This window comes from Syngnathus floridae, chromosome 8 (assembly GCF_059516105.1).
Source record: "Syngnathus floridae isolate MCC-2025c chromosome 8, RoL_Sflo_1.0, whole genome shotgun sequence".
NCBI lineage: Eukaryota > Metazoa > Chordata > Actinopteri > Syngnathiformes > Syngnathidae > Syngnathus > Syngnathus floridae.
This window is the reverse complement of record NC_142420.1, coordinates 12,552,987-12,625,075: the sequence shown is the minus strand read 5'-3', so window position 1 is coordinate 12,625,075 and position 72,089 is coordinate 12,552,987. Positions and strand designations below refer to the sequence as shown.

Below are 72,089 nucleotides of genomic sequence, written 5' to 3'. Positions count from 1 at the left end.
GGGGTCCGGTTTGGTGGTCTCAGTATTGCATCTGTGCTTTTTACGGATGATGTGCTGTTGGATTCTTCAAACTGTAATCTGAACATCAGCACCTCCAAATCTGAGAACATGGTCCTCAGTCAGAAAATGGTGGAATACCCTCTCCAGGTTGGGGCTAAGATTCTGCCCCAAGTGGAGTTCAAGTATTTGATTAGAGTTTTGTTCGCGAGTGAAGGTAGAATGGAGCAGATTGACAGGCAGATCAGTGCAGCGAGTACTGTGATGCTAACTCTGCAGGTGTTTGTCGTGATGAAGAAGGAGCTGAGCTGAAAGATGAATCTCACGATTAACTGGTCGATCTTTGTTTCTACCCTCACCATTGGTCGTGAGCTGTGGGTTGTGGCTGGAAGCATACGGATACAAGCATACGGATACAAGTGGAGTTTTCTCCTCAGAGTGTCCGGGCTCTCCCTTCGAGATAGGGTGAGAAACTCAGTAATCTGGGTGAGAATTGAAGTCGATCCGCTGCTCCTCCACAGTGAGAGGAGTCAGATAAGGTACTTCGACCATCTGATTAGAGTGCCTCCTGGACGCCTCTCCGATGAGGTGTTCCGGACATGTCCCAATGGCAGGAAACCCTGCGGATGACCCAGGACATTATGGAGGAACTGTTTTCTGGTTAGCCTGGAAAAATGTTGGCGTCCTCCCGGAAGAGGTGGAAGAAGTGGTCGGGGAATGGGAGCTTTGGCTTTCCTGCTGAAGCTGCTGCCACTGCGATCTGACCATAGATAAGTGGTGGATACTTGCCTGCTGGCTAGCTGGCTGGATGAATAGCTGGTTGGCTGGATGGATGTAGAGATTACACTAAAAAAAACAAGATTTCTGAGGTTGCACATTTGTAAAACAGCACAATATCTATTAGTGTACTTCCTGTACTATCATTTCAAAGTCAAAGTCAAAGTCAGCTTTATTGTCAATTTTTCCACATGCCAAAGACACACAAAGAAACCGAAATTTGAATAAATAATGAATAAATAACACAATAAATAAATAAATAAATAAATAAATAAATAAATAAATAAATAAATAAATAAATACATAAATACATAAATAAATAAATAAGAGGAGCAAAAAAGGAGCAAGTGCGCGTACAGCAGACATTCCAGAAAATAGCGCAACAGTGCCGCACGCTACGCAGAAGGGGGTAGCGAGTTCAGGGTCCTAACAGCCTGGAGAAAGAAGCTGTTGGCGAGTCTGGTGGTGCAGGAGCGCAGGCTCCTGTACCTCTTCCCAGAGGCCAGAAGGTCAAACAAAGAGTGAGCCGGGTGACTCACATCTCTCGCAATCGAGGTTGCCTTGCGGGCGAGATGGGAAGTCTAAATGTCCTTCAGGGAGGGGAGCGAAGCACCAATAATTTTACCAGCCGTATTCACTATGCGCTGCAGGGCCTTCAAGTTCTGTTCAGTGCAGTTACCACCCCAGACAGCGATGCAACTGGTGAGGACGCTCTCAACGGTGCCACGGTAGAATGTAGTCAGGACTGCCTGAGGAGCACATGCACGCCTGAGCTTCCACAGGAAGTACAGACGGCGCTGAGCTTTCTTTGCCAGTGACGAGGTGTTTGCGGACCAGGAGAGGTCCTCACTGATGTGCACCCCCAGGAACTTGGTGCAGCTCACCCTCTCCACCACAGCACCATCGATGATCAGCGGCAGGTGTTTTGTGTGACCCTTCCGGAAGTCAACAACGACTTTCCCATACCTTCTGCTCTTCCTGGATACAAGATTGTTCTTAAACTCCAATGACAGCCCTCTCACAGTAAGATAGGTTAAAATGCTACAATAAGTGGGTTCCTGTTTGATCTTACATGTGCTCAACAGCAAACACCATTCATTGTTCTTGATTTTTCACCTCTACAATGTGACTATGTGCAATGTGCACTGTATGGTGGTTCAATATCCTGAGGGCTAAGATAGCACCCGATATATGTTTTATAATCACAGAGGAAAAGAATCATGTAGGTGTTTGAGGTCTGGTTTTTGGCACTTGTCGATTCCAAGACTAATGAAAACAAATGTGGCAGTGCTAACATTTTATTGTGGGGAAAGAAAAAAGACAGACTGACATTTTGGATGTGTTGCACTTGGGTATTGTATTACAGCCTGACAGACGTGTCTAATATATATTTGGACTGGATGTGAGTATATCTTATCATTTACTTTGTGAGTTTCCTCTGAGTGCTTGTGTTTAATTTTTTATAAGGGAGCACACGAGACTGATTTATTGAAAGAACAAATGAAATGATACTTTCAATTTTATTTCAGTAAATCGTCAGTATCCCAAAAATGAAAATAAATACATTGGAGCCAGAACTTCCATTTTGTATGTAATGTATGTATACATAGGCTTTCCAGTATGTTCTTGATGCATCATAAATCAAACAATATATTTGTTTCCACAAGATGCCTTAAAATTGAAACCAGTTTTTTAACTATCATTCGTTCAATTTATACTTTGAGTTTACACTGCACCCATTTATGATTCACTGGATTTATCTGTACATTTCAAGTGACACATAGTTATAATCATAGTATATATATGACAGGGTCTACAGACATAATTCATGAAACATCACACATGTGGAGACCAAACTGCATATGCTCATTTCCCTTACCTTAATGCTTTTCTTTCATCTTGAGCTTTCCAGCTTTTTGTCCACTTATGGAAAAGGCCTGATTTTAATTTTAGGATATACGACTCCTTGAAATTTCTGTATCTCTATCATGACGCGACCAGCCTGCATGACTTTCAAGTGCCCGTATGCTCAAATTATGTACCGTATTTTTCGGACTAGGCGGCTCGGTGGCGCACTGGGTAGCACGTCCGCCTCACAGTTAGGAGGGTGCGGGTTCGATTCCACCTCCGGCCCTCCCTGTGTGGAGTTTGCATGTTCTCCCCGGGCCCGTGTGGGTTTTCTCCGGGCACTCCGGTTTCCTCCCACATACCAAAAACATGCTTGGTAGGCCGATTGAAGACTCCAAATTGTCCCTAGGTGTGAGTGTGAGTGGTTGTCTGTCTCTGTGTGCCCTGCGATTGGCTGGTAACCAGTTCAGGGTGTCCCCCGCCTACTGCCCGATGACGGCTGGGATAGGCTCCAGCACGCCCGCGACCCCCGTGGGGACTAAGCGGTTCAGAAAATGGATGGATGGATGGATTTTTCGGACTAAAAGTCGCTCCGGAATATAGGTCGCATTAGCCATAAAATGCACGATAACGTGAAAAAAAAAACATATATATGCATTTTGGGGGAAATTTGTTCGACATTCGGCTTCAGCGGTTGCTGAGGCAAAAACCCGGGCGTGGGAGGAGTTTGGCGAGGCCATGGAGAATGACTTCCGGACGGCTTCGAGGATATTCTGGTCCTTCATCCGGCGTCTCAGGAGGGGGAAGCAGTGCAACGTCAACACTGTTTACAGTGGGGATGGCGTGCTGCTGACTTTGACTCAGGACGTTGTGAGTCGGCGGGGAAAACACTTCGAAGACCTCCTCAATTCCACCTACATGCCTTCCATTGTAGGAAGCAGGGCCTGGAGACTCTGAGGCGGATTCTCCAATCTCTGGGGTCGAAGTCACTGAGGTAGTTAAAAAACTCCTTGGTGGCAAGGCCTGGGGTGGATGAGATCCGCCTGGAGTTTTTAAAGGCGCTGGATGTTGTGGGGCTGTCATGGCTGACACGTCTCTACAACATTGCGTGGACATCGGGGACAGTGCCTCTAGATTGGCAGACTGTGGTGGTGGTTCCCCTCTTTAAGAAGGGGGACCGGAGGGTGTGTTCCAATTAAAGGGGAATTACACTCCTCAGCCTCCCTGGTAAGGTCTATTCAGGGGTGCTGGAGAGGAGGGTCCGTCGGGATGTCGAACCTCGGATCCAGGAGGAGCAGTGCGGCTTTCGTCCTGGCCGTGGAACAGTGGACCAGCTCTACACCCTCGGCAGGATCCTCGAGGGTGCATGGGAGTTCGCCCAACCAGTCCACATATTTTTTGTGGATTTGGAGAAGGCGTTCGACCGTGTCCCTCGGGAGGTTCTGTGGAGGATTCTTCGGGAGTACGGGGTGCTGAGTCAACTGATAAGGGCGGTTCGGTCCCTGTATCACCGATGCTAGAGTTTGGTCCGCATTTCCAGCAGTAAGTCGGATTCGTTCCCAGTGAGGGTTGGACTCCGCCAAGGCTGCCCTTTGTCATCAATTCTGTTCATAATTTTTATGGACAGAATTTCTAGGCGCAGCCGAGGCGTTGAGGGGGTCCAGTTTGGGGACCTCAGCATCGTGTCTATGCTTTTTGCAGACGACGTGGTGCTGTTGACTTCTTCAGGTCGTGATCTCCAGCTCTCACTGGAGCGTTTCGCAGCTGACTGTGAAGCGGTCGGTATGAGGGTCAGCACCTCCAAATCCGAGTCCATGGTCCTCGATCGGAAAAAGGTGGAATGCCCTCTCCGGATTGGGGATGAGATCCTGCCCCAAGTGGAGGAGTTCAAGTATCTTGGGGTCTTGTTCACGAGTGAGGGGAGGATGGAGCGCGAGATTGACAGGCGGATCAGTGCAGCGTCAGCAGTAATGCGGACTCTGTACTGGTCCGTCGTAGTAAAGAGAGAGCTGAGCTAAAAGACAAAGCTATCAATTTACCGGTCGATTCATGCTCCTACCCTCACCTATGGTCACGAGCTATGGGTCGTGACCGAAAGAACGAGATCCCGGATACAAGCGGGCGACATGTGTTTTCTCCGCAAGATGCTCGGGCTCTCCCTTAGAGATAGGGTGAGAATCTCGGTCATCCGGGAGAGACTCGGAGTAGAGTCGCTACTCCTCCACGTTGAGAGGAGCCAGATGAGGCTGCTCGGGGATCTCATCAGGATGACTCCTGGACGCCACCCTGGGGAGGTGTTCCGGGCATGTCCCACTGGTAGGAGACCCCGGGGACGACCCAGGACACGCTGGAGAGACTATGTCTACCAGCTGGCCTGGGAACGCCTTGGGATCCTTCGGGATGAGCTGGATGAAGTGGCTGGGGAGAGGGAAGTCTGGGAGTCCACCATAAATCTGCTGATAAGCGGAAGAAGATGGATGGATGGATGGATGGATGGATGGATGGATGGATGGATGGATGGATGGATGGATCGATGGATGGATGGATCGATGGATGGATGGATGGATGGATTTATTCGACAAAATCCAACACCAAGAACAGACATGAACGAGCTACAACAGGTGAAACAAAGGTATGCTAATGTGACATAAACACAAACGAAGAGCTGAGAATGGGCCTGACGTAACATTCAGTTTTTCAAAAAACTATTACAGAAATAATATGTTTATAAAACCATCTGTGTCACTCCAATTCATTAAATTCATCGATCGTCCTTTATGTCAACAATGGGTGCGCGCCACTGACGGCGCTTGCTCTTCAAAATATTCCACAGGCCCATAAACGATATATAAATTATAAATCAAATAACTATTATATGAGCAATAATATTATCAAACCATCTGTGTCACTCCAAATCATTAACTCCATCAATCAAATTCCTCGTCCTTTGTCAACAACGCCGCGCGTGCGCCCTGACGTCAGCCTCGTCGTTATTCCACAGATCTAGTATATAACTATATTGTAGCGTTAACAAAGTACAAGGAAAGACGTGGGTTTGGTAAACGGCTCTTTATTTAACAAAACAAGAGTTCAACGAGCCAACGACTACTGAACTGTAACGATAAAAATATGTGCAAGTTGCTACATAAAATAAAATATATCAAATAACTGTATCATAAATAGTTCACCGCCACACGGCACCAAGCACCGGCGTCGACGTCCAGGCGTGTGGCGGCGTGGACTTCCATCCCCGGAGGTGGCACTTCCAGCCACGGAGGTGGAAGAGAGCTCCATAGAAGAGCACCGGGCGTGCGTAAAAGCCATGTCCGAGCCCCATCCACCGTCCCCGGACAGCCACCCGGCAGAGGACAGGTTCCCGACTTCCATCCACGGAGGTGAAAGAGAGCTCCGCAGAGTAGGACCAGGCGTGCTTAAAAGCCATGATTGAGCCCCATCCACCGTCCCCGGACAGCCACTCAGCCGAGCGCCGGCCCCCGACTTCTATCCACGGAGGTGAAAGAGAGCTCCATAGAGTAGAGTAGGACGGGGCGTGCGTAAAAGCCATAGTAGTTTTTCAAACCTTCTGTGTCACTCCAAATCATTAAATCCTTCAAATTCTTCCTCCCCCGTGTCACTTACAAACATAGCCGCTAATGATGCCGGTAGTACGTGGGGCCCTTCGTCATCCGGTGATCGAATCTTTGTCCTTTATGTAAACAACCGCCAACCCGCGCCGCGCCGCGCCGCGCTGCTGACGTCACTTGAAATTCAAATTACAGTAATCCCTTGCTACATCGCATTTCGTTTATCGCGGTTTCACTTTTTTTTTTAATTTTGAAAATTTATGCTAGATTTCACATATAAGTCACTCCTCAGTATAAGTCGCCCCCCAACTATAAAAAAATGCAACTTATAGTCAGAAAAATACGGTTATCGAAAATGTTTCACTAGATGTGTGTTTCGTTTCCAGTTGTTCGAAACGTTATGTCGGTGGAAGTGCAATCTAGTTCTGATGCCGTTTTTGATCCTCCTCACATATTGCGTACTACATAGGCGGCACCTTATGCAGTAAACGGCATTCCTTGAGGTTAACTTCAGCCCTGCTTGTACAAACACATTTTTGTAAAAAAACCCTTTTGTCTGTGTCCGAAATCACTGTTTTAACGTGAGCGAGACCCCACATCCTAATTTCGTGCTCACCAACAAATCCTTTAAATTAGGATTCCTTTTAAAAGCCGATATTGCTTTGTGTCCAGCCTTTAAGCGTTTAGATGTTGAATGAATGGATGGATGTGTTGCAGCAGGTAGACATGCCTATCTTGGGCATGTAATCCACCAATCCTGTACTTCAGACCAAATGTGAAATTGTTAGGCTACTGATTTTAGTTATTGATCTAACTCCAAATTGCGATCAACACAACACATGAGTTGCTATGTCCTAATCCACACACTGGCACACCTAACAATTTTGCGAGTTCGTTCTGTCAAAGAGAAGACCAGTAGATCAATCAGACCGAATTTACCAATTGTTTATTCCTGACAAAGCGAACTAATACAGGTGCCTGGGTCCCAGGTCCCTCACACCAAAACTCGTGCGTTCTTGTGACCCACAACAAGAGACGACACATTCCTCCGGGTTGCCCAGTTTTAAAAAAACACTATGAATATTAAAACATGCAAAACATTGTGTGATGATTGGTCGATGGCCATCTCCTCCCTGTCTAGGTGTTATCGCTGAGTGCAGGTGTCCGGCCTCAGCTGTCTGGCGGTTGGGTTTTCCCCGCGAAGCCCGACCACCAGGACGTGATGTTATTCTCGTTTCTCACCGACCCTGAGGTGTTCTCGTCAGGTACTCCCTGTCTGGACCGATGGTACATCCTGTTCCACAACACTTTGAAGAAAACAAGTTCATGCAGTTTGCCTGCACATTCTTCGCCACCCACCAACCACAAGAGCACTCCACTACTAGATATTATATTGATATGATTATAAGTCTAACACTTCCTTAATAAAATATGTTTGCAAACTACCGAAAGCACATTTCCCTTTAGTGTTCATCATGTTTGTATGTGGGAGGGAGTGACTTTACTTTGCTTCAAGCGGGGGAACATGAGGAGTCGTCCTCCTCCTGTCACGTACGGAATGGGGCTGGGCAACCAAATGCAGCTTGGACCAGGATTTATTGAAGGGAAAAAGGTGGTGGAGGAGAGGATGAGGGGAACAAACAGGCAGGAGAACATGGTAGGACTAACAGGCAGGAACAAACAGGAAAACAGGAACTAACAGGGCGAACAGGGAGGACTAACAGGTTAACAGGATGGGCAAACAGGCTAACAGAACTGGCAACAGGGACAGATTAACAGAACAAACAGGACGATCCGACCGGGAGTGACACGCAGACAGTACTTAAGTACAAGACAGGTAACACCGATTACGGGTAGACCTGCACGAGGGGCGAGTGCACAGACGCACGAACGGACACCATAACAACATACACTGACACACGAGGCTCGAAGGAGAATGTATGAATAAGCTCCACCCCACGTGGCGATTGGTGCCACGGAGGAGCGGAGCCGTGATACCTCCATCGTGAAAGTTGTAAATCCTCCTAGTTGGTTAAAAAAGCTGTTGTATGCCTCTCATTCCCATCGCATTGACCGCAAGGCAGTCTATTGATTACTATAATTTCACTGCTGTTTTTTTTCTTAAATTTATTTATTTTTTTATTATTGCTCACTTCCATGTCCCTCGGTCGGTCGGTACTTTATTGATCCCCAGGAGAAAATTCAGTTGCCAGCAGTATCCACACAAAAGAGTAGGCACACAAGAGAGGTTAAAGAACAGATATGCAGTAGTTACATGTAAAAATATGTTGACAAAATAATATGAATAAATAAATACATGAACAAATAGACAATATAAACATCGGACACAACAAAAACGACAAACAAAATAAGAGAATAGATCCGCAGTAGATGCAATACATACCCTTGATTAAATAAATAAACAATAAACAGCAGATGCAAGTGTCAATATATAAATAAACAACAACAAACGTTTGTTTTTACACGAGCGTAGAATAACAGTCGGCCTTATTTACTAATAAATATGTAGGGTGTTCGTACACACAAATTGAGAACACACATCAAATCTCAGTCAGATTCAGGACACATGTACGAGCCCATTTTGTTCTCACAACTGTGCATATGTTGATGAAGCAGAATATTACAAAGTCCATCCCCCCACCCCAAAAGGGCATCCTTTTGACGGATCGCAGCCAAAAGTTTCGTATCATAGGAAAGCTTGCTGAAACGGAGAACTTGACAACATATAGTCACGATCTAATACATTTTTAATAATTTTAAACGTTTGTCTAAAATCACACATTGAAAAATAAATTATGAGGCGGTCAATAAACAAGCATTACACAAGATGTTGAAATTGATTGTATGGAATAAATACTGTATATTACAGTAATTGCATTCATGCTGGACGGAGTTACGTGGAACAATCTGGCGATTTGTCTACCTCTTTTTGATGGTTGCCGTTTGTCAACTGTGAATTTGTGGAAATATTCAAGTGTGTTTTTGAAGTGTGTGGTTACTGCATCTATACAAAAGCACTGATACTTTGGATTGATGTGAGCGGCTCAATGGATTTCCGAGTCTAGTGTACTGGTCTGCTCTTCCATAACGTGCTTAACTCTCACAAAGTGCAGCGAAACACTCAGATACAGTACAGAAGCACATCCAAGCACTTGATCTGATTTGAATGAGGCTAAACGTGACGAGTGTCCTTTTCATGTTTATTTAGGAAACCAGTCAAATCATCAGTACATTTTCAACTGAAGTATCCATCCATCCATTTTCTGAACCGCTTAGTCCCCACGGGGGTCGCGGGCGTGCTGGAGCCTATCCCAGCCGTCATCGGGCAGTAGGCGGGGGACACCCTGAACTGGTTGCCAGCCAATCGCAGGGCACACAGAGACAGACAACCAATCGCACTCACACTCACACCTAGGGACAATTTGGAGTCTTCAATCGGCCTACCAAGCATGTTTTTGGAATGTGGGAGGAAACCGGAGTGCCCGGAGAAAACCCACACGGGCCCGGGGAGAACATGCAAACTCCACACAGGGAGGGCCGGAGGTGGAATCGAACCCGCACCCTCCTAACTGTGAGGCGGACGTGCTACCCAGTGCGCCACCGAGCCGCCTTCAACTGAAGTAATTTCTGTTAAATTTATTATCATTGTTTCTATAAACGGCAGTAGTTTCAATATATTGTGCATAAGTGTTTGACAAGTGTTTTTTTTTATCATTTTCTAGCAGCTGAAACTTTATTAGTTGTGCGTATGCACGGTCTGAGGATTTTTTTTGCATTTGTTTCCAGAATACACACAAATTCAGTTATGAAGATATTGATGAATCATTCGTTACTTGCATGTTTTCCGCCCAAATTAGTGCAGATGCACATTAGTAAAAGAGTGCCGTTATTTGTGACTATCAGTGCAGGCAGTGTGACTCAATGACTACTATTCTCACATAGAAATCATTGTGGCAGGAAAGAGACTGAAGGGAATGCAAAATAATGTAATTGAAGTGTGATTGCAATCTCTCCAGGGGCTACAGTTTATTAATATGTCACTTCCAATAAAGCTGTTGGTGTTCAGATTTTGGTTGTCATGGAGATTTCAGAGACTCCTGAAACGGAGGCATAGGTTAGAGTATCGGTGTATAATTGCACTAAGACAGAAGGAAATCATGTTTCTGCCACTCACAATAGATGCTATAAACAGAGACTGTTTACATTTCTTTTTTTTTTTTTAAATGTACCGCATTTAACAAATGTATTAAACCACCTGTCACGAGACCACCAGGCATCATGAAGTTTATTCATGCGGATTACATTTTTTAGGAGCATAGATTTTGCTTATTTTTTGCACCTTAAGGGGCAGCATAGTTGTTAGGGTTTACAGATTATCTTGATCGTATGATTATGTTGGAATGTAGACTAGAATTATTAACTTTGTTTAAACCTTTTACCTTTCCCTGACTCTGAAAAGTTTAACCATCCAGTTGTTGAAACTTTCCAAATGGTGTGGAAACATTCTTGCTTAGTTAGTCATCTAAAATGCTCCACTAGTTTCCACGACCTTGTAAAACAATGAGCTGGGACCCTCCACACTGATTAACCAGTTGCTGAGGTGACCACCAAACATGTCCAATGTCACCCCCACCCTACTTGTTCTCAATAGATCACCAAATGATTCCCTAGCACGGCACCGCTGCTCCTCACTGCTCCCCTCTCCCCCAGGGGATGAATCAAAATCACATGGGGATGGGTTAAATGCAGAGGACAAATTTCACCACACCCAGATGTGTGTGTGATGATGATCATTGGGACTTTAAATATGCTCTTGCAAGAGACCAAAGGCAGACTTTGTTCGAACATTGCTGTACCTACAGTTACGAGCAAATTCTCCACTTGCAAAGGGCGTACTGTCTCCCGTGTGGTTCTTGCAAAATAAGTTAGAGTGATCACCACTCTAACAATAGTCAGCCCCGCTTTTGTTGAGTGGTGTCTCGCAACGTGGAGCTTAATGTGTCTTGGAGGAGATGTGGGGAGTGTCATGAGCTGTTTCTGTTGATTTGGTTTTTACTGAGTTGAGTTATATTGTGTTTTGCTTGTGTCTCTTTTTTCTACATTGTTTTGTCTGTATTATTAAAGGCATGCCCTTTTAAAGTGTCTTTACATGCTAAAGACACTATGGAGTCCCAAAATGTATTTTAGTAAGCTGTTGTTAATATTTGAATAAAATTGCTAATTGAGGAGTAATAGATGAAATATCAACGGTTTGTATGAGATCTTTGAAGTTCATCCCGGAAATTGCTGAAGTGACTGTGACATAGATTATAGGAGGCCGAGCGTTGCTGAGTTACTTAGCCCATGTAAACCTAATGGCGAATACAGCAGCGGAAGCGATGTCATTTGACGAATCTCCCTCAGATGATTCTTCACCTTCAGATGAAAATGAAGAAGAGTATGATTTCTTTCCTAGGGTACAAGGGTACCAATTTGAACCGATGAGAAGTACCCCAGCGGGAGAAAATCAAACCGAAAATGGCAATCATCATGGTCATGGGCATGGCCATGGTCAGGAAAATGCGGATCGGCTTGGAAATACTAACAAAATATCCCATAATTAACTGCCTAAATGATTGTGAATCATTTAAAACTATTCTACTTGTTAATACCTACGCGCAAAATGGAAAAAAAATAAGATACTCTAACCGGAGATTGCATTGACCTAATTTTCACATGGTCCTTGTTTACATTATAGATTTGACACTGACAGCTGTCAAGTGCCACGTTATGGCTCTTCTTGTGTAAGTTTTATTTGTTGTGGTTTTTCTTTTGTAAGTTTAACTTTGGGTACTTTGAAAGTGTCAATTTAAATTGTACTTTGCTAGGGGTTCGTGTACACAATGTGTTGTGATGACATCTGCTGTGGAGTCTTCATGTTGTCAAGAATTTGAAAAGATCACCAGAAAGATCAGCGAATACTCTGAGCTGGAACCAGATAAGGCCCCACTAAGCTATATCACTGACCACCCAAGTTTCCAGGCCAATTGTCTAGACCACTGGGTGCTGGAAGTTGCCTATCTACAATACAGGCAACAGTACCATCAGGCTATGAATTTTCCACAGCACGAGTAGGTGTAATATTAGTATAGCTTTACTCCTAAAAATAAACCTAGATCTAGAGATTCAACTTTTTGATTATTTACTCAAGCAAAGAAATGAAACCTGAATCCATAAATACATTTGTGTACTTTCAGAAAATACAGACACACAACATACAGACAATTGGTCCGTTGGTGTTGGGGAGTTGTTGGTCGCCACCACAGAATACCGTTGCCCTCTTGCTGTGTGAGAAAGATACGGGCCAGCTTCCCTAACCCTGATAGACAGCCATACACTGGCCAACGCTTTGACTGATTTTCATGAATGACTGTCTTTTATATTGTAATATCATGACCAGAAATATTATTATAATGTAAAATGATATTTTGACAGTAAACATACTTTCATGGTTTTGCCACAGGTCAGTGTTCAATTATTGTGTCTCATTCAAAAGTGCCTTGTAAATGCCTCTAAATCTAGAGATTCAACTTTTTGATTATTTACTCAAGCAAAGAAATGAAACCTGAATTCATAAATACATTTGTGTACTTTCAGAAAATACAGACACACAACATACAGACAATTGATCCGTTGGTGTTGGGGAGTTGTTGGTCGCCACCACAGAATACCGTTGCCCTCTTGCTGAGTGAGAAAGATACGGGCCAGTTTCCCTAACCCTGATGGACAGCCATACACTGGCCATCGCTTTGACTGATTTTCATGAATGACTGTCTTTGATATTGTAATATCATGACCAGAAATATTATTATAATGTAAAATGATATTTTGACAGTAAACATACTTTCATGGTTTTCCCACAGGTCAGTGTTCAATTATTGTGTCTCATTCAAAAGTGCCTTGTAAATGCCTCTGATTTAGGAATCATGACAGGTAAAAAAAATACCATAAACACCATGATGTTTCGTTGTTACATACAGAATACAGGCGTGAAATGGATTAAATGCTGAAATCTAAAAAATCTATAAGAATTGGTCGTGAAAAAACACAAGAACTTTTTTTCATGCTTTAAGTAATGCATCCGAATCGACTGATATAAATTTAATGATCAACAAGGACTTGGAAAACATTTCGGTAATTAAATTGTTAATTATTAAATCGGGGAATTTGACGAGCATAGGCTTCTGCAGGGACTTCCGGATGCTCGTAGGCAGCTGCAAGATCATCTGGTTGATCCACTCACATTTCTTGAATTGAATTTCTCAGAGCAGCAGGACTTTCTGAATGGGCCTCGGGGAGTTTTTTCATCAACCAGTATGCGTAGTCGTGAGTTGGCTCAGTTTTCACAGCACGGACTACATGTTATACTTATTCTTGGGGAAGCATACTCGATACTGGGGGCGCCCATCTCTGGTGATTGCTTGCATACGACCAGTGTTAGGGTTTACAGATTATTTTGATCGTATGATGTTGGAATGTAGACTAGAATTATTAACTTTGTTTAAACCTTTTACCTTTCCTTGACTCTGAAAACTTTAACCATCCAGTTGTTGAAACTTTCCAAATGGTGTGGAAACATTCTTGCTTAGTTAGTCATCTAAAATGTTCCACTAGTTTCTGTTTCCACGACCTTGTAAAACAATGAGCTGGGACCCTCCGCACTGATTAACCAGTTGCTGAGGTGACCACCAAACATGTCCAATGTCACCCCCACCCTGCTTTTTCTCAATAAATACTCCCTTGCGAGAATTCAAAATCAGACTTCATTCGATCATCGCTGTACGTACAGCGACGAATGACTCTCCACTTGCAAGTGCTTAAAAAGGGCATACTGTCTCCCGTGTGGTTCTTGCAAAAATAAGTTAGAGTGAGCACCACTAACATTTTGGTGCCGTGACTCGGATTCTCTCATACCCGCCATCTGGCCGACGGAGGACGACGTGCTGCATTGTCGACAAGCCAGCGTCCATTAGGAGGACGTGGAAAAGAAAGACCTGGGAAGAAAATTCTTCGCTGGGCCAGCATCTTAGGTCTGCCTTCATCTGACAGAGGTGGATTGACGGGATCCAGCAGTGCAACTAACCAAGGGACGAGTAAGTTAAAGCCCTAAAGTTGTGTGATTGTGTTGTTGTGAAACGCGTAAAAAGGTTAAAGGTGTACGAGATATAAGGCTTTGGTTTGTCCGAGCTATGAGATACAGCTTTGGGTTGTCCGGGCTATGAGATACGGCTTTGGTTTTTCCAACCAAAGAAACAGCTGGGATTCTAGTCCCAGTGGAAGGAACGGGATAAGAAAAAACAGAGTTGCTTTTTCTTAATTGAAGAAGGGCGTAGATTCTGTTTTTGTCCGTTTTTCCAAGCTGTTTGCATGACAGTTGTGTGGTTGAGTGTGACTGGTAGGATAAATTGACTAAAAACAGTTCTAGCATTAATCCACGGTAATAACATGGGTTGGAAATGTGTTGAAAGGTCAATTTAAACCTGCATTGAGGATCCTCAAAGAAAGAAAAAACTTGAAAAAAAAAATGTAAAAACTAAAACTACTAAAATTAAGATGAGAAATAAAAATGGTAAATCTCTAGCTCTTGAAGGAGATGAGAGGTACATGGCGAGTAGATTTCTTAATTGTATGCAATACATGCCGAAGTGGAAGAAAAAGTATGCAGTACAAGGAAAGTTGAAAGTTGAAATGTGGAAGAAGTGGTAGAAGTTTTAGAGGAGAGTGTCGCTGGGAAGAAAAGTAACTGTGAAAGGAAAGAAAAGGGAGAGACTTGAAATGTGCTAGTGTGGTTGAAAGCTTCACAAAGAGAAGAGAACAAATTCAAGAGACAAAACATAGAAAGATGAAAACTGATGAGGTCACAAGTGTTTGTCAGGCAAGAACACAATAAGGCCCCAGTGCGCAAGTGCAAGGCCGCAGCTCAAGCCGCGGCTCAAGCAAAGGGGCAAGAGGAGCTTCCGCTCCTATGCAAATCATGTGTCCAGCTCAGTGGCCTAGTGGTAGAGTGTCCCCCCTGAGACTGGAAGGTTGTGGGTTCAAACCCTGGCCGGGTCATACCAAAGACTATAAAAATGGGACCCATTGCCTCCCTGCTTGCCACTCAGCATTAAAGGTTGGAATTGGCGGGTTAGATCACCAAATGATTCCCGGGCGCGGCAACGCTGCTGCTCACTGCTCCCTTCGGGGATGGGTTAAATGCAGAGACAAATTTCACCGCACCCAGTTGTGTGTGTGACAATCATTGGGACTTTAACTTTTAACAAATTTAAAAGACCTGAAGCCTCCCCCATATGACAGCAAAACATGTCAGTCAGATTATTAGAACATTTTTTAGATTATTAGAGCTCCTGTCCATACAAGAAGTATGACAATGCTGTTTGTATGCCCAATGACAAATGACCGGAGATCAAATTATGTGTCAAGTGGCCCACACTTTTGTGGGGTTAAACTGCAGCCCCCCACTTGAAAGGCGCTTGGACAAAAGGACTTGAACTGGACTTCACTCAGTGATCATGACTGTTTTTTTTCCTTGTCTTTGTTTTATTTTCATCTTCAGCCAAACACAGCCAAACACAGCCAACACAGCCAACACAGGTGAAAAACCTTAAAATAAACACAAATAGATGGTTAAACTCTAAACCATAATTAAGCAATATAACCCAAAATCAAACACTTAATTTTTAAATACTAAGTCAGGATGACTTAGCCAAACAGCTTTCAACCCGGTAAGTACACACAAACATTTTTCCCGATTTCTTTTTTAGCTTTTACTTTTTTAAAACACACCACACAATTTACCACGATTTCACCATAATGTTTAGCATAACCCTAACCCATGTCAATTTTACATATTAATTTCCAAAGCCACCCAGATGCGAGCTGTAGCTCCATGTTCAAATGTCCAGAGGCTCACCGGCTCCTTCTTTTGTTTCGTTTACCAAGCTTTCCGCTGCAGTCCTGCCCTTTGGAAATGCTGCCTTGTCCAAATCATGGCAGGGTACCATGAGCTCCACCACTCTCCCTCTTAATTAACCCCACCTGGTGCTCTCAACAGCCTGCCTCCTTCTGTGTGGCTGAGACACACCCAGGCAGAGAGGGTGCGGCTTGCAACTCGTCTCAACATTATGTGTGCACACTTAAGTTAAAATTTGCAAATCAAGTGGTAAAGAAATGCAAATTGCTTCTAAAAGATAAATACAAAATTAGAATGTGCTGTCCTCGCGTGCGTGGGCAGAATCAGCTCATGATCGACTGCAGGAAATGGCCAGCCCGTGACGAATCATTGGTGCTGGGACCTACCTTTCGCGCGTGAGAGCTGTGCATGTGTGTGCGTACGTGTTAAAATGATGAAAATTGGCTAAACTTTTAGGGCAAAGAAATTTGCTAGACTTTGGTCTATCCAATTTGCACCGCAAAACAGAAACAATTTTGAAAAATAAAAATGAGAGGACAAGTGAGAAATCTGTTTGCGGGCAGAAACTGATCCACACTAGTGCATGTGAGTGTCAAGCCCTCATGAGAAATTAAAAAAAAAAAAAAAAATGACAGAACATGCTTTCAGGAATTAGAAGAAGCAAAATTGTGAATTTAAGACATTGCAATGCTACATTTACTAGGAATAATTGATTGGTTGTGTTATAAGATTATACAAACTTCTATATGTGAGCTAAACCTGAAAGATTGAGTTCTTTAAATTTAAAAACAAAGAAAAAATTCTTATTAATTTGCCAGCAGTTTTTTGTGTTGTTTTTTTTTTGGACTGTTGGATTTTTCTATCAGGTACCTTGAGTTGAAAATGGTATATGAATGTTGTGTGGAGAGCTTGGATAAATTGGGACCAATGTGATAGAAAGACTCCTTTTTGGAGACTGTGTGTGAGATGCAAATGAGCATTGATGAATGATTGCCTGAATGAAAGGAAAATACAGTTTGAATGCTAAAAAGGAGAAAAAAAAGTTGCTTTTGGATTGATAATTAACTAGAAAAAAAACTGGAGAACCAGTAACACGTGCAGAAGATGTGTGAACTGGATAATTGAGAACCATTTTGGAAAGAAAGTCAAATTAAATATGATAGTGAAGAACACATCTTCCAAAAAAGTTTGACAAAGTGTGAGGCATGGGCGTTGCCAAGCCTCAGAAGGAGGGAGGGAGTAGGACAGATGGTGAAAGATACTAATAATACAACACTTTACGACATATGGATTCTCTAATACACTTGGCGTTATACCATTAAGTTAAAATTTTTTCAAGCTTTGCAAACTTTTGCTTAAAGCAATCGGAAGATGATTGAGAAGTGACTAAATAAGCTATGAGGAAGTGGTGTAGCTGTTAAGGGCACGTGCTTATGCGCTTCCCTGGCTAATCAACACTTGTTTGAATGAAAAGGAGGAGGGGGAATTGGCTGGGCTTCCTGAAAAACTGTGGACAAAGTGCCCATCTGATGTAGGACTTTTAATGTCCATTACCCCACTACAAATCCAACCAAGATCAGAGAATCTCCTTTAAAACAGGAGGCAATAAATGGGATAGCCCCTGTCATAAATGGTCTTTGGTTAGGAGGAATCATTAGGAAGTGCTCAAACTCTTCCCGCAAACACTCCTAGCTGACCAGTTCAAAAGGGCAATACAATTGAGTACAAGAGTTGCAAAGAACAGACGAAGAACAGTCCTTGGCAGATACCATGATCAGAGCACTCAAACTGAAAGATGTGTCAAATGCAAATTTACTGCCGCCTGATCTTTCTTCCCCACAGGTCAACAACCGCTCCAAGCCAGGAGACTGAGACGACATAAAGGTCTTCAAAAAGGACAAACTGGGCCAGCCATGGTGGGAGGGGCCATTCCAAGTTTTGCTGACTACCCCCACTGCACTGAACATTGCTGAAAGGCCCAGCGAAGTTTCACCTTAACCACTGGACGTTACAGAGAGTGCTGTACCCCATTTTCGGAGTGGGGGGAAGTCTGACTACAAAGGGGCCTCGTCGTTTAGGGTGGGGCGTCTCAATGTTGGTGAAGAATGGAATCCATAAGATCCCCACTCTGACTAGTCAATGGGAAATATCGGTGTCTCTGCCATCGTCGTAGCAACAGGGCTCCACATGCCAGGTGGATCCTCTGTTGCGTTGTGGTTGAAGCGTGTTATGGTTTATGGGCTCGTCTGAATAGACCAAGTGACAATGTCGACCAAGGAAAAAGATGGTCACATGATGAGAACTCTTAACTGGTCATGGGACCCAGAAACCCATACAAAACCAACACTTGGTACCGGTGTGTGATGATCACTGTGCGATCCCACACACAGGAGGGATGCTGTGTGTTCCACCCCCCCCCCCCCCCCTTCCTCCACGCAAGTTCACCTGGAGGCCAGAACAATGACTGTCACTGAAGCGAAATGCATGACCTCTGTGGGAGGAGTTGGATTTCAACTCCGTGCTTTTACAGTCAGTGACACTACCCCTACCGTCCTGGACTCACAGAAAATAACCTGTGATCAAACTATTTTGGATTAGTCCCAATGTGACTGTTGAAGGACGACAGATGCTACAAGTGGCCTAAACAAAAAGGCTACCTGGAATGGACTACATGTGTTTCATCCAAGAAAATGAAAACCTCGAATGCATTAAGGACTGCTCTCCAGGAGGAAACTGGATGGGAGCTTTGGACACCGCTGAGTGTCAGGATAAGAGAGCCATTTCAAATGGTGAGGGCTCTCCGACCAACATGGCTGCACCATCAAACGGGACCTACTTCATACAGAATGGCTGGTGGCTTTGTGGTCACAAGGTTTATCCGATGCTGCCCGCCAACTGGACAGGAGTGTGTGCGCCAGTGTGGGTGACAGACCACACCTACAGGATACAACATCATCAGCTGACGACAGCACACAACTTTTCTGGACGTCGACGCAGGGCTGTTGCAACCTTTGACCCTCATTACCCTGTCTGGGGTGTGAATGTTCCAGACGACCATAAAGTATGGTCCGTCGGAGACCAAGTTGTTCATGCACTTTTTCCTTGGATCGGAGTTGGAAAACAAGCACTCTATATCGAGATACTGAACTTTCATTTCCAATCTTTTGTGAATCTCTCGCTGCAGGTCAATGATGGACAAAACAGAGAGATTCAGGCTATTAGGCTAATGGTCTTGCAAAACAGGATGTTCTGGACTTGATGACTGCAGCACAAGGTGGCGTGTGCCACATTATTGGGACTTCCTGTTGCACATACATACCAGGAGAAAATGACACACACATCAACGACGGCATGAATTCACTGAAGAATTTACAGCAGGCCATGTAAAAAAACAAAGTCCCACATAAATGGGATTTCTTTTCATGGCTATTCTCTGGCAACTGGTGGCAACTGCTGTTGAAATTTGTGACTCGTGTGCTTGTTGTGCTGGTGTTATTGTGCTTATTTGCAACCTGTGTTGTCCCGTGTTGGAAGTCTGCTGTATCAAGATCTTTATCTTCTACCATAGCACAGGTGCAAATAAAACATATCAGAGATGTGAAATGTGCTGACTATGCTGCGGAAAGATGATTGCGATGATGCTGTTTAGCCGTGCATGTTTTACAGAAACTTGATTATTTGACCATCGAAAATGCCTCGCAAGTGATGGATACAATGATGTACTGTTTCTGTGTTTTTCTTTTTTTTTTTTTTTTGATAGCATTCTGGTCGCCTAAGGCAGACTTTTCGTGCATTAAAACACCTTCCCGCAGGTTTTTCACTCACACACTAAAATTGGACTGGAGTATTGAGGAAAAACCTCATCTTCACTGGAAATTATTGCTGTCATTGTTTGTTGTTTTTATCGTGTATCACCCTTCACAATCCCCAACCCGTCCCCTATCATGTCTGTTTTTTTATTGATATTTTTCATTCTTATTTTTACTATTCTTCTTTCTTCATTGTATTTTCTTACTTATGTTTGATTGCTTGGGGTTGGCATAATCATATGATAAACAGGGGGGATATGTTAGGGTTTACAGATTATTTTGATTGTATGATTATGTTGGAATGTAGACAAATTATTAACTTTGTTTAAACCTTTTACCTTTCCTTGACTCTGAAAAGTTTAACCATTCAGTTGTTGAAACTTTCCAAATGGTGTGGAAACATTCTTGCTTAGTCATCTAAAATGCTCCACTAGTTTCTGTTTCCACGACCTTGTAAAACAATGAGTTGGGGCCCTCCACACTGATTAACCAGTTGCTGAGGTGACCACCAAACATGTCCAATGTCACCCCCACCTGCTTTCTTTCAATAAATAGTCTCTTGCAAGAATCCAAAGTCAGACCTCATTCGATCATCGCTGTACGCACACCGACGAATGACTCTCCACTTGCAAGTGCTTAAAAGGGCGTACTGTCTCCCGTGTGGTTCTTGCAAAAAAAACTTAGATTGAGCACCACTCTAACAACCAGCATTCTCATTATGGTGCATTGCTGCCAACATTATTCTAGCCATTTGGCCTAGCCAGCCAAAATGTGTGTGTTTTGGCGCAAAACGTATCACGAGGCTGTGAAAGGCCTCCAGGCTGGAAGTCTGGCGTCAAATTTTGTACATCTTTTATCACATTATTGGAGGTCAGCAGATCTTACAATTGAACACTTCCAGGTGTCCCACAAACTATCCATTCCTTGTTGCGATCATATGTCAGGTGTACATGGTCACAATAAGGATATATTTGGGAGTCATGTTCATGGACGTCATGAATCTGTCAATACACAACCACATATCTTTTAGATATTCACGTCGATCCTCTGCAGGGGCCCTAGCAGCCACCTAGTACATGTGGTTAACCACTGATTTCTTCCACAGTTTGACCTCTGGTGCTTTACAGCCAATCTTCATCACTTTCTTGCCCAGACCCTTGGCAGTATGCCACACATCATTATAACGCTGCATGTTTCTGCACATGGCATTGTTTACTTTTAGGTCGTTCCGAACAAAGGCAGCAATGCTTTTATGTCTGTCTGTTACCAGACTCTTCAGGACCAACCCTTCTGTTTCCGTGAGGAAGGAAATGCTGCGTTTGAATCCAACAACTTCACAAGCATTGCTGTTTCCAGCTTTATTGCTTTGAACTTACTGCATGTCAATGACTCTCCTCATTGTCTGCTCGATAATGGTGTATGTTCCATATTTCGCAAAGTGTCCAGGACTGTCATTGCGACAGTCGCCAGCAATTTGCACGCCACCCTCGATGGTTCGGACTTCGTTGATAATTTCCGTCTGCTTTTGCTTCCAGCCATTTATAATAGTGGATATAACGTAATCTGACTGGTGGGGCTGGAATGTTTGACGAGAGTATGTCAATACATTCAAAATTTGTAACACCTGGCTTGGTTGGCTCCCAGAAAACAGGATGGCAGCAGACAGCATGAGGTTGCCTAATGGCATCTGACCCTGCATGGGCTGACTGTCCCATATCCTATAATAGCCGCAATTTTCACATACCTGTTTGATCTTGACCATTGTGCCATAGCCACTACCAGGCCAGTCTTGAATATGACCTTGGCTTTGGCCTGCACATAAAGGACAGTTCTCAAACAGCTTTAAAGGATTACTCTCAAACACAAGGTATTTTGTTTCCTTAACATAATCAGCTGGCTGAACGGGTGGCTTCTCTGAATCTCCTTCCTTTCTGCCGAGACCTCCGCCTCCGCTTCCTGTATGGATATGTCCGAGGGGTGGTAATCTGGATTCTTGGTCTCGGTCTTTGAGGGCTGTAGACTGTGAGCTTTTATAGGGCTGAGGATGGTTTTACCACCTGTCATAAAATTGGCTGCTTTCTTTTGGGTGCTCCAGGTCAATGTCTCCCCTTGTGGAAGGTCACAAAATATGACCGGCTCAGTTTGTGTTCCAGTTTCCACCAGATCAAACTTAGGCGGTCTTGTAATTAGGGTGTTTATGGCTTTCGTTTTTGTGTGGGGTTTCATGTTTGAGACATGTGTCCCTCGAGTTGTTTTTGGGATTGGATCCGTCTGACAGGTGGCTGTCTTGTCCCCAGATTCTCTTTCCAGTTCATCGTCCTGGACACTGCTCCCTGGTTGATTGTCCTGGACATCGGTCTTCGGCGCGTCCTTTAGTAGCTGCAGGAACAGCACAATACGTGTAAAATTAACCTTTAAAATAACTTGTCAGGTTCAGATTCAGCAAAAGGATCAGCAGACAAAACCAGTGAGACAGAATGTTGAGTCTTTTCTCGCGAGGAGTGCAAACAGACTTACATCAATCCAAAATACACTAAAGGTCTTGTTTACACTCCTCTCTTTTTATTTAGGAATGCCCTACCTACAATGTGAGACTAGCCCCTGATAGGTGGGGGGGAAAGCGTGGGCTTTGTCTCATGAGTGAAGAAACGAGATTCTATGTGAAACTAGAAGTCGCGGACAGGATCCCACGAGAAACGAAAAGTGAATGTTATGGGAAACAAAGTAGTCATGTGAAAAGAGTGCATAGACAAAATGACATGTGCAGACATCAACAACTTTCTTGGATTCCCAGATGTGTAGAAGGTCAGGAAGCTCCAGACAGCATCGTTTGACTTGTTGTGGACTGGGTGATGTCTGCAAGAAAAAACAGCAAGCATTCTGCGCAATAACTTTATTAATAAGTACGCATTAGGGAACGCATGATAACATATATATACAATTTATCTAACATAACTTGTATACCTAACTTTTATATTTTTATAATATTTAATAGCTGGCCCCTTTTGAGATTATTTTAACTTTACAATCAGCCTTAAATGTAAAAAGACAGCCCCAGGTGATAGCAATGTTGAAATAATAAATAACCTTGAAAGGTCAAAACTGACATGACTTGAAAAATGCCGAATTTGTTTGAAGGAAAAAAATGCAAAGATATTTGTCCAGAAGTAAAATGTTCTGTAAATGTCATATTAGAAAAGCCTTAGCAATGGCTATATACTGATATTGTTTTGGGTGTCCAATTAAATAAATTTTAAGAAAGTTGCAAGGAAAATTTCTTTTAATAATATATTTGGCAACATATTTTATTATAGGGTAGAAAACAGTAGGAAAATTAATTTGTAGGACTGGGAAAACCCATGAACGATTATTACTTTGGTGTGCTATTTCTTATTTTCCCTTTGCACACTGTATGTTACTACCGAAGTTACACCTATAGTTATAAGCAGGGCTGTTGTCACGCCCGTGCCACAGCGCGCTCAGCCTGCACTTCGCTCGGCCACACCCCTTTCGTTACCGTAATGTCTGTCACCTGCTTCCTCTTGTTACCCTGTGTATTTAAGCCCTGCCCGTGTGTTTCTCCCTGTTGGTGTCTACTGTTGTGTCCATTCCTGTTCGTGCCCAGTGTTCCTGTTCGTGTCATCTGGTTTTCCCTCGGTCTGTCTGAAGGCTCACGGTCAGAATTTTAACCTTGTCCAAGGGGACTTCATGTCGGTCAGTCTGTCTGTTTTGCTGGCCGTGAGTCTTCCTCCCGTCTGTGTCGTCGGTTCCCCACCTGCCTCCCTTCCAACTCCTTTTCCCTGCAATAAATCCTGGTTCAAGCTGCATTTGGTCGCCCTGGCTCAACTCCTTCCTGACAGCTGTGGACTCCGGTCGGATTTTTGCACCGAGTCCGGCCTCTTGACCACCGAGTCCGAGTCCGGCTGTCCATTTTTTCTGTTAATTCATGTGACTGCTTAGTCTTTATTCAAGGCTAATTTAGATTAAAATCTAAATAATGATATAAGCTGGGTGATGTAATCATCCTTGACATTGGTACATAATGTAAACATTAGCCTAAGTGCAACTCAACGTGGCCGCATTGATCGTAAGCAGGGCTGTGGACAGTATTCCTACACGCATTCTCAGCAGCATGATGAAAATAAAATTGAACGTATTTTTTTTATTGTCGGACCGAGTCCGAGCCCGAGTCCGAGTCCGGCAAAAATGACCGAGTCCGACCGAGTCCGAGTCCCCGAGTCTGAGTCCACAGCCCTGGTTATAAGCCTAAACGTTTTTATTTTTCAAATAAAGGTAAAAATTTCATACCTCAAGAATCTCCGTTTTGGCAATTGCACGGCTCTGTCTTGGCGCTTTCGAGGTGGGGTGGGTAAACTTGGGGGGGGGACTCCGTTGTCTCTTCTTCCCCATGGAAACTAATTGTTCTTCTGTGGGCACAGGTTGGACTGTAGGGACTGCGTCTGGCTTGAGAAGTTTCTTAGTTTTGGAACCGAGATGCTCCATCATTGACCCCTGTTAACATTCCGGAGTGAAATGAGCTCCACAAATGACAGCTTGAGAGTCTGGCCGCGGGGTCTTAAATTCGGCTTGTTTTGTTTGAACAAAACGAACCCATTGTCGTTGTATAGATTCCGTTGCTGGAAAATGACGTACTCTGTGGGTTTTGTGCGCATTGCTGCAAAAATTGACAACACAAACCTTATCATTGTGGAACATACGTTTAAACACCAATTTGTAAACTAAATGAAGCTTTTATGTGACGTATTGGAGACGAAACACCCGGAAAATGTGTGGTTCTTCGTGCTATCAATTGGTAAACAACGGGGTGAGTCCTATGATCTACGTCACTGTATGTACTGAATGGAGCGGTTCATGACAGGGGCGGGGAAGATCGAGAAATACACACAAATTGACTGCGTTTGGCTCACGAATGCAATTCTATAATATTATTTGGATACAAGTGAATATAATCGAACATTCTGAGTGGTTTTTAGAGCATGTTAAAGGTGCCTTTACATACGCTTTAAATTTTTGTGTCCACCGACTCTCATCAGCCCTTGTGTCTAATCAGTTTCGCTCGCCACTCGTGTCTTGTCCAGGTGTTCCTTGTTGTCTTGACAGTTTGGTTCTATTTAGTTGTCTGGTTTCTTTTCTGTCTTTGTCAGATCATTGCTTGTTTTGGTTGTCTCTGTTCTTTAGAGTAACATTCCCAAATCGTAGTTAGTCTAACCCTAGTGTTACTTCAAAGCTTGTTCTTTGGAATTCTTTTAATTCAATATTTTTTCATTTCAGGTGACTTACTTTTGTGACTTTTTGTTCTTTTTGAAATAAATTTACTTTTTTTGAGTGCATTCTTGTCTTGCCTCCCTGCTTCCCTACACTTGAATCCGCAATGTTGCAAAACTAACAGGGAAGATTGAAACTCAGCATAAAAAATGCAATGAGGGACAAACTGTGAACCAATCTTTATGTGTGTCATCACCAACAGATGAATGACTTTTAGTTATTTGAAAACAAAAGTTGATTGTTTACTTTCAAACTCAGATTGTAGTGATTGATTATTAGCTTGAGTGATGTCATGGACTCCATCCGGAACCCACATACGGGTCAAGGGAGACTTCAATGTTTTGCTCCTCTCATCTACGAACACCGACACTTCAAACAACACGCTGGTGTAGTTTGATTGGAGAAGACAATTTTAACAGGTATTTAATCACTGTATTATTTTATAGATAGATAGATAGATAGATAGATAGATAGATAGATAGATAGATAGATAGATAGATAGATAGATAGATAGATAGATAGATAGATAGATAGATAGATAGATAGATAGAGATATACATATATGTATATATATATATACACTCTGGCCGTGTCCATGATTTAGAGAAAAAACATCAGGCATACATTACACAGTTCCTTAAGCGTCATTAAGCTATTTAGGCAATATATCAAAAGTCATTTGTTATTTCAAAGTGCTCAGAAATATATATCAGATCATAAAGTTATAAAAACCTTTCTCATCACCACTTATCAAAAATGTCTAGTTACCGTATTTGCCGGTGTATTAGTCGACCTTTTTCGATCCAAAATCGACGGAAAAAAATCGACCTCGACTTATACACCGAGTCATAAAATTTAACTTCGTATTCATCGCTTCAAATGTGATGGTAACCAAGGCCGTTTCTCATGCATCTCATTGTGCGTGGGTGTGCGTCCGTCAGGCTCATCAAACAGCGAGAAACGGAATCATTATAAAGCGTTCGTCGCATTAACACGCATCCTCAGCAACAATTTCAAATATTCTCACCTCAATAACGGACATCGAAAGCCAGGCAGCGACGATGACTGCTAGAGGGAAGTACTGGGTATTGAGCGAATGTGCGAGTCATCGCGTGTCAAGCAACGACAATAACTACCGGTACGTAAACATTCAATCGCCATGTCTAAATGAATGTCGTTGGCACTTAGAAAATATTCGCCAAACTTGGCCAGACTTCCAGGGGAAGAGGCCGAATTTTCACTTGTTCTGGCTGACCGGAGGAACCAGCCGAGGCGGACACTTCACGGCGGTTGAGTCGTTGGCACTTAGAAAATATTCGCCAAACTTGGCCGGACTTCCAGGGGAAGAGGCCAAATTTTCACTTGTGGTGGCCGACACGGGAAACCAGCCGAGGCGGACACTTTACGGCGGTTGAGTCGTTGGCACTTAGAAAATATTCGCCAAACTTGGCCGGACTTCCAGGGGAAGGGGCCGAATTTTCACTTGTGGTGGCCGACACGGGGAACCAGCCGAGGCGGACACTTTACGGCGGTTGGGTCTTTCGCACTTTGAAAATATTTGCCAAACTTGGCCAGACTTCCAGGGGAAGAGGCCGAATTTTCACTTGTGGTGGCCGACATGGGAAACCAGCCGAGGCGGACACTTTACGGCGGTTGAGTCGTTGGCACTTAGAAAATATTCGCCAAACTTGGCCAGACTTCCAGGGGAAGAGGCCGAATTTTCACTTGTTCTGGCCGACATGGGGAACCAGCCGAGGCGGACTCTTTATGGCGCAAGAGCCGTTGGCACTTAGAAAATATTCGCCAAAAGCCCTCGATGGGACAGAAGACGACCTTATCTGGGAAGAGGAGAAGCAAACTGAGGATAGAGAAGACCAAGAAGATGCCCTTTATGACGACAAACTAAACGAAAACGAATGGAACGAGCTTTTCGGAAATATCGACGATGAAGACGAATTTTGAACTATGTACCAGCAATCACTTTATAATTATAATTTGTTGTTTCTTAACTAAAAATAAACCAGTTTCTAAGAGTGTTCATTGTTGTTAGTCTCTCTCGGCGCGTAATATCACAGGGTCATGAAGTAAATAATATTTAAAATGGCGTATAGATCGCTCGCTACAAACTCGCGAATTTGAACACATTTCGTCAATACATTTCGCATATTTCTGATTGAATTTTGAAGTTTAATATAATGCAACAATTGAGCTTGACTTATACAAAGGAGATATCATAAAATCGTAAATTTCCGTCGAATTTTAGGGGGTCGACTTACACACCGAGTCGACTTATACACCGGCAAATACGGTATGTCTTCTTTATTGATTTGGTGTGTAGGTATAATTATATGATTAAAATGTTTCTTTTATTTATTTAATATGTGAATATACTTGTCTGCTTGTGTACTTTATTCAATGAGGTTTGAGCATATCTGGTTTTGTAGCTAGGCAGGACTTTTTGTATTTTGACCCCATTCCTTCAATACATATATAAAATTAAAAAAATTATTTCCTCACCCCCCATGGGTGGTCTCTTTTTTTCCCTTCAAGCTCGGGTCCTCTACCAGAGGCCTGGGAGCTTGAGGGTTCTACGCAGTATCTTTGCTGTTCCTAGTACTGCACTTTTCTGGACTGAGATGTCAGATGTTTTTCCTGGGATCTGTTTCAGCCACTCCTCCAGTTTGGGGGTTACTACCCCTAGTGCTCCAATGACCACAGGTACCACTGAAGTGTTCACTCTCCAGGCCTTCTCCAGCTCTTCTCTGAGCCCTTGATATTTCTCAAGTTTCTCATGTTCCTTTTTCCTAATGTTACCATCATTTGGGATGGCTATGTCAACCACAACGGCTTTCCTCTGCTCTTTGTCCACCACCACAATGTCCGGTTGGTTCGCCATTACCATTCTGTCTGTCTGGATCTGGAAGTCCCAGAGGATCTTGGCTTGGTCATTCTCTACCACCTTTGGAGGTGTTTCCCACTTGGATCTTGGGACTTTCAGTCCATACTCTGCACAGATGTTCCAGTACACTATTCCAGCTACTTGGTTATGGCGCTCCATGTATGCTTTACCTGCCAGCCTCTTACACCCTACAGTTATGTGCTGGATTGTCTCAGGACCTTCTTTGCACAATCTGCACCTGGGGTCTTGTCTGGTGTGGTAGATTTGGGCCTCTATTGCTCTGGTGCTCAAGGCCTGTTCTTGTGCAGCCAGGATCAGTGCCTCTGTCCTGTCCTTCAGACCAGCTCTTTCTAGCCATTGGTAGGATTTCTGGATATCAGCCACTTCAGCTATGTTTCGGTGGTACATCCCATGTAGGGGCTTGTCCTCCCATGATGGTTCCTCGAGCACCTCATCTTCCTTTGATGCCCATTGTCTGAGACATTCACTGAGCACGTGATCCGTTGGGGCCTTATCCCTGATGTACTTATGGATCTTGGATGTTTCATCTTGGATAGTGGCTCTCACGCTCGCTAGTCCTCGGCCTCCTTCTTTACGGCTAGTGTACAGTCTCAGGGTGCTGGACTTGGGATGGAACCCTCCATGCATGGTTAGGAGCTTCCGTGTCTTGATATCTGTGGTCTGTATATCCTCCTTTGGCCACCATATGATTCCTGCAGTGTATCTGATTACTGGTAGGGCGTAGCTGTTAATGGCTAGGGACTTGTTCTTGCCGTTGAGCTGACTTCTTAGGACTTGCCTTACTCGATGGAGGTATTTGGCTGTGGCTGCTTTCCTTGTTTCCTCGTCAAGGTTGCCATTTGCCTGTGGAATTCTAAGGTATTTGTAGCTGTCCTCAATGTCTGGTATTGTTCCTTCTGGGAGTGAGACCCCCTCTGTGTGGATTACCTTTCCTCTTTTAGTCACCATGCGGCCACATTTCTCAAGTCCGAATGACATTCCGATGTCAGAGCTGTAGATCCTGGTAGTGTGGATCAGGGAGTCAATGTCCCGCTCGTTCTTAGCGTACAGCTTTATGTCATCCATGTAGAGGAGGTGGCTGATGGTGGCCCCATTCCTGAGTTGGTATCCATAGCCCGTCTTGTTGATTATTTGGCTGAAGGGGTTCAGTCCTATACAGAACAGCATTGGGGACAGAGCGTCTCCTTGATATATACCACATTTGATGGTCACGTGTGCAAGTGGCTTGCCATTGGCTTCAAGTGTAGTTTTCCACTGTTTCATCGAGTTGGCGATGAAGGTTCTCAGAGTCCCATTCATGTTGTACAGCCTCAAGCATTCAGTGATCCAAGTATGTGGCATTGAGTCATATGCTTTCTTGTAATCAATCCAGGCAGTGCTCAGGTTGGTACGTCTGGTTCTGCAGTCTTGGGTGACTGTTCTATCCACCAGGAGTTGATATTTTGCTCCTCTGCTATTTTTACCAATCCCTTTCTGAGCAGTGCTCATGTATTGATCCATGTGCCTGCTTATCTTATCTGATATTATGCCCGACATCAGCTTCCATGTTGTGGAGAGGCAGGTGATTGGCCGGTAGTTGGATGGGACTGTACCCTTTGAAGGATCCTTCTGGATCAGGATCGTACACCCTTGGGTTAGCCATTCAGGGTGAGTCCCATCCCTTAGCAGCTGGTTCAGTTGTGCTGCCAGGCGCTCATGGAGAGTTGGAAGTTTCTTGAGCCAGTAGCTGTGGATCATGTCAGGGCCTGGTGCTGTCCAGTTTTTCATTCCTGAGACTCTTCTCTGGATGTCTGCCACTGTGATGGTTACTGGGTTCTGTTCAGGGAGCTTGCTGTGGTCCTTTCTCAGAGCCATCAGCCACTGTACATCCTTCTTATGTGATGCCTCCCGCTCCCATATATCCTTCCATTACTGTTCAGTTTCCAGCCTTGGTGGGTCTGCTCTGCTATTATTCCCCTGCCACTGAGCGTACACTTTCGCTGGTTGTGTTGTGAACAACCTGTTTATTCGTCTGGCTTCATTCTCTCTTATGTACCTCTTTAGGCGGCTGGCCAAGGCTTGGAGTCTTTGTTTGGCAGTTTCGAGTGCTTCAGGTATGGGCATCTGGCTGTATTTCTTGGGAACTTGCTTTTTCATTGCACCTTTCTGGGCCTCTGTCATTTGGCTCACTTCTCTCCGTGCTATCTTGATTTTGGCAACCTATATATATATATATATATATATATATATATATATATATATATATATATATATATATATATATATATATATATATATATGTGTGTGTGTGTGGATGTATTTGTGTCTGTTTCCTCGTACAGTTTGTTGTTAGTGTATTTATTTGTGCAACATGTGCAACAAGGTGAATAAAACTCTTTACCTCCTTAATGTGAAGTAATCGCTGATGTATTTTGATTGGAGAAAACAATTTTAACAGGTATTTAATCATTGTATTATTTCATGCATTGTGGATGTATTTGTGTCTGTTCCCTCATACAGTCTGTCGTTAATGTATTTATTTGTGATTGCTTTTATTTTTGCCTTGTTTTACTCTGCTGTCTGCAGTAAGGTTGGAATTGTGAATAAGAATCTGTTTTCAGTAGCCTTACCCAGATAATTAAAAGGCTAAAAAATAAATTGTCTGAATGATAATACTCAATGTGGAATTTACCTCATATCCTATTTTTGATGCCTGAGCTGGTTGGTTAAACAATTGAGTGGGTTGGCTAAATGTGAGTGGAGCTTGGGTCTTCGGTTTGCTTTTCAGATAAAGCCATTTCCTGATGCTGCCAGCAGTCCACCCAGATAACAAAATGCATGCTGGTTTTTTTCCTCAAGGAAGTTGCACAATGACCAAAGTCATTAGCTTTCATATGTGGTTTTAGTCATCACTCAAAGAGGAGACAGCAGATTTACCTCCCTACCTTATTTTGCCATGAATTGCTTGAGAGACAATGACAACCTGCTACAGGAGAGTGACCGGCAACTCCCACCTTGCTTTGCTGTGATTCGCTTGAGAGACACAAGTTCAAATTATGCACAATTGAGTGTGCTACCTCGTCGCACATAGTGGCGAGAGCGGGTTCTGCTAAGGGAGTCCTTCAGTCCTGCGTAGCACAGGTTCAAATCTTGCTCTGAAACTTTAGGGTTTCTAACCCTAACTTTACCATTTTTACTATACCAGTGCCACCAACTTTTTCCCATTTGCTTTCTTCAACAGGGAGCAGTGGTTGGTTGTCCCCACCCACCCCCACCTCACCCAACTCCTATACTGAACAAAGCCTGAACCTCAGCACCATTCTTTTGCTTTGTAATTATTGTCTGTATTTATTCAAGAGTAAATATATTGTTACAATAGCCACACAAGACTATTTTAAACCTTTTATGAAGTGTAAAGGCTTCAGGCGCTTGCGTGCTGACGCGCCATCGTGCATCCGCACAAGAGTTTTATAATTTTTTTAAACACTTTATTGTATTTTCAAACACTTTTTAAACATTTTAAAGTGTAAACGTGTCACGTTTACGGCCCAGCGCGAGGGCATCCACGCAAGACTTTTATAATTTAATTTTTAAACACTTTATTGTACTTTTAAACACTTTATTATATCTGTAAACAATTTTTGAACAGATTTGAAAAGCTTGCTATGCCCGTCTGCTTTGATGACGCACGATGCAAGCTCGCTGACCGGCTCGCAAAGGTGGGGATTAAAGTGAGGATGTGGGTGCGCAGTCAGCACTCCCACCGTCTTCACTCCTACCAGGTGAAATCTTCAGTGGCATGAGCGGACCCATGACGACCTTCGTCTGGCAGGAGTTGCAGGGGGCTGCCAGTGGCCCGGTCTATTGGACTTCGACTATGCCTGTCCCAAGGGGCAGGTTTGGGATCAGTCTTAGTCTGGTCTCTACCCTTCGACCTGTTCGGCTTGGGTGACCCTGCCATTAGTGCGAGACGCAAAGTGCCTCACCACGATAAGGTGGTGATCCCGTCGAGGCACACACACACGCACGTGCACACACACACACACACACACACACACACACCTACACACACACACACGCACGCACGCTTGTGTGGACATGACTGCTCAATACCCTAAATCAGGCCCATATAACAGACATTGCTTTGGCGGTACTGAACATCCATTTAAATTAGCTTAGCCACGAGCTATACATCGAGAGGGCATTGAATGTGTTGGTCGGCAGCAGGCAACGTGTCTGGTAAAACGGAACTAAATTAGATCCCAGGCTATTCGTTTTTATTGAGAATTTACTTGTAGTTTTTGGCCATTGCATCGCTGTGCTAACACGTCATTTTGTAATAAGAAAAAAAACTTCAGATCCAAGTACAGTTGAGGGACACCTTTTGATACCTCTTTTGTAGCGGTTTGCACAGCCAGCAAATGCTTTCCAGCAATTAGTGACAGTGCTTGCGCTGCAAAGTAATTTTGCCACAATGATGTCATTGGAGATTTTAGATATAGGTCAAACTTTGTAATGCAATTAACAATAGGTCATTCTATCAAATTTATCTCTATCATTTTTTAAGTTGTCACAGAGCAATATCTTCAAGAAAACGACTGGTAAAGGTCAGGTGCCTCAGAAGGACAAGGTTTCATTTTTGACTGAGGATATGCTGGCATAATGCCACGTTCACTGTGTGCAACACACCTAGCAAAGGTCATAGATGAGGATGAAAATGAACAGCTTTCTTTTTTTGCCATAATACACTCAACTATCGCACACAGTATGAATAAACACAAAAAATACATGTATTCCATGTCTTCTTTATGCGGGCCTTACACCTAACAATTTTACACAGTCTCAGACTAAAAACTGAGTCTTAAAGTTTTTTTTTTAGTGTTTCTTTGGAGACTCTATGCCAGGGGTGTCCAAACGTTTTGCAAAGCGGTCCGGATTTGGTTAGATGAGAATGAAAAGGTGCCGACCATTCGCACCGATATTCCTCTAACCATTACCATTGTAAATGAACTTGTAAATATCTAACTATATCCTTTGCTGTCTGCAGATAGGTTACTATTGCATATGAGAATCTGTTGTCAATTGCACTACCGGAAAAGTTAAAGATTAAAAGAATAATAAATTAAATACAAATGAACAATTTTATGAAAGTTGAATGATTATTTTATTAGATGTACAGTCAAACCTCGGTTTTCGAACGTCCTGGTTCTCAAACAAATCGGTATCCGAATGAAACATTTTTGATTTTTTTGCTTTGGTTGTCGAACAAAAATTCGGAGGTCGAACCTCGCGAGCTGAGCGGAGAGGACCCGAGAAAACCAGACCGCGCGACCCGGATGCCAACTGACTCCGTTCGTTGTCATTGTATTTTCGTTACTTTGAGGATTGTATTAACCCCTAATCATGCCTCCAAAGAAAGCAAGTGGGAGCAGTAAAGCCATCCTAAAACACAAAGACGCTTTTAAAGCAATGCGACAGCAATGCAATGCGCCCGGCGCGCTGCAGTTGCGCAATCGGACCAAATTAAGCTCCCTGCGCACTAAGGTCCACTAAAATTTTGGAAAGTACTTCAGGACTTTAAAAATATTTTCTAAATTTCAGCGACGGCTCTGTCACAATAATGCGACCAGCGAGGTGCAGTTGAGCGTTCGGCGGGGCGCTATGGTTGCGCGTTCGGTGGTGCACTGCAGGTGCGCAATCGGACAAAAATTTGCAAATGAAAAAATGCTTAAAAAAGGCATTTTTTAAGTCTTGGAACGGATTTTTTTTCCATTCTTTGAAATGGGAAAAATAGATCCGGAATTCGAACGATTCACTTCTCGAACCGCCTTCTGGAACAGATTGTGGTCGAAAACCGAGGTTTGACTGTATTAAGTTTGTTTTATTATTGTTATTGTATTAATATGAAGGGTGATTTTGGTGTTTGTGACTGCAGTAAACAGGGTAGGTTGCATCATGTCAGATTTTTAATCCAAATTAAATAATTCTCCATTTTCTCTTTTTTATTTCAACTTCATATGCAACAAATTACTTCCTAATCACAAAATGATAATCCATACTAGTCATTTTGTTGTTTGCTATCACTGTGAGTGGGCAGCGCGGACGCATAGTAGTGTATAGAGTTAGTACGAAGTAGAAAGCTCTTACCAGTAGTCCATGTTTTTTTTTTTTTTTTTGGCCTTCCCTGTGCAGCGTCACTTGCAGCGTCTCTGATTTTAGCGCCGCCTTAGTCCTTGATGTGTGGACTTTTGAATGAGGAAGTGTCTGTGTCACTGATTATCTTGGAAACGGACACGTGAACTGGGAAGTGACGGAAGAGACACGCTTGCAACCGATCATGAGCGCTGGCTCATGTGCGTGTTCCCGTTAGAAAGAGTTTAATATCTGTGGCTTGCTCTGGGGCACGCAGGTCCCCGCAACATTGCCAGCGGGCCACTCATTATTCATTTTATGACACAATGTTTTGGTCCAGTTTAAATTTAGACCGGATTTTGGACACACACACACACACACACACACACACACACACACACACACACACACACACACAAGGCTTGCAATATTTCAGTTGATTTGTAATGAATCCAGAATGTATGACATTTTTGTTTTTTTAATTGCATTACAGAAAATAACGAACTTTATCACAATATTCTAATTTTCTGAGACAGTCCTGAATATATATACAGTGGAGCCTCGGTTTTCGAACGTCCCGGTTCTCGAATAAATCGATATTCGAACAAAAAATTCGAGATTTTTTTGCTTCGGATGTCGGATGAAATTCGGTTGTCGAACCTCACGAGATGAGCCGACTGACTCCATTCGTTATTACATTCCCGTTATTCTGAGGATTGCATCAAGTCTAATCATGCCTCCAAAGGAAGCAAGTGGGAGCAATAAATCCATCCTAAAACACAAAGACGCTCTAAAAGCAATGCGACAGTGAGCGCCCGGCGCGCTGTGGTTGCGCTATCGGACCAAATTAAGCTCCCTGCGCACTGAGGTCCACTTAAATTTTGGAAAGTACATCAGGACATTAAGAATATTTTCTAAATTTTAGCAACCGCTCTGTCACAATAATACGACCAACGCGGTGCAGTTGCGCGGTCGGCGACGCGCTACGGTTGCGCGTTCGGCGGTGTGCTGCAGTTGCGCGATCGGACAAAATCAAGCTACCTGCGCACTGAGGTCCACTTAAATTTTGGAAAGTACATCAGGATTTTAGAAATATTTTCTAAATTAGAGGGACGGTTCTGTCACAATAATGCAACCAGGGCAGTGCAGTTGCGTGGTCGGCGACCGTCGCTGTAATTTAAAAAAAAAAAAAAAAAAACTTTTCCTCACCCCCCGTGGGTGGTCTCTTTTTCCCTTCAAGCTCGGGTCCTCTACCAGAGGCCTGGGAGCTTGAGGGTTCTACGCAGTATCTTTGCTGTTCCTAGTACTGCACTTTTCTGGACTGAGATGTCAGATGTTTTTCCTGGGATCTGTTTCAGCCACTCCTCCAGTTTGGGGGTTACTGCCCCTAGTGCTCCAATGACCACAGGTACCACTGAAGTCTTAACTCTCCAGGTCTTCTCCAGCTCTTCTCTGAGCCCTTGATATTTCTCAATATATATATATATATATATATATATATATATATATATATATATATATATATATATATATATATATATATATATATATATATATATATATATATATATATATATATATATATATAATGTAATTATATATATATAACAGTTTAACAACCAACTTTCATGCAATTTCAACAATATCGTTCATTTAAAATACAAGGGGAAAAAAAGTGGGTTCAAACAAGTTCAAAGTATAGTGTCTTAAGTTTTGAATTGGTACTTATATATTTAGAAATGAATCTAACTTGGCAAACTCAGCTTGGACACCATATGTGCAGAAATTCCTCTGGGTTGCTTTGTCTCACAACAAAATATTGCTCTCTGTGAAATAAAGGTCTTTCCAACTAATTGGCACTGATATAGTTGCTTGCTAATCAAGCATTTGAAAGCACTCTGCCACCATTTTCGACAGAGTTAACTCATGATCACAAACTGTATTGTTTCCTATTGAATCACTTCAAGTTGGTACCCATAGATTGAATTTGGCATATAAATTCAACAGTGAATATTGTAACCTTTTTTATTTTTATCTTTCATGTGTTGCAATGACTACTAGTAATTCTATGCCTCACAACATTTAGGCCTTTCAACCCTGAAAGGGCGTTGTTTAGATGCAATTTCAACAATATCGTTCATTTAAAATAAAAGGAAAAAAAAAGTAGGTTCAAACTGTGTTAGAAGGTTGTGTAGAATCGAAGCATGAAGTGGTAAATTCCAGTCAATACAAATTTCGCCCGAGCCCAACCTCTCCACATGCAGGGTTGCCTTTCCTGCTGATCTTTGGATCACCCAGAAAACCACACTGTAGCACCCCTAAATGGATATTGTGTACTTATAACATGTTTGGTAAAATACGTTGTAAAACATAAATCAAATCACAACGTTTTCCAAGGTCTGAATCATTGATTATCTGTTCTATCATACTGTGTGAAAGCATTTGTAAATTTGTGAGTTAAAGTAAATAGTTTGGCCTTGATGGAGCTTGTTTGTAAAACAAGTTAAAACATTTTGTAAATGTGTCCATTTGCAGTTTGTGTCAAACCAATATGAATTGTTACACTCGAATAGGATACAATGGTTGATGTTGATGTTGATGCAAACTGCGTGAAGACTTTTGGAAATGTGTAAGAGGTATCGTCAGAATTTGCGTCAGGACCCCTATGAAGAGAATGCCTGCACAAGATATTAAAACAAAGACTGAACAAAAGAGCATAAAGAAACACAAAGTTGCTGATCGTTTATTATTGTCAGTTTGATTGTCCATAAAAGCCTAGTTGTTGACGTTAGAATTGGAGTTATGTTTGTGTACGTTTACATATTAAGCACGTTCAATAGCTCAATAACTTCCCTTGGATGAGCTTAATATAACCTAAGGTAAACCCGTCTGTCTTTTTTTGTCCTTTAACCCTTCCTTGTGGAGATACTGGTCATGTGTTTACTGCTGTCAGTTGACAACCTGTGGCCTTTTACAGATAATAAATGTCATTCTATCTCCCTTCCTGTAGCCAGACAGTCGTATTTTTCACCAAGAAACAACTTTTTGAAACCACGCTGATCCTTAGTCTCCTTAGTTATACCTACTCAAGTGGAGTAATTATTGTTTGACAGTGCAATAAAGGTTATTTAGGGAGTAGAACTTTGCTGAGAATATTTCTAGGGTGGAAGTTCTTGCCCTTGTCTGGCTCCTGTCGTCTTCACACAAAATTAACAACAGAAAATCCCAAATAAAATGTCCTCTTGATGTAAAGAGTACATATATCTTGTGAAGGTCACCAGTCTCATCTAGTTAAACTTGCAAAAATGTTAAATCTTTATAAGGTTAATATAAATACCCAAGTTTATTGTCCAACTGTCGCACTGAGAAGATTAAGACTTTCAATCGAGGTAAAATACCAGCAGCAGAAAATACAGAGCCTTTCAACTTAACCATGGTAGTTGCCACTTTTTGATCTTTATGTGTGCACCCAGATTTTCACTGTGCTGAAGTCTCTGTCCACTATTCTGATTTGTATCTCTGACAAAAGTTCTCTTTACTATCTGGGCAGTCAAACAAGGCTATTACAACATATCCAAACTTCAACTCAAGCGAGGTCTTTAAGAAGTAACCAGCAGTCACACATATCACTCTTGCTGTGTACACACACACACACACACACGCACACACGCACGCACGCACGCACGCACGCACACACACACACAATGCATTTTCCTTTTCTCAATACGTCTAAAAATCCATCCTCTCCAAGCGTAAAAACTTTTTGGGGGACTTTTAGGCCTTTTTTTTCAAATTTGCAGCGTTTCCATTCAGTTTTAATTTTGCAATTTGAATAAAAATAGGTCTGGAAAGCCACCTATTATGGGACAAAGATAGACTCACTATCAATCTTTAAGCTTTTCAATTCTTCTCTAAAAAAACTTCCTGAACAGCACTTGTTCTTAGCCAGCAATAATATTGACAAACTGATAAAGGTCCTTCAAAAAAAAAAAAAAAACTTTATGCTTTATACTCAGTATTGCTGAGATATTTATGAAAAAAAAAGAACTGTGGCAAGTCTTTGCAAGCCTCACGATGCCATGGCAACAGAGAACACTCGGAGGTTGTTTTGGGCTTTCAAGTGAAGTGACTTCAAACAATCTACATATGGCAGCAGCATATGGAAACAAAGAAAAGACTCCACTCTCCTATTTGTTATATATTATTAAAGTCTGCTCCCCTAGGGGTTTTATTGGCAACATATCACTTCTTCAATACCCCATATGGGGTGTGCTTTTATTCTGAGCAGAGCTGCAGTTTCACCTTACAGATGAGGAATAAGGGCTTTGACCTTCTGACACAATTGTTGTTTGGGTGTGAAAAATACAAGGCCAAGTCTCATCGCTGCTGGGTTCTCTTCAGAGTTTTTATTTATAGCCAAAATTGATTTGCTGTGGGCTTAAATGTTGTGAGGCAGATAATTACTAGTCATTGCAGCAAATCGAATATAAAAATAAAAAAGGTTACAATATTCACTGTTGAATTTATATGCCAAATTCAATCTATGGGTACCAACTTGAAGTGATTTAAAAGGAAACAATACAGTGTGATCTTGAATTAACTCTGTTGAAAATGGTGGCAGAGTGCTTTCAAATGCATGATTACCAAGCAGCTATATCAGTGTCATTGAGTTGGAAAGACCTTTATTTCACAGAGAAATATTTCGTTGTGAGACAAAGCAACCCAGAGGAATTTCCGTGCATATGCTGTCCCAACTGAGTTTGCCAAGTTACATTCATTTCTAAATATCTAAGTACCAATTTAGTACAAAACTTGAGAGAGAGAGAGAGAGAGAGAGAGAGAGAGAGAGAGAGAGAGAGAGAGAGAGAGAGAGAGAGAGAGAGAGAGAGAGAGAGAGAAAGGGGGGGGAGTTCGGTGGAGCACTGGCTAGCGTGTCCGCCTCACAGTTCGGAGGGTGTGGGTTCGATTCCACCTCCAACCCTCCCATGACAGGCCGATTGAGCACTCCAAATTGCCCCTAGGTATGAGTGCAAGTGCGGATGGTTGTTTGTCTCTGTGTACCCCCCCCCCCACTGACCGATGATATTTTATATATATATATATATATATATATATATATATATATATATATATATATATATATATATATATACGTATATAAACGTATAGATAGATAGATAGATAGATAGATAGATAGATAGATAGATAGATAGATAGATAGATAGATAGATAGATAGATAGATAGATAGATAGATAGATAGATAGATAGATAGATAGATAGATAGATAGATAGATAGATAGATAGATAGATAGATAGATTTGTCATTAATTAACGCAATTAATTAAGCTAATTAATGCATTAAAGTGATATATATATTAATTGTTAGGGTCAACTGAAGGCTTAAACATTTTAAATTTAGCCTATTGAGCTACTTCTAGGGTTTAGCGCTGCGTTACTCAGCTCCTCCCCAAGTCTCTCACGTTTAGATTTGTACCACTCTCTGCCTGTCAGCCTATAGTCACTGATAATGCCTGGTTTTGCCTGGCACAAATACGTATGTATTCAGCCAACAAGTCATCAATCAATACATCTATTTCAGCTATGGTGTTTTGCAAAACAATTTCTAACAAACACAAGATAAAAATGGTAAAACCCACCAACATGCAAACAACAAGCAACTTTTCATTTTGGCCCATGAAATAATTATGTACATTATGGGAGAAATCGATTCCACCTCCGACCCACCCTGTGTGGAGTTTGCATGTTCTCCCCGGGCCCGCGTGGGCTTTCTCCAGAAACTCCGGTTTCCTCCCACATCCCAAAAACATGCTTGGTAGGCCAATTGAGGACTCCACATTGCCCCTCGGTTGTTCGTCTTTGTGTGCCCTGCTGGCGACCGGTTCAGGGTGTCCCCCGCCTACTGCCCGATGACTGCTGGGATAGGCTCCAGCACGCTCGCGACCCCTGTGGGGACAAGCGGTATAGAAAATGAATGAATGGATGGATGGATGGATGGATGGATGGATGGATGGATGGATGGATGGATGGATGGATGGATTGATGGATGGATGGATGGATGGATGGATGGATGGATGGATGGATGGATGGATGGATGGATGGATGGATGGATGGATGGATGGATGGATGGATGGATGGATGGATGGATGGGAGAAGTCATCTCCACCCAGTCGTTTGAGGGAGTCACTCATGGACAAGTCATGTGTTCAGCACGCTGACGTCTAAAGAGACGTTTTCATTCTTAAGCTTGTTCTTCAGTCTGATAGTGTTAAGGTTGGTTGTAAAACACATAGTAAACTAAGTGTTTTCTACTGGAAAAAGAAAAATAGATCAAAGAAACATTTGCACTCTCTGCAGAAGATCCCTGGGTTTTGAATTGTTGTATTGAGTCAGCTTTGTAGTTTAAGTGTTTTTGCATTGCATTTTTGAATAATAAACCTGGCCTAATTAGTTTTCTGACGTGCTTGAAATTTTTCAAACAGAAAACCAAAACAACAGTTTTATTTTTGCTTTTTCAAACCTTTATAACAAAAAATAAATGTCACTTTATACTTTGCCTCCTAACCTTGCTTAGGGAGGTTCTAAATTTCTACAATTGCTAAAAATAGCCCCGAGAAGACACAGAAAAAGTCAAATTATTGTGAGCTTCCACGTAACCAAAACAAAAGTAACCATAACAAAAAATAAATGTCACTTTATCCTTGACCTCCTAACCTTGCTGAGGGAGGTTCTAATTTTCTACAGTTGCTCAAAATACCCCCAGGATGACACAGAAAAAGTCAGGCTAATAAATTATTGTGTGTGTTTGCGTTCACGCACTTGTCATTACTTTTTGGTGCAATTAAGAATTTAACCCACCACTTATAAGTTGTGAAACTATCACTCAACAACTGAGCCATGTGCAAAAGTCATTCGGCAGTCAGGAATCGCCGTTGGCTAAAACGGTTGATGGCCTGGAATCTGGACATGAGAGAGGTTGGGGGGGGTCCTTATTCTCACGGGTTGACATATTCTGATAGGGCTGCTGTTAGAATGAGGTACCCTGTAACTTTGCTTGTAGAAGGGGGGCACCTATTCAAATTTGCTAAGCCCAAGAAGACAGAAAGAGTAAAGTGATGCTGATATGAACGGTGCTTCCAGGCCTTTCTAGGAGCAAAATAAGTTCAATGTCTGGCTCAAAGATAATATGATACGATAACCGGGGTTAATGAGTTTTCCAACTGTGTGAGTTGTCATTGAAAGCACCTACCAAAGAACCGTGTGATAACTTAATAAACAAAAAGAAAAGAAAAGGAACTTAGCTTCTAAAGATGAAAATTGACAAACACAAAAGTGTGTTTATGTTTTTTTTTTTTTTAAAACAACCTGGTCCTGTCTACCTACTTTGGCACAACACTGGCTATATCTGCCGCAAGCTCGATGATATTTGCCATGCTCCTTTATGATTTGGTGTTTCATATCAATAATCTGTGGAGACGTACTCTACTACACTACTTATTTTTTACACTGCCAACGTGCCGAGATGAGCAGGGAATGGCAGAGCAAAGGAGACAAAGCGAGATGAAGGGGTCGGTTCATAGTCAAACATTGGTTCATAAGTAGATGCAAAAAACCCCCGCAAGGGTCTGAAAAGTCTATCTTGAAAAAATTGCACGTATAAGTGTCACGGCTCCGCTCTGCTCATGAGTGCTGGCCGACTGACGCGCCCCCGCAGCCCAGCGCGAGCACATCCGCACAATACTTTTGTGATTTTATTTTAAAAAAACTTTATTGTATCTTTAAACATTTAAACATTTGAAAGTGTAAATGTGGCATGGCTCCGCTGCGCTCTTGCAGTGCTGACCCGCTGACACACCCCAGCAGCCCAGTGCGAGGGCATCCGCACAAGACTTTTATTATTATTTTTTTAATCACTTTATTATACTTTTAAATACTTTGTTGTATCTTTAAATAATGTTTAAATAGCTTCAAAAACCTTGTTATGCCCTTCTGTTTGATGCAAGGTCGCTGACCGGCTCGTTAGCTTGCTTGGGACCGGCACTCAAAATGTCCTGGCTACACACATGCAGCTGAGTTTGATAATCGTTAATGATGTAATCTAATAATTCACAGTGGTTTTATGTCAAATATAAACATGAACAGAGCTGCTTCTGTCGCAGCCACATATCCTACTCCCAAACACGTTGTTTTGCGATTGGTCCGATCATCCAGTAATGCAGCTTGGGAAAAGTCAGATTCTCAATTTTTTTGTGATTTCACAATAACCGCAAGAACTTAATTTGCATGCAAGTTTATCACTAAATCAGACAAAGAATCTATCAATCTACAAATAACCTACCAATAGATGTACCGTAATTTTTGGACTATAAGTCACGGTTTTTTTCATAGTTTGGGTGGGGGGGCGACTTATACTTAGGAGCGACTTATATGTAAATTTCTTCACAAATTTTCAAAATTCCAAAAAAAAAACAAAAAGAAAAAAAAGTTAAACTGCGATAAACAAACCGCGATGTAGCAAGGAATTACTGTAATTTGAATTTCAAGTGACATCAGTGGCGCAGTGCGGCGGTTGTTTACATAAAGGACAAAGATTCGATCACGGGATGACGAAGATGACGAAGGGCCCCACGTACTACCGGCATCAGCAGCGGCTTTGTTTGTAAGTGACACAGAGGACGAAGAGTTTGAAGGATTTAATGATTTGGAGTGACACAGAAGGTTTGAAAAACTATGATGGCTTTTACGCACGCCCGGTCCTACTCTACGGAGCTCTCTTTCACCTGCGTGGATTGAAGTCGGGGGCCAGCGCTCAGCCGGGTGGCTGTCCAGGAATTGTGGATGGGGCTCGGACATGGCTTTTACGCACGCCCGGTCCTACTCTGCGGAGCTCTCTTTCACCTCCGTGGATGGAAGTTGGGGGCCGGCGCTCGGCCAGGTGGCTGTCCGGGGACGATGGATGGGACTCGGACATGGCTTTTGCGCACGCGCGGTCCTATTCCATGGAGCTCTCTTCCACCTCCGTGGCTGGAAGGGCCACCTCCGGGAATGGAAGTCCACGCCACCACACACCTGGAAGACCACGCCGGTGCTGGGGGCCGTGTGGTGGTAAACTATTTATGTTATAGTTATTTGATATATTTTATTTCGTATAGCAACTTGTATATGTTTTTATCGTTACAGTTCAGTACTTGTTGGCTCGTTGAACTCTTGTTTTGTTAAATAAAGAGACGTTTACCAAACCCACGTCTTTCCTTGTACTTTGTTAACGCTATAATATAGTTATATACTAGATTTGTGGAATAACAACGAGGCTGACGTTAGGGCGCACGCGCGGCGTTGTTGACAGGACGACGAATTTGATCGATGGATTTAATGATTTGGAGTGACACAGATGGTTTGATAATATTGTTGTTTATATGATAGTTATTTGATATATACTTTCCATCCATCCATCTTCTTCCGCTTATCCGGGGTCGGGTCGCGGGGGCAGCAGCTTTAGGAGGGACTCCCAGACTTCCCTCTCCCCAGCCACTTCATCCAGCTCATCCCGGGGGATCCCAAGGCGTTCCCAGGCCAGCTGAGAGACATAGTCCCTCCAGCGCGTCCTGGGTCGTCCCTGGGGTCTCCTACCGGTGGGACATGCCCGGAACACCTCCCCAGGGAGGCGTGCAGGAGGCATCCTGATAAGATGCCCGAGCCACCTCATCTGGCTCCTCTCAACGTGGAGGAGTAGCGACTCTACTCCGAGTCTCTCCCGGATGACCGAGCTTCTCACCCTATCTCTAAGGGAGAGCCCGGACATCCTGCGGAGAAAACTCATTTCGGCCGCTTGTATCCGAGATCTCGTTCTTTCGGTCACGACCCATAGCTCGTGACCATAGGTGAGGGTAGGAGCGTAAATTGACCGGTAAATTGAGAGCTTTGCCTTTTGGCTCAGCTCTCTCTTCACCACAACGGACCGGTACAGGGTCCGCATTACTGCCGACGCTGCACCGATCCGCCTGTCGATCTCACGCTCCATCCTCCCCTCACTCGTGAACAAGACTCCAAGATACTTGAACTCCTCCACTTGGGGCAGGATCTCATCCCCGATCCGGAGAGGGCATTCCACCCTTTTCCGATCGAGGACCATGGACTCGGATTTGGAGGTGCTGATCCTCATCCCGACCGCTTCACACTCGGCTGCGAACCGTTCCAGCGAGAGCTGGAGATCACGGCCTGAAGAAGCCAACAGCACCACGTCATCTGCAAACAGCAGAGACGCGATGCTGAGGTCCCCAAACCGGACCCCCTCAACGCCTCGGCTGCGCCTAGAAATTCTGTCCATAAAAATTATGAACAGAATCGGTGACAAAGGGCAGCCTTGGCGGAGTCCAACCTTCACTGGGAACGAATCCGTCTTACTGCCGGAAATGCGGACCAGACTCTGGCATCGGTGATACAGGGACCGAACCGCCCTTATCAGTTGGCTCGGCACCCCGTACTCCCGAAGCACCCTCCACAGAACCTCCCGAGGGACACGGTCGAACGCCTTCTCCAAGTCCAAAAAACACACGTGGACTGGTTGGGCGAACTCCCATGCACCCTCGAGGATCCTGCCGAGGGTGTAGAGCTGGTCCACTGTTCCACGGCCAGGAGGAAAGCCACACTGCTCCTCCTGAATCCGAGGTTCGACCTCCCGACGGACCCTCGTCTCCAGCACCCCTGAATAAACCTTACCAGGGAGGCTGAGGAGTGTGATTCCCCTGTAATTGGAACACACCCTCCGGTCCCCCTTCTTAAAGAGGGGAACCACCACCCCAGTCTGCCAATCCAGAGGCACTGTCCCCGATGTCCACGCAACGTTGTAGAGGCGTGTCAGCCATGACAGCCCCACAACATCCAGAGCGTTTAAGAACTCCGGGCGGATCTCATCCACCCCCGGGGCCTTGCCACCGAGGAGTTTTTTGACTACCTCAGTGACTTCGACCCCAGAGATTGGAGAATCCGCCTCAGAGTCTCCAGGCCCTGCTTCCTCAATGGAAGGCGTGTAGGTGGAATTGAGGAGGTCTTCGAAGCATTCTCCCCACCGACTCACGACGTCCCGAGTCGAGGTCAGCAGCACGCCATCCCCACTGTAAACAGTGTTGACGTTGCACTGCTTCCCCCTCCTGAGACGCCGGATGGTGGACCAGAATTTCCTCGAAGCCGTCCGAAAGTCATTCTCCATGGCCTCACCGAACTCCTCCCACGCCCGGGTTTTTGCCTCAGCAACCGCCGAAGCCGCATTCCGCTTGGCATTCCAGTACCTGTCAGCTGCCTCCGGAGTCCCGCAGGCCAAAACGGCCCGATAGGACTCCTTCTTCAGCTTGACGGCATCCCTTACCGCCGGTGTCCACCAGCGGGTTCGGGGATTGCCGCCACGACAGGCACCAACGACCTTACGGCCACAGCTCCGGTCGGCCGCCTCAACAATGGAGGCGCGGAACATGTTCCACTCAGACTCAATGTCCCCCGCCTCCCCCGGGACGTGGGAAAAGCTCTGCCGGAGGTGGGAGTTGAAGCTCTTCCTGACAGGAGATTCTGCCAGACGTTCCCAGCAGACCCTCACAGAGCGTTTGGGTCTGCCAGGTCGGACCGGCATCTTCCCCCACCATCGGAGCCAACCCACCACCAGGTGGTGATCAGTTGACAGCTCCGCCCCTCTCTTCACCCGAGTGTCCAAAACATGCGGCCGCAAATCCGATGACACGACTACAAAGTCGATCATCGAACTGCGGCCTAGGGTGCCCTGGTGCCAAGTGCACACATGGACACCCTTATGTTTGAACATGGTGTTCATTATTGAAAATCCGTGTCGAGCACAGAAGTCCAACAATAGAACACCGCTCGGGTTCAGATCAGGGGGGCCGTTCCTCCCAATCACGCCCTTCCAGGTCTCACTGTCATTGCCCACGTGAGCATTGAAGTCACCCAGTAGAACGATAGAGTCCCCAGAAGGAGCGCTCTCCAGCACTTCCTCCAGGGACCCCAAGAAGGGTGGGTACTCTGGGCTGCTGTTTGGTGCGTAGACACAAACAACAGTCAGGACCCGTCCCCCCACCCGAAGGCGGAGGGAGGCTACCCTCTCGTTCACCGGGGTGAACCCCAATGTGCAGGCGCCCAGCCGGGGGGCAATAAGTATACCCACACCTGCTCGACGCCTCTCACCGTGGGCAACTCCAGAGTGGAAGAGAGTCCAGCCCCTCTCGAGAGGGCTTGTACCGGAACCCAAACTGTGTGTGGAGGCTAGTCCGACTAGATCTAGTCGGAATCTTTCTGCCTCGCACACCAGCTCGGGCTCTTTTCCAGCCAGAGAGGTGACATTCCATGTCCCAAGAGCCAGCTTCTGCAGCCGGGGATCAGACCGCCAAGGTCCCTGCCTTTGGCTGCCGCCCAGCTCACATTGCACCCGACCCCTTCGGCCCCTCCCACAGGTGGTGAGCCCATGGGAAGGGGGACCCATGTTTCCATTTCGGGCTATGCCCGGCCGGGCCCCATGGGCGAAGGCCCGGCCACCAGACGCTCGCCTTCGAGCCCCGCCTCCAGGCCTGGCTCCAGAGGGAGGCCCCGGTGACTCGCGTCCGGGCAAGGGAAAACAAAGTCCATTTATGTTTTTCATCATAAGGGGCTTGGGTGAACCGTGCTTTGTCTGACCCCTCACCTAGGACCCGTTTGCCATGGGTGACCCTACCAGGGGCATGAAGCCCCCGACAACATATATACTTTATATATCGTTATATGGGTCTGTGGAATATTTAGAATATTTAGACGTCAGCGGCGCAGCGCATACGCGGCATCGTTTCCATAAAGGACGATCGATGGATTTAAAGAATTGGAGTGACACAGATGGTTTTCTAAACGTATTATTTATGTAATAGTTATTTGAACAACTCTGAATGTTACGTCAGGCCCGTTCTCAGCTCTTCGTAGGTGTTTATGTCACGTTAGCATACCTATCGTTTAGCCTGTTGTTGCTCGTTCATGTCTGTTCTTGGTGTTGGATTTTGTCGAATAAATTTCCCCCAAAATGCGACTTGTACTCCGGAGCGACTTATATATGTTTTATGGCTAATGCGACCTATATTCCGGAGTGACTTTTAGTCCGAAAAATACGGTAGATACTGAAGATCAATTCTAGGTCCTCATGCATGCTAAGCATGTGCTTTACATCCCCATCTGTTAGATTCAGGTGGTGGGCAGAAGGGTGTCTCGAAACTGTATGGGAAGTTTAGGAAAATTAGAAAGGACATTGTTGGGTGTGAGTGTCAGTTTAAATTTCAAAGGTTAGATGTTGTATAGTTCTTGTCACACGCTTATCTTAAAACACTGTGTACAGCTGTTGCTCATACCCTTTTTGAAGGTGGCGGTAGAATGTCCAAAATGGAGGCAAGCAGGCATGCAGGCCGAGGGAGAGAAGCAATGGCAGGCAGGCAAAGGTGGGAGGCCAAGCAAGGAAAGGGGGGAGGGGGAATGGCAGGCAGGCAAACAGGTGGCACACAGGTACAAATCCAAATTGTTTGTAATTCAACTAAGGTTTCAACATAAAGGGTTCCAAGAAGTAAACTAAAGTTTGTTTTCTAAATTCCAAGTTTCAAGTTCCAAAAATCACAAGCTTGGAGCAGACTTGAAGTAGCTTTAAGCGGCCTTTTAGCGGTAAAAAGATTATGTCACTACTATCTTCCTTCTTGGTCTAACTGAGACTGACTACCAAGTGGGAGCAGCCTATTTATTTCCCTGATCAGGTGACTGATCAGGTGACCAAAGGCTTTGTCAAATAAAAGTCCATGGCCCAAGACCCGCGGATCTTAAACAAAAATAAGAATTTAAGCTAAGGAAACTAAATTGGCTCCAACATTGGGAATGAATCAGCCTTAACTCCCAAGAAACTGTCTAGAAATGGCAGTAAATGACATATTGTAAAAAAGCAACATATCTTTTAAATTATACAAGTTAAAAATATTAACAGAGTTATCTTGGCCTCTAAAATCAGATTTGGTATTTCTCAATATAACCAATATCCATTGTGTCCTTTAAGACAAACTGTAGAAGTCAGGGGTGTATCGTTACCGGGCAGGTGGGGGGCATATTGTTACCAATCTACAGTCTGCAATCAGATCCATTTGGATTCGTTTGTTTCCCTGGGCCTCAGTTCTCTTTGCTTTTCTCGCAGCCACATATTCTATTCCCAAACACATTTTTGTTTTTGTGATTGGTCCAGTAATCTAGTATTGCCGCTCGGAGAACCTTAGCGGCCTTGGGACAAGATGGATTCTTGTGTTTTTGGGAACTCACAAAAACTACAAGAAAATACTGTGCATGAAAGGTTAACTCGAAACGAAACAAGCCAACTATTCAGATTGAGCGACCAAGGGATGGAGATGCTCGGGATGGATCCTTAGACCTCATGCATGCTAAGCATGCGCTCTACCACATCCATCCCAATCTGTTAGATCCAGGTGGTGGGCAGAATGGTGTCTTAATTTCTGCTCCATGTGAACATGCAGGAAAAATTTGGGAAAATTAGATATGACATTGTTCGGAATGCCGAACTGTCAGGAAACTGGGCAAACAAGACAATGAATGACTGAACAACACACCATTAAAAAATACATGTCAAACATATTTAGTGTGTTGTCGACGTATTTGACGTTTCTTAATATAATGTGTCTTTTAAGACGAACTGTGGTGGTCAGAGGTGTGTCGTTCCTGAGCAGGCAAGGGGGGGAGGTGTTGTTCCCAGGCTGGCGGATGGGGGGGTGGTGTTACTGGTCTGCAATCAGATGCATCTGGATTGTTTTGTTTCCATGGGCTGCGGTTATTCTTGGTTTTGTGGCAGCCACATATCCTTCTCCCAAACACATTGTTGTTCTTTGATTGGTCCGGTAAAGGAGTAGTGCTGCCCGGAGAAACTCAACGGAGAAACTCAACGGAGAAACTCAACGGAGAAACTCAACGGAGAAACGCAACGGGCTCGGGACAAGATGGATTCTCGTGTTTTTGTAAACTTGTATTTTTGACTCGGCCGATCGGAACTGTGGCTGTAACGTGGTTTCTGCCTGTCATCGCGGCAACCCCTGAACCTGGTGGTGGACACTAAGGGATGGCGTCAAGCTGAATAAAGAGTCCTAATTGCGCCTATTTTGCCCGCGGGACTCCGGAGGCAGCCGACAGGTATCAGATGGCCAAGCGGAACGCGGCCTTGGAAGTTGTTGATGCAGAATTTAGTGTGTGGAAATAATGTGTTTGAAGCAAAACAAACACAATCTACAAGTCAAAGCTAAATGCTGTGCCTCAATTCTGTACTTATATTCTGTATGAGGGACAAATCAATTTGTAACCAAGAAGGTGCTCACTCAGTTTAGTAAAACACATCAAACACATGTCAGCAGGGGTAATCATGCTGGAAAAAGGTGAAGTCTATTGCATACAGGCAGTTTTACAATGTGTACCTTCAACCTGATTTTTTGCTTGATCTGCATCACTTGTATTTGAAAAATGTGACTGTGATACTTGACCTATTCCAGTAACCTATGGATGTGTGTTAAATGACAAGAGCTAAATTCTGTGCCTCAATTATGTACTCTAACCTTACATTCTGTATGAAGGACAAAGTAAATCAGAGAGCAACACACAGCAATTGGTAACCAAGAAGGTGCTCACTCAGTTTAGTAAAACACATCAAACATATGTCAGAGGGGGTAATCATGCTGGGAAAAGGTCAAGTCTATTGCGTGTAGGCAGTTTACATTGTGTATCTTCAACCTGATTTCTTGTTTGTTCTGCATCACTTGAATTTGAAAAATGTGATACTTGACCTATACCAGTAATGTATGGATGTGTGTGTTCTCTATCAAACACATATTGAATGCAGGAGCTGTATTATAATACTATATGATGGGTTAAGTGCCAAATAATTGTCAGGCAAAATGCTGACTGAAGAGGTTTCTTCAAAATCTGATGATCCGGTACCTGGTAAGACTGATATCCATATCACTAATTTTTAATTTCGCTCTGCAGGCTTTTTTCTTGCATCAATTGTTTTGCAAGGGAAGACTCTGTGGTGATGAAGCAATTTTGAGGTATAATTCAATTTAGAATAATTTATCATTTTAGTAAAATTAAGTACCGTATTTTTCGGACTAAAAGTCGGTCCGGAGTACAAGTCGCATCAGCCATAAAATGCACAATATAGAGGAAAAAAACATATATAAGTCGCACCGGAGTTTAAGTCGCATTTTGGGAGAAATTTGACAAAATCCAGCACCAAGAACAGACATGGACCAGCAACAAAATAGATTCAGAATTCGACCGATTCGCTTCTCGAACCGCCTTCTGAAATGGATTGTGGTCAAAAACCAAAGTTTGACTGTATTTTTGCTATTCTTGTTAAAATCACACTTAAATGTGAACTGGAAATGACAATTATGACACATAATGAAAGCCAAATTGAGCAAATTGGCTATTTCAGAAGTGTGTGTGAAACTGGTAGCCCTTTGCCTTAATCAGTACCAAGGAAGTAGCTCTCGGTTTAAGAAAGGTTGGTGACCCCTACTCTAAATCATTAAACCCACGGAATAAAGAAACACAGCTGTTGACACCGGAACTACGTGTGCTGCTGACGTCAGACTAGATATATCAAATAAATGTAATATAAACAACAATTTTAACGAACCATCAGAGTCATTCCAAATCATTAAATCCATCGGAATATTCATCCTCTGTGTCAAAAAACAAAACAAAAATAAAAACAACTGTTGATTCCAGACCTACGCGCACCGCTGACATCAGCCTCGTCGTCAGCCTCGTCGTCAGCCTCGTCGTCAGTTGGGGCTCCAATTATTCCACAGATCTTTGTATATAACTATATTGTAGCTTTACCAAAGTACCAGGCAAGACATGAGTTTGTTAACCGGCTCTTTATTTCACAAAACAAGAGCTCAACACATGCAAGTGCCCTGGATCGCTCTTCCCGTCTCCCCCCCCCCCACTGCCGCCTTCACGGCCTTGCTAGACAATCGGATACTACTGAAGTCTAACAACATACACGTTGCTAGTCTAAATAAACTATATGTCAAATAACATAAATAACAAGTTTATCAAACCATCTGTGTCACTCCATATCATTAACTCTCCTGACTCCGGAAGTCAGTGAATTGAACTCATTGTCAGTGAGGCTCCAATTATTCCACAGCCAAAGTGCGCCCTCATGCGGTTTAAAGTGGAAATAACATGTGAAGTGATCAACTATACTAGTAAGTCAGTAATGTGTTAATGATCAAGTAAAAATTTGTGAATAATTCCACATATAAGTCGCACCTGAGTATAAGTCACCCCCCCCCCACCCAAACTATGAAAAAAACGCGACTTATAGTCCGAAGAATACGGTATGTATTGAGCAAGTAATGATTAACTTCTGGTTTCTGTAATAATATTTTTTTCCGGGAGCGGGTTATCAGCCCACAGCCCAACCCCCAACTTGGAGGGCCAGTGGAATGCAGCAGGAAATGAATCCATCACAGCCGAATTATTAAAAGCAGATGTAGAGTTTTCAGCAATGACAGTACATCAACTGTTACAGAAAACATGGAAATCATCAAACTAGCAAAGAAGGGAAATCTCAAAGAATGCAAAAACACAAGAGGCATAACCCTGCTCTCTGTAGTGGGAAAGATACTGGGCAGGATTATAGTAGATCAAATAAAGAATGGAATCGATTGCAGGCTGAGAAAGGAACAAGCAGGTTACAGGACAGGTAGGGGAACAACAGAGCAAATCATCATTTTGAGAAACATAATCGAACAGGTAAATGAATGGCAAGCAACACTATACTTAAACTTTGTAGACGTTGAAAAAGCCTTCGACTCTTTACATCACGAAAGCCTGTTGATTATCATGAAAAAATATGGAATTCCAGAGAAGATTGTGAGAATGGTCAGACTATTTTATAAAGAATTGTACTAAGTTCATCTTGTTTTTCCTTTTTTTTAATCACTTCACTGGTTTCTTTTATATCAAACAAGTTGTTTTAGGTTCATTACCTGACATGTTTCGGAAGAAACCGCCGAAACATGTCAGGTAATGAACCTAAAACAACTTGTTTGATATAAAAGAAACCAGGAAAGTATTTTATAAAGACTTCCAGTGTGTGGTAGAAGACCAAGGGGAAGTATGTGAGTGGTTCAACATCAAAACCGGCGTAAAACAAGGATGCAATATGTCAGGGTTCGTGTTTTTAATTGTGATGGACTGGATTATGAGAAGACCGTTCATGAGGGTGACAATGAAATTAGATGGACGTTGACATCAAAACTTGATGATTTGGACTTCGCAGATGATATAGCGTTACTCTCCTCTACAAAACACAATATGCAGAATAAAACAACCCAAATGGATGCAGAAGCCAAACGAGTAGGACTCAAAATCAATACACAAAAGACAAAAACAATGAGGATAAATGCAAAAAAACACGAACGGATCAAGATCAATAAGCAAGATATTGAGGATGTAGACCAGTTCACTTACTTGGGAGCAATAGTATGTAAAGAGGGAGGCGGAATGAAAGATCTGAAGAATAAGTTCTCAAAAGGAAGAGGGACATTTATCAAATTTAAAAAGATCTGGAGCTCCAATGACATCTTAAGAAGAACGCGAGTAGTGCCAGTACTGCTGTATGGATACGAAACTTGGAAAATGAATAAAGGGGACAGCAAGGCAATTGATGTGTTCCACAACCAATTCCTACGAAGAATACTCCGCATACATTGGCAAGACCACATCAGCACTAAAGACCTATTAGAGAGAGCTGAAATTGAGCCATTGAGTGAAGAAGTTAGGATGCGCTTGATGGAAAATGATTGGACACATGCTACGGCAAGACCAATTATTCCACAGCCATAGTGCGCCCTCATGCGGTTTAAAGTGAAAATAACATGTGAAGTGATCAACTACCGTATTTGCCGGTGTATAAGTCGACTCGGTGTATAAGTCGACCCCCTAAAATTTGACGGAAATTTACGATTTTATGATATATCCTTTGTATAAGTCAAGCTCAATTGTTGCATTATATTAAACTTCAAAATTCAATCAGAAATATGCGAAATTTATTGACGAAATGTGTTCAAATTCGCGAGTTTGTAGCGAGCGATCTATACGCCATTTTAAATATTATTTACTTCATGACCCTGTGATATTACGCGCCGAGAGAGACTAACAACAATGAACACTCTTAGAAACTGGTTTATTTTTAGTTAAGAAACAACAAATTATAATTATAAAGTGATTGTCGGTACATAGAGTTCAAAATTCGTCTTCATCGTCGCTATTTCCGAAAAGCGTTTGGCGAATATTTTCTAAGTGCCAACGGCTCTTGCGCCATATAGAGTCCGCCTCGGCTGGTTCCCCGAGTCGGCCAGAACAAGTGAAAATTCGGCCTCTTCCCCTGGAAGTCTGGCCAAGTTTGGAGAATATTTTCTAAGTGCCAAGGACTCAACCGCCGTAAAGTGTCCGCCTTGGCTGGTTCCCCATGTCGGCCACCACAAGTGAAAATTCGGCCTCTTCCCCTGGAAGTCTGGCCAAGTTTGGCAAATATTTTCAAAGTGCGAACGACCCAACCGCCGTAAAGTGTCCGCCTCGGCTGGTTCCCCGTGTCGGCCACCACAAGTGAAAATTCGGCCTCTTCCCCAGGAAGTCCGGCCAAGTTTGGCGAATATTTTCTAAGTGCCAACGACTCAACCGTTGTAAAGTGTCCGCCTCGGCTGGTTCCCCATGTTGGCCACCACAAGTGAAAATTCGGCCTCTTCCCCTGGAAGTCTGGCCAAGTTTGGCAAATATTTTCAAAGTGCGAACGACTCAACCGCCGTAAAGTGTCCGCCTCGGCTGGTTCCCCGTGTCGGCCACCACAAGTGAAAATTCGGCCTCTTCCCCTGGAAGTCCGGCCAAGTTTGGCGAATATTTTCTAAGTGCCAACGACTCAACCGCCGTAAAGTGTCCGCCTCGGCTGGTTCCCCGTGTCGGCCACCACAAGTGAAAATTCGGCCTCTTCCCCTGGAAGTCCGGCCAAGTTTGGTGAATATTTTCTAAGTGCCAACGACTCAACCACCGTGAAGTGTCCGCCTCGGCTGGTTCCTCCGGTCGGCCCGAACAAGTGAAAATTCGGCCTCTTCCCCTGGAAGTCCGGCCAAGTTTGGAGAATATTTTCTAAGTGCCAACGACATTCATTTAGACATGGCGATTGAATGTTTACGTACCGGTAGTTATTGTCGTTGCTTGACGCGCGATGACTCGCACATTCGCTCAATACCTAGTACTTCCCCCTAGCAGTCATCGTCGCTGCCTGGCTTTCGATGTCCGTTATTGAGGTGAGAATATTTGAAATTGTTGCCGAGGATGCATGTTAATGCGACGAACGCTTTATAATGATTCAGTTTCTCGCTGTTTGATGAGCCTGACGGACGCACACCCACGCACAATGAGATGCATGAGAAACGGCCTTGGTTACCATCACATTTGAAGCGATGAATACGAAGTTAAATTTTATGACTCGGTGTATAAGTCGAGGTCGATTTTTTTCGGTCGATTTTGGATCGAAAAAGGTCGACTAATACACCGGCAAATAGGTATACAAGTAAATAAGTAATGTGTTAATGATCAAGTAAGAATTTGTGAAAATTTTCATATATAAGTCGCTCCTGAGTATAAGTCACCCCCCAACCCAAAGTATGAAAAAAAAAACACGACTTATAGTCCGAAAAATACGGTACTTTAAAATTATGCTTGCTCAGTGGACTGGTGTTAGATAAATTGTATATATATATGTTATCATGCGTTCTCTAATGAGTACTTATTAATAAGATTATTGCACAGAATGCTTGCTGTTTCGCCTTGCAGACGTCCACCAGTCAACAACAAGTCAAACGATGCTATCTGGAGCTTCCTGACCTTCTACACCTCTGGAAATCCAAGAAAGTTGTTGATAGCTCAAACTATTTTGTTGATGTCTGCACATGGAGAAAATACCTGACAACTGGTGTTTAAGGTAATCCTCACACATCCCAAAAATATGCTTAGCAGGCCGACTGAGCACTCCAAATTACCCCTAGGTGTGAATGCGAGTGCAGATGGTTGTTCAACTGTGTGTGCCCTGCGATTGGCTGGCAACCGGTTCAGGGTGTCCCTGGCCTACTGCCCGATGACTGCTGGGGTAGGCTCCAGCACGCCCGCGACCCCCGTGGGGACAAGCGGTATAGATATGGATACTTTTGTATATTTCATTTCAAAAATATAAGACACGTATCAGATATTACCTTGATTGAGATTACAACGAATGCAATGAAGTGTATACTGCATAAGCATGTACTTTGGAGAAATATAAGTACCCGCTAAAAAAAGTATGTCAAACTAAAGTTATATACATAGCTCTACATGCCTGCAGGTACATGCAATCTAGCTTTTCAGTTTGTCCAATGTCATGCTCCCCTTGCGCATTTGCTTGTAAAAGAGAAAATGTTACCTTGGAGGCAGCTCTAATCAGAGCAAATTGAGGGTATATTTTCAATCGTTGATTAATCCCATTGCAATTCATGCTGTGGCCACATCACACCACAATCCCCAGGCCATGTGGGTCAATAACCTCACTTAGTCTGATTTGCTCCACAACAAAGTATATAAATGAGGCACTTACTACTATTGCTGAAATCCACCAGGGCCTGCGTAATTTATGGCTGTGAAACTTCAGAAACAGCAAACAGCAGTGTCTGAAGATGGGGGGGGGGGGGGGGGGGTACCAGAAGCAAAAATAGTACATTCAAAGACTCATTAGTCACTTCCTGTTCATGTTAGGTTATGGCAACCACATTTTTTCGAATATTCGTTGCTGTACGTCAAACTTACCAGGACAGGGCTCCGATAAGCCACCGTAGGGGGCGCGACAGACACATTTTTTTTTTGTACTTGTTAATGGAAACTTTGAAATATCACAATCTTTCTCAGGCCCAAATTATGCATAGTTTGATGCTTTTTGTTCAGGTTCAATTCCTCAAAAATGTTATTCTTTAAAGATAATAATGATTTCTACAAAAATCTTAAGGTCCTCATAGTGTTTTCTGCTCGGGCACTAAAAATTAGCCTCTACAGGAAAAATGTTTGCCAGTGCTTTTGATTTATTGACATGGTGATTGGATGCCGGATAACAGAGCAGTTGAAAAAGAGGACATGGGTCATCATTGTTGCTGGTGATAATGTAGACCTGATGCCCACTCTGCCAAAAATTGTACTCTTTTAAATCTCTGAGGCATCTGATGAGCCCCAGATGGCTAGCCAGCTGCTTTGGATTTGTGAGCTCAGGGAGGTGGGCGTAATTGAAGAGGGAACTGAAAATATGTTTTGCTAGAATTGGCATATTGGCAAGGAGTGCATTGCTGCGTGAAACCATGCAGGTATATTTTCACATTCATTCTGGCTTCTAGGACCACAGCTAGAAGGCTCTCTGTTAATAAATGACACTCAAGGTGCTTTGGATCATTAGACCTTGATAACTGAAGCATCCATCTGCCACTTTTATGATTTCTACCCTTAACGGAGGAGTAATTGAAAGACCACTTGATATCCTGCTAATGCTGGGATCACTCCAACATCACACTTGAAAATACACATAACCATTCCTGTTTCTATGATCAACCACCCAAGTATTAGTATAAATAAATCACAAACGGTATATGGCGGCAATATATGAGATGCCCAAAATCAAAATTTTTTGGTCTCATCTGTTTCACTGAGGTGGTTGGTCGGGAAACCCTATGTGTACAGTTGGATGGCATATTATTTTTTATTGAATAAATTCACATCTGTATTACGGTCTATTTTCAGTTTGACCAAGAGAAGAAACAGAAACAAACTAAGCAAAGACCAGCAAATATAAAAAAGCATAGTATCAAAAATAATATTATCTGATACAACTGGCTTTCCTTTCCTCTGTCTCCCATATGTCTCCAACACATGGTAATCAAGAAATGGGAACATAACCCAAGGAGGAAAGTGGATATTGCGCAAGCCGCAGTGGACCACATCCCTGCACATTGACGCAAAGGAAACAAATTGTGAAAAGACAGGCTTTCATGCAGAACTTCTTATAAACCAGCTAATTTTGTTTATCCAATAAAAGTTAAGCCTGCCCCACGGCTTCCTCTTTTTGTAGCATTTTCTTTTTCTGTCATTGACACAAAAAGGGCCTGATTTACTAAAATTCTAAAGAAAAGGCACTAAATTGTATGTTCACACAAATTGATTGCGTGTATGGATGGTGGCCGTGCCATACATGATCTATTAATTGCAATCTTTTAGGTAGACCCCAATTAGGGGATTCAGCTATGATTTATGAACACATTTTTGCTGCATTGAAGTGATGGGGAAAAAAACTAAACATACAGTAATCCCCCACGTTGCGCTTCACCTATTGCAGCCTCAATTTATCGCATGTTTTCATCCATCCATCCATCCATCCATCCATTTTCTGTACCGCTTCGTCCCCAAGGGGGTCGCGGCCGTGCTGGAGCCTATCCCAACTGTCATCGGGCAGTAGGCGGGGGACACCCTGAATTGGTTGCCAGCCAATCACAGTGCACACAGAGACGAACAACCATCCGCACTCGCACTCACACCTTGAGGCAATATGGAGTGCTCAATCGGCCTACCAAGCATGTTTTTGGGAGGAAACTGGAGTGCCAGGAGAAAACCCACACAGGCACCGGGAGAACATGCAAACTCCAGACAGGGAGGGCCGGAGGTGGAATTGAACCCACATCCTCCCAACTGTGAGGCAGACGTGCTAACCAGTGCGCCACCGAGCTGCCTGTGTTAAGAATTCTCCATGTTATTTATGTTATTTATGTTATTCAGCCGTGCTTTAATTTGAGGTAGGGTGCTTTATTTTGAAGGCCGTTTTCAGGCAATACCACTTCCTGTTTCACGTTTGTGTGCATACATGTCGGTTACAGTCTGGAGTTGCCCACGGTGAGAGGCGTCGAGCAGGTGTGGGTATACTTATTGCCCCCCGGCTGGGCGCCTGCACATTGGGGTTCACCCTGGTGAACTCCGCCATCGGGTGGGGTGGGGGGTGGGGGGTCGGTTCCTGACTGTTGTTTGTGTCTATGCACGAAACGGCAGCTCAGAGTACCCACCCTTCCTGGAGGAAGTGCTGGAGAGCGCTCCTTCTGGGGACTCCATTGTTCTACTGGGTGACTTCAATGCTCATCTGGGCAATGACAGTGAGACATGGAAGGGCGTGATTGAACTGAACCCGAGTGGTGTTCTATTATTGGACCTCTGTGCTCGACACGGATTTTCTATAATGAACACCATGTTCAAACATAAGGGTGTCCATGTGTGCACTTGGCACCAGGACACCCTAGGCTACAGTTCGATGATCAACTTTGTAGTCGTGTCATCGGATTTGCGGCCGCATGTTTTGGACACTTGGGCTTAGAGAGAGGGGCGGAGCTGTCAACTGATCACCACCTGGTGGTGGGTTGGCTCCGATGGTGGGGGAAGATGCCGGTCCGACCTGACAGACCCAAACGCTCTGTGAGGGTCTGCTGGGAATGTCTGGCAGAATCCCCTGACAGGAAGAGCTTCAACTCCCACCTCCGGCTGAGCTTTTCCCACATCCCGGGGAGGCGAGGGACATTGAGTCCGAGTGGACCATGTTCCGCGCCTCCATTGTTGAGGTGGCCGACCGGAGCTGTGGCTGTAAGGTCGTTGGTACCTGTCGTGGCGGCAATCCCCGAACCCGCTGGTGGACACCGACAGTAAGGGATGCCGTCAAGCTGAAGAAGGAGTCCTATTTGGCCGTTTTGGCCTGCAGGACCCCCGAGGCAGCTGACAGGTACTGGATGGCCAAGCGGAACGCGGCTTTGGCAGTTGCTGAGGCAAAAACCCAGGCGTGGGAGGAGTTTGGCGAGGCCATGGAGAATGACTTCCGGACGGCTTTGAGGAAATTCTGGTCCACCATCCGGCATCTCAAGAGGGGGAAGCAGTGCAACGTCAACACTGTGTACAGTGGGGATGGCGTGCTGCTGACCTCGACTCGGGATGTTGTGAGTCGGTGGGGAGAATACTTCGAAGACCTCCTTAATTCTACCTACACACCTTCCATTGTGGAAGCAGGGCCTGGAGACTCTGAGGTTGACTCTCCAATCTCTGGGGTCGAAGTCACTGAGGTAGTTAAAAAACTCCTCTGTGGCAAGGCCCCGGGGGTGGATGAGATCCGCCCGGAGTTCTTAAAGGCGCTGGATGTTGTGGGGCTGTCATGGCTGACATGCCTCTACAACATTGCGTGGACATTGGGGACAGTGCCTCTGGATTGGCAGACTAGGGTGTTGGTTCCCCTCATTAAGAAGGGGGACCGGAGGGTGTGTTCCAATTACAGGGGAATCACACTCCTCAGCCTCCCTGGTAAGGTCTATTCAAGGGTACTGGAGAGGAGGGTCCGTCGGGAGGTCGAACCTCGGATTTAGGAGGAGCAGCGTGGCTTTCGTCTTGGCCGTGGAACAGTGGACCAGCTCTACACCCTCGGCAGGATCCTCGAGGGTTTATGGGAGTTCGCCCAACCAGTCCACATGTGTTTTGTGGAATTGGAGAAGGCGTTTGACAGTGTCCCTCGGGAGTACGGGGTGCCGAGCCAACTGATAAGGGCGGTTCGGTCCCTGTATCAGCGATGCCAGAGTTTGGTCCGCATTTCCGGCACTAAGTCGGATTCGTTCCCAGTGAGGGCAGGACTCGGCCAAGGCTGCCCTTTGTCACCGATTCTGTTCATAATTTTTATGGACAGAATTTCTAGGCGCAGCCGAGGCGTTGAGGGGGTCCGGTTTGGGGACTTCAACATTGCGTCTCTGCTTTTTGCAGATGATGTGGTGCTGTTGGCTTCTTCAGGTCGTGATCTCCAGCTCTCACTGGAGCGGTTCACAGCTGAGTGTGAAGCAGTTGGGATGAGGGTCAGCACCTCCAAATCCGAGTCCATGGTCCTCGGTCGAAAAGGGTGGAATGCCCTCTCCGGATCGGGGATGAGATCCTGCCCCAAGTGGAGAAGTTCAAGTATGTTGGGGTCTTGTTCATGAGTGACGGGAGGATGGACCGCGAGATCGACAGGCGGATCGGTGCAGCGTCGGCAGTAATGCGGACTCTGTATGGGTCTGTCGTGGTAAAGAGAGAGCTGAGCAAAAAGGCAAAGCTCTCAATTTGCCAGTCGATTTACGCTCCTACGTCCTCACGGGCGACCTGGTGCCCATGGGCACTGTGTTGGTGACCCCTGATTTGGAGTGTCACGGATGGTTCGTTAAAATTGTTCTTTAAATTACATTTATACTATATATCTAGTCTGAAGTTAGCGGCGTCAACAGCTGTGTGTGTTTTTTTTTTTTTCAAGTGACACAAGACGAAGATTCCGATGGATTTAAAGATTTGGAGTGACATGGATGGTTTGATAAAATTATTGTTTATATTATTGTTATTTGATATATAGTTTATATATTGTTTTATGGGCCTGTGGAATAATTTGAACTGCAACTGATGACGAGTCATGATGACATGGCGTTGTTTACAGAAAGGACAACGCATTCGATCTACGGATTTAATGATTTGGAGTGACACAGATGGTTTGATAAACTTGTTATTTATGTTATAGCTATTTGAATAACTGTCAATGTTACATCAGGCCCGTTCTCAGCTCTTCGTTTGTGTTTATGTCACGTTAGCATACCGTATCATTAGCCTGTTGTTGCTGGTGTAACGTCTCGTCCCCAGCCGTTCCACTATGTGTCTGTTGTCATGGTTTCTGTCTGTGTGCCCATGATTAGTTTGATTATTCTCACCTGCCTCTTGTTACCTGTCGTGTATATAGGTCCTGTCTGCCGCTCACGCCCTGTCGGATCATTGTTGTCTCCTGTTGTCTTAATGTCTTCACGTCCTTTGTTTCGCGTCCCTGTCGGTTTGTTGTTTTAAGTCATGTCAGTTTGCCGAGTCTTTTGAGTTTGCTTCAATGAACCCTGGTCCAAGCTGCATTTGGTCGCCCTGCTCCATTCCGATCCATGACAGCTGGTTCATGTCTGTTCTTGGTGTTGATTTTGTCAAATAAATTTCCCCTAAAATGCGACTTAAATTCCGATGCGACTTACATGTGTTTTTTTTCCTCTATATTGTGCATTTTACGGCTGACGCAACTTGTACTCCGGAGCGACTTTTAGTCCGAAAAATACGGTAAGTACAAATTTCATTATCTCCCTATTTATGAAAATGTGTCTGAGCTAGCCTGTGAGATTTGTACCAACAGTAGAAGAAAGAGGCTTTGGTTGAGCGGTCTCCAGTCTGCAGTTCATGTGTTACACAGAAAAAGCAAAAACTGCAGCTTCGCAGAAAATTGACAGAATTTACTGAGAGACTGCTTCTACCTCCAAAATTGATTGTAAAAACAGACTTTACAGTCAGCACATGAAGCATCAGCCTATGACTGCTTGAGAACAAGCCTTTTCCGGCTAACCTGCCTTTCCTTGTGAGCAACCTCCTGAATCTGCTCAAAGTATAGTGGAGGGACCGGCAAGGTGGCTGGTGGCGCAGGTACGTGACACTATACCTTGCTCAAAAATAGCACAGCCCGAGGTGTATATCGTTAAATAAGCCAAGCTCCGTTCTTATGCAGTCTGTGTGCGGGATTGTGAACACCTCCGTGACTGAAGTGAGTCTCAGTCGCCAGTAACAACACAGGTGTTACGCATTGCCTGCTTTTTTGTGAATGGGCTGGAAAAATGAATAACAATTTGCCACTCCATTGCAGGCCCAAGCGCTGCCCCAGTGGTCATGGTAACAGAAGTCAAACTGCATTTGCGTCAAACACAACTGGCCTGTCACAATGACATGATTTAAGTGTGAGAAGCTGATATTAAGTGTGCTGTAATTATTCATCTGCTATTCTCACAAAGAAACAAAAGAGACCTTTTATCCAGACATCTGGGAATTAAAAAAAAGCACACTATATCTCGTTTTGGGGTCATTCATCATTATCAACATTTTCCCAAAGTGTACAAAGAGCACTCTTTGTCAGGACCCTCTCCCACCTCCCTTAAAGTGTACAAAGAAAATACAGTAATCCCTCGTTTATCGTGGATAATTGGTTCCAAAACCACCCCGCAATAAGTGGGCATAAAGTTAAGATGACATTCAGCCACCAAATAGCGGGTGCATATGTCAAAGGATCCACCCTTGATACAGTTGTGCATTTTTCCTTCGTGTGCGGTTGTCACGTCTTGCTCTTGCTCTCGCTCTGCTGGCCGGCTGACGCACCCTCCGCGCGATACTTCGGGGGTGCGTGTTGCCAATATGGAACTGCGCGTGCTAATTGGCGCTGATCGCTACCACCTGTTCTCGCCTCCCCTTTCCTCTTTTTGCATTCACTAAATAAACGGTCCGTGTTGCACATGGTTGTCCTGCCTCATTCGTGACAGGCTGAGTGCCGCGCTTGCCGCGCTTGAACGCAATAACGCACATCGCTCAGATGCACGCCCTGCGCTATCAGCGTGTATTCAAATGCCGTTATCCCCTCACTTACAGTATATACCCGCAATGTAGCGCATTCGCAAAAGGTGAAGCGCAAGGTGGTGAGGGATCACTGTAATAATAATTAAATGAAATAATAATGACAAGCATATACAGTACTACTAAATGCAGGATGAAGATTAACGTTTCGACAGCCAGAGAATTTCTGTAGCTGCCATAACCGCATCTTCATGATGGAGTGGCTAACCTCATCGCCTCGCCAGCCTGGTGCAGAGCAGTGACGGAGGAAGAGAGAAACCATCACATCTTTGAGGTGTGAGCGAGGAGAAATGGTGAGAGAGAGAGACAGACAGACTGACTAACATTGATGATTCGCTGTAGCCATAGTGAATTTGCCTCGCTGAATGTAAACATTTCCCATCTCTGGCTCACTGTTTTTAAATAACATATAACACGCCACACCTTTGCCCCTGAAATACTTGAAACAGTCCATTTCAAAACCTCGAAAATGGCTTTTTTTAAAAATTCCTTATAAAGGTTATTAACATTTAATCAGGCGCAATCATTATAATGTTAAGTCTCTTTCACCAAACTTATGTTAGGTTTGCAATTGTTCCCTGCTCTTTGCATTTTCAGATGATGAATTGAACAGTTTGCTGTGAGTAAAGGGGACTGAATAATTTTGCGTGTGTCAGATTCATATCTATTTTATGTATCAAATTCCAGTTAGAGAATGTTGCATAAACATTTTTAAAATAGGAACATAATGACTCTCTTGTCAAAATGATTCACAGATTCAGGCAACCATCACCATTATCTCTCACTATTATTTATTATGGTGAAAGCAAACTATCCATGAATGTGGCCTTAAAATAGGTTTTCTGTCTCTCTTAACAACAATCCACATAGCCTTTTGTTTTTATTCTGTAGCCTAGAGGTGTTGTCTTTTGCCATAATACACATCGCAGTATTGTGTGACAAATGCAGGACTCGGCTCTAAAGAAAACATCGTAGTTACAGTCGCAAATTAGTGGTCTGTTGCCATCAACATTATCAGAGTGTGTGCATCTTGAGCAGCGATGGAGGTTTCTATCACAGTGACAGTAGTCTTGGCTGGCATTCAGAGGCCTATACAACCACACATACCTCAAACAGTCACTTTAGATGAGACTCCAAGAACTGATCAAAGGCATTTGTCTCGAGCCACGCAGGATGTTGATTGCCTCCATGCACTTCCTGACACCACCAGGAATGCACCCTAATTAAAATGGACAGTTCCAGGAGATGTGAGGGCTGCTGTCTGTGTTTGTTTTGTCTTCCTTTGTTTTATTTCTTTTATCTCACTGAATGACCTTTCATTGATTAGTACACCATTTATGTTGTACATAGAATAATTCTTAAAGAAGAATCGTTTTTCACTGCCAATGCCCCCTTTTAACCTGTACACCCTGGCAAAGCCATAAGCTCAATGTCAATGATGGCATTGTCCATTGTACGCTTTCCGCTTAATGGAGAAGTCGGTTCACATCACAAAGCAGGGCTAATGGTCTCAGTGAGAGAAGTGCACTGCATCAATACTGTTTCAGTTCTGATGCAGTGCAGTAATATTCACATTCAAACCCCAATAAGCATTTGGGGAGAGAGGGACTGCCAGTCTTTGCCCTTGACCGAGCTGTTTCAGGTAACCAGACTCTTTGCTGGCCACTAAGCAGTGGTAATCAATATCATATCAGGGCCCGATGGAACACCTGACAGTTCAATTTCGCAGCAAGTCTCGAAATCAATACCTCTGGAATAGTTTTGTATTTTCCCAAAGGGTACCTACTAAACTTAATCTATGGTGTCATTAGCATGGGTCACAGCATGCATGGTCATTACACTGTGTAATAATAAATGTTCATAAAAGGCAACACGCTTTATCTTCTTGTGCTTGACTGCAGCCTCTAATTTAAGAAAATGTGTTCAGCCGGAGTCTGTTTAACTGCTTGTGCAACTCTTGGTAATTCATGTCAAAGAGCATATAGGGGAATGCTGTCAGGACTATCTAAAAGATACACAGCTTGGGAAATTGAACAAGGTTTTATCAAGCAGAAAATGCATTAAAGTGTTTTGTTTGGAATAGAGTGCTTAAAGTGCTAGGGACATCCCTTTTTTTTTCTTCAATTAGAACGGAATTTGATAGAATGTATAAAGTGAACACATTTGCTGCATTGGAAATTAAAAATGGACACCGATTACTAAGAATAAAGCTGAAATGAAATGCCAGTTCGATCGATCGGGTCCCGCACGAAGCCAAACTGGCGGCGCCATTACTGTAACGTCACAAGTTGTACAGCCGGATGTCAACAAACCCAAACAACATGGCAGATGATAGCGACAGCTCCGTTTCTAGCGGCAATATTAGCATCATTTTATCCGATTCAGAAACCTCCTTTGACGCAGAATATGATGAATGTAGCAGTTCAACTGACAGCCATGCCCCAGAAAACAACAGGGGTATTGAACCATACAGGTTTGAACCGTACGAGGAGGAAGAAATTCGGGCACAGGCGTCCTCGTCAGGCGAGGAAGATGGAAATGCCGATGCCGGCGATGGCAATGCAAACGGAGGTGCCATGGCCAATATCCCTCAAGACATAGGCCGTCTACAAAATACAGAGTGGTGTCAGTGTGGCAGTTGCACAAATATGCCAACTGTGGAGGAGTCGATCTGCTGTCACGAGATCGAGGTGATGCGGCAAAAGATGGAAGATCGGCAAACCAATTGCATCACTGAAAGTCCTGGTGGCCGTGGTTTTGATGCAATATGCCTGAATGTGGATGTTCTGGAGGTAGCCTATAATGCATACCGTGAACGGCATGATGCACTTGCACATCCAGTGAATGAGTGAGTTACCCAAAATATTTTTTTGTTATTTTTGCTATTTTTGTCAATGAATTTAGTAAATTTACTGTAAAACCAAAACTGTGTTAATATTTCTAAAATCACCATTCTGAAAAAAAATTGAATCATGGTAATTTCTTTTAGCTTGCGCCCAATAAAATTGGCATTTTATTCTTCATCCTGAAACTTGTGAAATAAAGGCCTTCAAATGTTTTTGGTTTTACAGTACTTGTTCATTTCATGAAAAATGAGTAACATAATTTGATACATAACTGCTCATAAGATAGGACCACATGGCCTGTATTTTTTATTTAAATCATACTACTAATATATATTTTCTATTTTGTTTCATTTCAGTCGTAACCGGTTCTGTGCATACAGACAACTTGTTAGATGGTGCTGGGGATACCTAGGGCGCCACATTCGCGTCCCATTACCATCATGTGCAGTACATAAAATAAGACAGACATTCCCTGGTATGGACTACGTTGGATTTCAACTAGCAAAGATGTAATCTAAAAAACATGTGTTTTAGCTAAGAAAGCATTAAACGTACAGATAAATTTGTATAAGAATAAAATAATTCCATGTGACAATAATATGCGAGTCATTGTATATGTGTCTTTATTATGACTTGCCACTCCATGACCGGATGTAGACTGGGTAATCCTGGTTGATGCTGCAGATAAAGTGTCCTGGTCACTTACATAAACCTGCTGCAATGTTCTTGAATTGCAGCTTCCTTGTCAGGTTTCTTGAAGTCAGCAGATAAAAATGGTGGTAGATCTCCAGGTGGAACGCGATCCGCTGGTGCAGTGTTACACAACTTGATGACTTCTTCAATCAGTTCTGTCACATAGCCTGTATGTGATATGAACTTGAAAGGTCAAATCATCTCCGAAATATAATATAATCTCTATGTAATCCACATACACCCTATGAGCCCAAATTTTGCTAATTTTTGCTCTACGACCAGCCGTTTGCAAGATATAGGCAATTTTAGCATTCCCATTATAAGTATATAAAAATTAATTAAAACATTTTTAAGTGGAATTTCAAAATTGTGGATACAAGTTTGATGGAAGAACACCTAAAGTTGCTGGACAGTTGCTGTTGTTTTCAAAGCTGGCTCCATGGGAATGGTTTGATTGCCTGAAAAACATTAAAAGATGTGATTGACCTCAGATACAAACGTTGGTGTATTTAAAGAAAACATGTATATGTATGTACACTTGTGCCAAAATTTTGCATATTTTTATTTTATGTCTTTAAAGTAGCTGTTTAAGAGAGATTGTAAATTTACTATTGTTCACTGGGTATTGAATTGGATAATTTTGCTAGCCTCCTAAAAATGCAAAAATCAACACCCACAAACATTAAAGTTACTGTACTTTACATATAATGTTTCAAGGAAATAGACAAAATAAATACCGGTGAAATAGTATTGGAAAACAAATTGCAAATATCAATAATAAAAGTACATAAAATTATGTAACATTCGTACCTTGAGTCTTGGTTTTGGTCATTTTCCTGATGTTGGCTTGTACTTTTCTATTTACAAGTTTGGGAGGGTCTGTCTGGCTCACCTGTAATATATACAATGCATCACGTTAATCTGTAAAGTAGGTTGCATATAAATATTAACAAAACATTTGCACATAAATGATATATATAGATATATTCTTATGCTATATGTTTAGTATAGTAATTTCTTTGTTATCTAACAATTATACATAATCTTGAGAAAACATTAGAAATTCCATAACTGGCTTAGCGTTTGGGGAGATTCCACAGCTATGACAGGACTATCCTGGTCCTCCTGAGACAGCATGTCAGCCTTCTGAGACAGCATGTCAGCCTCCTGATACAGCACGTCAGCCTCCATGGCAGCAATAATCTTAAACAGAATGCAACATATTTCAATTACATGTGCTTCATTGATTTTATACATTTATTCTTGTTGGAATGAGATATTTAAATATTGATTTATTTATTTACTAGTAGTATTCTTGGTACAGTGGCCTGACTTAATTAAAATTAAACTTACCCTTTTCCTCTCTCGTTTGACAAAAGCTCGTCTAGGCTTCCCAAATGGAGTCCACTCTTGTTCTGCGACTGGCGTTGTAGCCCTGGTTGGGGTAGAACTATGGCCACTAGTCTGGCTAGGGCTACCAGCAGAAGCATTGTCAACAGTTGCGGTCATTGGTCTAGAAAAAATTGTTGGGACAGAATCCTTTTTGAGCACTAGCTTGCACCGTGTACTGATGCCGAGTTTGATCCTCATAAGGGTTCCAGGTTCAAAGCAGGTTTCCTGGAAATGTGCACTGCACAGTACACTATAATCTGTAGGACCAGACCAGTCTTTCCGCGTCCTTTGTACTTGTTTGGTCCATTGTTTCCTCAAACCCTCGTCTTTAGGAAAACAAAATAGCGATACTCCTCCTCCGTTGGTGTTATTGCATCCCATCGCAATACACCTTTTGCCTCCACACTTCGACATACTGTTGTTTTCCATTCACTCAAGCTAAAGGTGTACAACTTGAGACGTCACTTCCGGTTTCTTCCCCAGTCTCGAAGGAGTGCAGTCAAACTCGTCTGCGCGGCAACTTTAAATTAAATTTTTCAGAGCAACAGCTTCCTTTTCGTTGTTTCGATCGTCAATTTATATTTATAAGCCCATAAGCTAACTAAAACCGATTTGTACATATATCGGTGTCTCTAGCCCTTTAAAGGAAGGATCGTTTACCCCTCAAACATGGTACTCAGACATTATTTCACAGTCCTTCACTATTTAAAAAACCTTGTAGATTTTTATGATAAATTTCCTAACAACTTTATTCTGAGCCACAAAAAAGCAGCAGTTTCTTTAAGTTGCGACAATTAGAAAGAGTAGCAGTATTAGTGCTATAAACAAGTGAATCATTTTGATTCTTTGGATTGATTTTTTTTTCAAATCTGGTATACAACGTAACAAAACAATTCTCCATGTGCAGTTCTATGTCACGGATTTTAAATGAAAATACATACAGTAGAAAGTAAAAAAAAAAACGTTATTTCAGGTAAATCTATTCCCATCAAACAAAAATCACACACCATTGTTTCAGAGCTACAGTGCTGTGAAAAAGCATTTGCCCCCTAAATGCAATCTGCACAATATTTTAGATTTTATTGATCATAAATTTGGGCTCTCCCCGTGCCTGCGTGGGTTTTCTTCGGGTTTTCTCCCACATCGCAAAAACATGCGTGGTAGGTGGATTGAGCACTCAAAATTGCACGTAAGTGTGAGTGCGGGTGGTTGTTTGTCTCTGTGTGCCCTGCAATTGGCTGGTGACTGGTTCAGGGTGTCCCCCTTCAACTGCCTGATGACTGCTGGGATAGGCTCCAGCACACCTGCGACTCCCGTGGGGACAAGCGGTACAGAAAATGGATGGATGGATGGATGGATGGATGGATGGATAAATTTGAGCTCCTATGAGATAAAAACATTGACACTGACACAAAATCAAAAATATTGTGTTGATCGTATTTTGTGGAGATTGGTCGTAGTTTTCCAATATTTAACAGCGCAAACGTTTTATTAGAGTCCATAGGCAGGCAGTCAGCAATAGATGGGCCGGCGTTGCTCGGTAAAGTCATTGTCTCCCAACTCTAAGGTTGTGGAATCGATCCTCAACTCTGGTGACCATGTCCAAGTTTCCTTGAGCAAGACAATAAACCTTAATTTCTTCCCAGTGGACCTGACAGCGTCTTGCAAGGCAGCAGCCCTCGTTGACATTGTGTGTGAGGCATTGTACGGTGTAGATAAAGTGCTATACAAGTGCAGTCCATTTACCATTTCACTTACCATAGCTGTTAACTCCCATTAACAGCAATACTTCCACTGCAGTTATCGAGGCAGCAATTAGCATTAGTCGCTAAACAGATGAGGTTAACAAAATAAAATCGGCTTCTCGTTAATGACCTTAACACGGAACATAATCTAAACGTTTTTGGTCTTTGCGAGACCTGGTTAAAACCTAATGAACTGCTGCCGCTTAACGAGGCCTCGCCTCCAAATTTTGTGAGTTCGCATGAGGCGCGTCCTCGAAAAAAGGGTGGGGTGTCGCCCTCATCTCAAATTTTGAGCTTAGATTTAGGCCTCGTTCAATTAACGTATTTAAAACATTTGAAGTTCTCATTGTCCGATCCACCGCTTTACCGTCATTTTATCTTGCTGTTATTTACTGTCCACTCGGGGCTTACTCTGGCTTCCTGGATGAATTTTCAGAATTGGTGGCTGATCTAGTGACAAATGCAGATAATATAATTTCAACATCCACATGAATTTACCGTCAGAACCACTGACTTCGGCGTTTCAGACTTTAATCGATACGTTTGGTTTTACGCAAGCCGTACAGGCAGCAACGCATAAGAATGGAAACACCTTAGATCTGGTATTATCCCGGGGACTAGCAACCTCAAATATAGCAGTACTGCCATACACTACTGTTTTGTCTGATCATTTCTTAATAAAATTTGAAATTTTAGTTCCTTGTCAAAGACAAGAGAGCAGTCAGAATTATAGCAGCCGTAAATTTAACTCCATGACTGCAACCGCCATATTTCCCACATACATCGGCTCTATTGATAATCTTACAAATGAATTCAATGCGACATTATTAAAAGCCATCGACTCTGTGGCGCCGCTACGTCTGAAAACTCGCCGTAGATGGCCAACTCCATGGTTCACAGATGAAACACGTACGCTTAAGCAATTATGTAGAAAGCATGAGCGCAGATGGCGTTTAACAGATGGCGTTTAACCAAACTTGAGGTTTTCCATCAGGCATGGAAGGACAGCCTCCTGAAATATAAAGATGCGCTTATCTTAGCAAAAACTCGTTATTTTTCGCAAGTCATTAATCTCAATAAAAACAATTCTAAATACCTATTTGATACAGTGTCAAAGTTAACTCTACGCCAGCCAACCCCCGATAGCTCCTTCCACTCAGCTGACGAGTTTATGAATTTTTTTGCTCAAAAGATTGAGTCCATTAGGGACGAGATCAAGTATACCATTCCAATCGCTCAGTCAATACCGCCGGTTACTAGCGCTGGTGATCATGCAATAACTCTCCCAAATTTTAAAAGCGTGTCCCTTGAAAGGCTTACACAATTGGTTAGTGCGGCTAAACAAACAACATGTTTACTCGACCCGCTTCCAGCCAAACTACTTAAAGAATTATTTCCAATTTTAGGACCTTCCTGTCACGTCTCGTCCCCAACTGCTCCACTATGTGTCTGTTGTCTTGGTTTCTGTCTGTGGGCTCGCCCCTCCCCTCCTGTGTGCCCATGATCAGTGTGATTGTTCCCACCTGCCTCTCATTACCTGTCGTGTATAAAAGTCCTGTCTGCCCCTCACTCCCGGTCGGATCATTGTTATGTGTCAACGTCATGATGTCTTTTTGGTTCCAGTTGCTGTCATTGGTAATGTCACCCTGTCATTTTGTTTCACGTCTTTTTCGGTCAGTCTTGTTGTTAGGTTTTGTTAATGAGTCATGTCAGTTGCCGAGTCTGTTAGTTTGCCTTTTTGAGTTCACCAATAAACCCTGGTCCAAGCTGCACTTGGTCGTCCTGCTCCATGCTCCACCCGACCGTGACAGAATGATCCGACCACCAAAACGACCAGCGCTTGGACCCCCCTCCACCACCAGCTCCTGCTGCGATGCCCAATCCATGACCGCCAGTCCGTGCATGTTCCAGCGCCATGGGCTTCGCGGCAGCTTGGGACTCTGCTGCCGCAACGCCGGACCCGTGGCCACCATCGGACTTTGTTCCGGTGACGCCGGACCCGCGGCCGCCATCAGAGTGCTTTTGGCGCCAGCGGCTTTGCGGCCACGATCGGACTCTGCTGCCGCGATGCCGGACCCGCGGCCGCCATCGGAGTGCCTCCCGGCGTCATCAGACTCACGGGCCGCCATCGGGCTCCACCCCAGCTTCGCAGGACCCGCGGACGTCAGCAGACATCAAGCTAGCTGCGCCAAACCAGCGATCGTCCCTGGTTCCACTCCCACTGCTGCGGCACGTGATGGCTCTTGCTGCTGCGCACAGCCATGCCTTCCAGAGATGCCGCCGATTGCGGTACAGACTTCCAGACTCGCCGCCAGAGTGGGGTTCTGTCCCCCAAGTCGCCGCCAGAGCGCGGTCCTGTCCCCCAAGTTGCCGCCCGAGTGCAGTACTGTCCCCCAAGTAGCCGCCTGAGTGCGGTTCGGTTCCCCTAGTCGCCGCCCGAGTGCGGTTCGGTTCCCCAAGTCGCCGCCCGAGTGCGGTTCGGTTCCCCAA

At 43.7% G+C, this 72,089-nt stretch overlaps 1 protein-coding gene and 2 long non-coding RNA genes across 3 annotated transcripts; 2 read left to right on the top strand and 1 right to left on the bottom strand.

Moving 5' to 3' along the window:
* Nucleotides 1-13,645: 13,645 nt before the first annotated feature.
* LOC148394641 (uncharacterized) lies at nt 13,646-20,562 on the top strand. Its single transcript, XR_015860055.1, has 2 exons — nt 13,646-14,359; nt 18,022-20,562. It is a non-coding gene; the product is annotated as an uncharacterized LOC148394641 (long non-coding RNA).
* Nucleotides 20,563-22,468: 1,906 nt separating this feature from the next.
* LOC148394640 (uncharacterized) lies at nt 22,469-34,385 on the bottom strand. Its single transcript, XR_015859879.1, has 3 exons — nt 34,321-34,385; nt 24,297-24,500; nt 22,469-22,844 (listed from the first exon to the last, which is right to left on the bottom strand). It is a non-coding gene; the product is annotated as an uncharacterized LOC148394640 (long non-coding RNA).
* A 30,859-nt stretch (nt 34,386-65,244) lies between these two features.
* LOC148394639 (uncharacterized) lies at nt 65,245-66,346 on the top strand. The gene is made up of 2 exons (XM_088383523.1): nt 65,245-65,771; nt 66,126-66,346. Exons 1-2 carry the CDS (start codon nt 65,245-65,247, stop codon nt 66,280-66,282), a joined length of 684 nt encoding a protein of 227 aa, XP_088239649.1. The 3' UTR covers nt 66,283-66,346.
* The last annotated feature ends 5,743 nt before the right edge of the window (nt 66,347-72,089 follow it).

Coding starts and splice junctions, on each gene's coding strand:
- LOC148394639 (XM_088383523.1), top strand. CDS start 65,245: ATGGCAGATGATAGCGACAGCTCCGTTTCTAGCGGCAATATTAGCATC. Junction 65,772..66,125: donor CTTGCACATCCAGTGAATGA/GTGAGTTACCCA, acceptor GTTTCATTTCAG/TCGTAACCGGTTCTGTGCAT.